This window comes from Dasypus novemcinctus, chromosome 4, assembly GCF_030445035.2.
Source record: "Dasypus novemcinctus isolate mDasNov1 chromosome 4, mDasNov1.1.hap2, whole genome shotgun sequence".
NCBI lineage: Eukaryota > Metazoa > Chordata > Mammalia > Cingulata > Dasypodidae > Dasypus > Dasypus novemcinctus.
In genome coordinates, this window is record NC_080676.1 from 96,419,949 (window position 1) to 96,480,896 (window position 60,948).

Here is a 60,948-nt window from a genome sequence, read left to right on the forward strand (position 1 = left end):
TATGCGTTCAATTTATACAAATGTCTACTGTGTTATATTTCTTGGAATGCCAGACCCCTAGGATACAGACTGTAATAAAATAAAACTTTGTTTGTACCCAGGAGTGGGTTTGACTATGTGGATCCTGAAACCCTGCTCTTGAACTCTTCATTGCGGACTACTGTTCATTCCTCATTTTAACCTTCTGATAACCCTCCCCTCTAGTTTGATATATTGATTTATCACTTCTTAAGCTTCCAAACCAGGTCTGGTTACTAATGTTTTTCCACCTCAGATTAAGGATTCTCTAGGTTTTGGAGGAGTTTACCAATTCCACCTGGGGCAGCAGTTAATCCCTTTTTCTTCCTCTTGCACAGGCAACTAATCTAGCTGCCATTCTTGGTAGTTATGCGTGGCCATCTTATTGAGGGCTAGTCAAGAGAATGTGAATGGAAATGATCTGCACCACTTTCAGGTCTGTCTCATTTAAATATATATATCATGCACAATCTTCTATGCTCTTTTACCTTCTACAATATAAACAAATAAATAAATAGGCAGACTGAAGGAGAGTAGAATAAATTGGTTTCAGATCTAATGAAATTTACCTAATTGGGCAAAAGAATAAACTTATTTAAATTTTGTAATACATGTTACTAGATAAAGAAAGTATTGATTGCTTATTTGAAGGGAGTCTACAAATTTATATTTGTATCTGTGTGGTTGCCTTCAGGTTTTAAGCCAGAATTATAAGCTCTTACTTATAATTATTAATGAAAGGTTGGAATAGTTAAGGGATTTAAATGTGATTTTTCTCATTTCCTTTCTTGGCTCCACAAGGAGTGGAAAAATGCAAATTAAATTGCCTTCAGAATTTTCATCACCTTGTAATTTAATTTAAGTTTTTGTGGCCACAAGCATTTTTTGAAATTAAAATGATGTGAAGGGGAGTAATCTCTGGAAATTGATGGTTTTGTCAGAAATATTAGGTTGTATTTCTAATTCTGTCACCAATTCATTAGATTACATTGTTAGGCAATTTAGGGTTTCTTTGCCAGGAAATTCTGTGGAGGTGGATTATTAATATTCTTTTAAAGCACTTTTTTACTATAACTAGGGAACTTATGTGGGTACTTACGGAATCCGTTATTTTATCTTTATAATATAGTTATTGTCTCTCACACTTTCTGATTCTTCTAGCTGATCTTTTGTCCCAGATTTTTTTTTTCCCATAAAAAATGGTGAAGCTGGCCATCTGGCAGTTGTTTGACAATGAATTGAAGAGTTTTGGGAGAATTCTCTGGCAGAGTGGCACATTTGTATCGTCTATGACAGAAATATAATTACTCTGTTAATATAAATATATCCCTTCTGAAATGTCAAAAATGTTATTCAGGCTCTTCCAAATTACTTTAGATATTATAAATGATATTGGTTCTTCTCTCAGAGGAGCTATCATTTTCCAGCTTCTGTAAGAGACAGATCTAGTCTATATTAGGGCTTAAATATTTCAGATAATATGTGAAGAGGAAATAGCTTCATAAGTTTTTATCAAAAATCTAAAGCACATAGCAAAAAATAAACTTGGAAAGGAACGGGAGCAAACTTTGCCTTTGTCAAAGACAGCACTACCTTGCTACATTTTTTAATTGCTCATTAGGCTGCCAGGACCACAACTTCCATTGACTTGTTAATTAGTCAAAGCTTAAATATTTAATTTTAATGATTTACAGCTCTTTTTGCAAGAAACATTTACCTTATCATTACTTATATACATACTCTTCTGTTGAAAAGATCTATAAAAGTAATTAAAGACAAAATACCCAGAGTACATATTTTTTGAAACTTTTTCTAAGTGAAAGCCTAGCTCATAAGCAGAGGAAATTGATAAATGGAAAGAAGCAAAACAGATGGTAGAGCTGCATGCATATGTCAACACACTCCAGCCTGCAGTCTGTTCCAGATCTGCTAAGGCCAGAAGCATACATAGTGAAAGTAATACCAGGAGCTTGATACGGAAGGAAAGGCCCATTGCCCCCTTGAGTGCTTAAAAGCAGGCTTCCTGGCTCCAACACATGTATTCCTATGAAAAGCAATATTCCACAGAAATGTTCTGTTTCCTGACCTTCTGGAGGTTTTTGTATGTTTAAGTATATGATTCTTTTCAAGGGGAGGTAAGAAGAGTTCTCTCTAAATAACTGTCAAGACAATAGATGATGGAGATAGATGGATAGACAGAGACAAAATCATTCTGTTTTTCTTATGTATGGCTGTGAATTTTCTTTTCCTATTTTAAATCAAGAAGCTCTTTTCTTTGTGTTTTCTAATATGTAGTGGAGACCCCACCAATCTTCTTTCAGAGATATACAGAAGACTAAAATGATAGTTCCACTTATAGGTTCATCGCCACTTTAATACACTAAGGAAAGCTTTGAAAGAATACTATTAGGACCAATATGAAAGATGGTGAAGTAAATCAAGTCACTTTTCTTTTGGCTTCTGAATGTTCTTTTAGTTACCAAGGTGGTGGCAAATTCATAATTGGACAACAAAGGCATCCCCAGTTCCTAATCAAGGTCATTTTCAGTTATTATGCCTTCTGAGTAAACTACATTTAAGCCATCAATAAAATAAGTATGAAAAAAAAATCAGGTAATAGTGGGTTTAATATATAAACTTTTGTTGAACAATAATCATAAAAGTGGACATTGAAAAAGAAACTAAATTCTAAGATTAGGAGATGTAAAATAAAGCATGTGTATTAGTCAGGAATCTCCAAAGAAACAGAAACAACCGATTTCTTTTTATATACAAAAAGATTTATTTTAAGAAATTGAATCATATGATTGTGGGGGCTGGTAAGTCTACATTCCGTAGGAGCAGGCCAGAGGATTCCAGTAAGAGTAACGTTGAAGTCTTGAGTCAGAATTCTTAGGGGAGGCTGGCAGCTGGAAATTTTGGAAGGAGCTGAGGGTGTAGTCTTGAGACAGAATTTCTTCTTCCTTCTGGAACCCTTAGTTCTTTGCTTTTTAAAGTCTCCAACTGATTGGTAAGTCCCACCCATTTTTCAGAGTAATATCCTTTACTTAAAATCAACTAATTGTAGATGCTAGTCCCATCTACAAAACACCTCCACAAAAGAAAATCTAGGCCAGTGTTGGATCAAACAACTGGACACCATAATCTAGCCAAGTCAACACACAAAATTAACTATCTCAGCATACTATATTTATACTGTGAAATATTATATATCCAAGGGAATCATTTACAGGAATATTAAATAAAATGGGAATCTGCTTCTGATATACTATTAAGTGAGAGAAGCCCAAGTCAGTTCAGTTTAAACTGTTTTAATATCTATCTTTACTAAGAAAAAGCAGTAGATTCTAATGATTTTAGATCACCAACTCTTGGAGTGGATATTAGGAGGGAATGAACCAAGAAAGTTGGGGGAAATGGATTCGTTTAGGGAAAAATATACTTCTTATGGTCAAACTTTTGTGGATGGCTTGTGTAGAAAGAATATTTTAAGGGTGCTCTCAGGGGAGGACAGGTTTGGTCCAATGATACTTAAAAAGAAACGAGCCTTCATGACTTCCCTATTGAGCAAGTAAAAATTATTTAGGGTTCTGGAAGCAGTAAATCATGACAATTCTAGAGGGGTAATTGTTCTAATGTCCCTCACTGACTATTACAAATATAAGGAAAACCAGTTGATGGGTATATTCCTTCATAAGACCCAAAGACCAAAATTGGGTTTGGGTAAGATATGCCTTTTCTATCTTTTGACTTGTCTGTCTAAAACACCTTAAAAATTCAGCCTCTCTTTCCTTTCTATATGTCTATTTGGTCACAATAAACAAATAGTCTAGGAAGGATTGGATAAAATAGTCCTTAAAATTTCCATTTTAATCCAGAAGATACTTAGTAACCTATACAACTTCTCTTAGAGAATTCATAAATTATCTATTTGACATGCTTAATAAAAAAAATTTAAAGGATAACAACCAGCAAGATGTCAGTGGAGTAAGGTATTCCTGGAGTCAGCTCCTGCTACAGGTCAGTTAGTAAATACCCAGAGCTCTCTGGAGCTAGCTGAAGCACCTGTTTGGGGGCTCCAGGAGACCAGAAGAGCATCGTGCAGCATACTTGAAGAAATGGAAGGAGGAGGCTGCAGAGAACATTCCTAAGTAGAGTGCTCTGCACCCCAGAGGCCTGTGCTCATCTTCCACTGGAGGCACAAGCCACCTCAGAAACTGTTCCGTGGCTGGAATTGAAAGTTCCACTTCCCAAAATGGGGGAGAAAGAGACAGTTGGGCACCAACTTCAGCTACCGATGAGTAAATTCAGTGGGCTAAAGTATAATCCTGAGAATACCTGAAATTTAAGCCTGGCCAAGTAGAAAGAGGCCAATAGCTGCCATCTTAACTGTACACCTGGCATGAGGGGAAGTGGGATGGACTGAAAATCACAGTGCTGATAGGGACCAGCTTCTTTCCATCCAGATCAGATTGCAGCTCTAGCCTAGGCCCCAGCCCCAACTCCAGCAGGGAAGAAACTGGGAAAGCCTGCACCAGCCTCTCCAGGAAAGTACTGGCCAACCCATGGAGGCCAGTGATTATCCTACTCTGGTGGCAAAAGCTGCCCAGGAGCTATTCTGTGGCTGGAATTTGAAGTTCCATTTCCCAAAAACATGGAAGGAGGAGATGGTTGGCTGCCAATTTTGGCTACTGATTGGTAGACTCAGCTAACTAAGTTATAACCCTGAGAACAGCTGGAGTGTGAATCTGCCCAAGTTAGAAAGAGGCCAGTGGCTGTCATTTTGACCTCACCCCCAGCCTGAGAGAAAGCCAGGACTGAAAATCACAGTGATGGCAGGAACCAAGTTCTTTCACCAGATCAGCCTGCAGGCCTAGACTAAGCTTCAGCCCAGCCTCTGGCTGGGAAGAGGATGGCAGGCCCTGAACCAGCCTACCCCGGTAATTGCAGGTACTTTTGGCTGGCACAGACTGAAAATATTGGAAGTCTACTGGGGCAACTGTGGTCATCTTGATCCCACACTGCATAGATTGCTGCCCACACCTGCAGCTCCATCCCCACCCCAGGCAGGGGAGAAAGGTCATGAAGCTTCTTCAGTCTCTCTGGGAAACTACAGTGTAGGCCTGCACAACTTGGGTTATTCCACACACAGCTGTGACTCTGTCCCTACCCCTGAGAAAGGAGAAAATTGGGAGAACCTTCATTGGTCCCTGGTGCAATGAGGGCAGCTTAAGCCTCCATGGCTTATAGTACCAATTGCAACTCTGGCTCTGACTACATAACGAGCAAGGGAGAAAGGGCAGGAAGCCCTTAATAAAGAGAAAAACTGCACCCCAGAATAAATACTTTAGTAACTGATATGCCAAGACACCAACAAGATTTGCAATGCACACCAAGAAACAGGAAGCTATGACCCAGTTAAAGGAACAAGATAAGTCTCCAGATGACAAAAAAGGAATTGAGACAGCTAATCAAAGATGTTCAAACAAATCTTAATAAATTAAATGAGATGGCTAAAGAAATTAAGGATATTAAGAAGACTCTGGATGAGCACAAAGAAGAATTTGAAAGAATACATAGAAAAATAGCAGGGAATAAAAGGTGCAATAAAATAAATTTTAAGAACACTGGAATCATAGAATAGCAGATCTGAAGATGCAGAAGAAAGGATTAGTGAGCTTGAAGAAATGGCCTCTGAAAGTGAACATACGCAAGAATAGATGAAGAAAAGAATGGGAAAAATTGAACAAGGTCTCAGGGAACTAAATGACAGCAAAAGGCATGCAAACAAATGTGTTGTGGGTTTCCCAGAAGGAAGAAAGAAGGGAAAAAGGGCAGAAGGAATATTTGAAGAAATAATGGTAGAAAATTTCCCAACTCTATTGAAGGACATACATATCCATGTCCAAGAAGCACAACCTACTTCCATCTGAAAAAATCTAAATAGATCAACTCTGAGACGTATACTAATCAGAACATCAAATGCCAAAGACAAAGAGAATTCTGAGAACAGCAAGAGAAAAGAAATGCATAACATATAAGGGATACCCAATAAGATTAAGTGCTGATTTCTCACCAGAAACCATGGAAGCAAGAAGACAATAGTCTGATATATTCAAGATACTGCAAGAGAAAAACTTCCAGCCCAGAATATTATATCTAACAAGACTGTCTTTCAAAAATGAGGGCAAGATTAGAATATTCATCAATAAATAGAAACTGAGAGAATTTCTAACCAAGAGATCGGATTTTCAGGAAATTCTAAAGAGTGTGCTAGAGCCTGAAAAGAAAAGACAGTAGAGAAAGGCCTGGAAGAGAGTCTAGAAATGAAGAATATATCAATAAAAGTAATTAAAAGTATCAAAAGAACGGGGAAAATAAAATATGGCAGATAAAACTCAAATAGTTAAGGATAAACTTAACCAACGTTGCAAAGCACCTGTATTCAGAAAACTGCAATTCTATGCTAAAAGAAATTTAAAAAATCCTAAATAACTGGAAGAACATTCCATGCTCATGGATTGGAAAACTAAATATCATTAAGATGTCAATTCTACTCAAATTGATATACAGATTCAATGCAATCCTGATAAAAACTCCACCAGCATTTAAAAAAATTTTTGAAAATATGATCATCAAATTTATTTGGAAAGGTAAGGGGGGGTCCTAAATAGCCAGAAACATCATAAAAAGGAAAAGCAAACCCTGATCTTCAGACTTTAAATCATATTACCTAGCTATAGTCGTAAAAACAGCATGGACTGGCATGAAGATAGATCCATAGACCAATGGAACCAAATTTAGGGTTCAGAAACAGACCCTCACATGTATGGTCAAGTGATTTTTGACTATTGTGTCAAACCTACACAGCTTGGGCAGAACAGTCCATTCAACAAATGGTGCTGGAAGAATTGGATATCCACAGCTAAAAGAAGGAAAAAGGACCCCTTTCTCACTTCTTATCCAAAAATTAACTCAAAATGGATCAAAAAGCTAAAAACAAAAGCAAGAATCATAAAACTTCTAGAAGAAATTGTAGGAAAATATCCTCAAGACCTAGTGGTAGGTGGTGGATTCTTGAAGGAGGTAAGAGGAGGACAGAGATGAACTACTGATGTTTAATGTATGTAGAAGTTTTAATTAGCTTTGCTGTAAAAGTGTGGGAATGTATAGAGTGGATGGTAACATATAGTGAGTAACAGCTAGTTTATAAGATGATGAGTTGCAAGGATGGAGGTGAGAGTTCTTGACAAAAGGAACAACACATTCAGAGGTTTTGGTATGCTTGAAACTGGTAGAAGTAGAGAATAGAGAATGAGGAGTAGACTCTTGAGATGGGGAGTTTAACAAGGACTAGACCATTCAAAGCTGATACTAAGAAGTTTGAATTTTATTTCAATTGCAATTAAAAACTGCTGAAACATTTTTCAAGAGGTATAATATGATGCAATTTATACAGTTAAAAAGATCATTTCTGATTAACATTTGATAATCACTAGGGATTTTGCCCAGAGTTGGTATGTAACAGCTAGAGTCAAAGAAACTAACTTGTACTGCCTTGCTGCAGGTTATTGTACAACTTCCACAAGCTTGGCATAGCATATTTAAGATTCCAGCCCTGCCTAGCAAAGAACGATATGTGAAACCACAAAAGAGAAACTAAGTGGAAGCTGAGTTTTCATGGACTAAACTCCAAACCCATCAGTTTGCCTGTTTTTTTCCTTGACTTCCACCCTTGTACCCCTGTCACTCACTTATTTTCCCTTCATCTAATCTAAAAATTAGCTGCTTTCCTGTGATTGAAACTTGCATTTCTTGTTGGGATTTAAATCTCTTCTTCTCCATCTTAGATTTTTATACGTCTATTGACTTCGTTAGTTCCTACCACATAATAGGGCTAATATTATTATGCCTGTTTAAGGAAACAATGGATGAATGATATTCGTAATAAGAACTTGGAGGGAGCCAGTGGAGCTCAGTGGTTGAGCACAGCCTTCCCACATACTAGGTCCTGGGTTCAATCCCAGGGCCCAGTACCTCAAAGAGAAAATAAATAAATAAATAAGAACTTGGATTTTGCTATCAACAGAGAATACCAATAAAAAATAAAATTCAGTCTTTCTTCTTTGTACGATGCTCCCAATTAATTAAATGCATTGAGCAAACTCTTCATAGTTTCCTCTTTCTTTCTGCCAAACGATCATAGTCCTAATCCAATTTGAAATTGTTGATGATCAAGAACTGATTTTATATCACCTTGAAATCAAACATGAGACACTGTAATATGCCTATATATTGGAAACTCTGCTTCCTCTTTAAAGAGTACTTCTGAGGTATGATTCTTCTTCAGGGTTTTGATTTGACCAACCTACCTGATTCTTCATCCAACATTTTTTTTCTTGAATAATCAAGCTGTTAAAAGATCATTTAAACCTAGTCAAAACAGTCTCCTGCTGCCTTAACAGTGCTTAATTGCTTAATATTCATTTTTCTGTCCTCCCAAGGTTGTTTATAAAGCTATTATTTGTCGTTTCCCTGCTGGAATTCATTTGACCTTGAGATAGCATATATTACTAGGAAAGAATACATAAGACTCATCTGAACTAGTTATGATTTTTCAAAAACTAGCTTAAGCATTGTAGGGCACATTGTTTACTTTCTTAAACTATTTCTGTGGCAAACAAACAATAGCATATTATAATACAAGCTATTATTAATCTAAAGGTAGAATTGATGCCTATTTATATATTAACTAGGAAAAACTTGATAAAACTGTAAACTAGTGAAGTTTGTTGTCTGCTACCTCAATTTCTTTTATCTCCCTCTCAGTGTTACCTATTCTTTGTCTTCTTACAGGAAAGGAAAACCTAAACCACACACTTTGTTCTGATCTCCTAGGACCATGTTCTCTATTATCTGTCACTACTGGAAATGGTCCAGATCATCAAATCCCTTAAGACTGTCTTGATATTGACTGAAAGCACAACACTCTGGGGAGCGTTCATGTTGTACTAAGTGACACTTGAAGACCTAGAAGACAACAAGAAAGAACCTAAGGAACACATCTCAAATGATGGCCTTAGATAGGGGTTTGCTGTAGACTAGTCTGGTCTGCCTAGTAGCCCTCAAATCAAACCAGCTAAGCCTATCCTACTACTCCACCCCTGAGGAAGAGAATCAAAGTTGGTTGTCTCTTTCTTGTAACACCATCTTTAATAAAGTGGGAAAACTGTGAGACCTGGAATCAGATAGGTTCATTGCCAAGTTCTGAACAGTTGGCTTAGTCTTCATAGTGTTTGTTTATGCATGTATGTGTGTGTGTAGGCTTTATTTAATATCATTATTTAATTACTAGTTCTGCCATGTTTTACCTGTATAACCTGCAAGTTACTTATTCTCTTTGAGACTCATTATTCTGAGATCTAAAATAGGAATAGTAATGCCATCCTCAAAATAACATGAAGTTTATGTCAGGCTGATGCCAAACCAAACTGGTCTATTAAACACATACTATGCAGAGTTTCTGTAATATTCTATGTAAAGGTTATTTGCCATAAATATCAAGCACCACCATTCTGAAGATTACATTGTAGGGGGATTCTTAGACATATTTTTTCTAGACATTTTAGAGAATCATACAATCTTATATGTGGAAGAGACCTACTATTCACTGCATTCTTTTATAAGCTCCTAATCAGTGAAATTTCAATCTCAGCTTAAACACTTTCGTTTTAGTTTCCTGGGAGTTTAAAGCAGATACCATAAAATGGATTGGGTTTTAACAATGAGAATTTGTTAGCTTAGAAGCTTACAGTTTTGAGGCCATGAAAATGTCTAAATGAAAATGTCAACACGATGCCTTCTTCCTAAAGACTAGGTGCCAGTGATCCTGGATTCCTCTGTCACACAGCAGCATCTGCAGGACTCTCTCTTTTCTGCCCTGTTTCATTGTTTTCAGCTTCTTGTTTCCTTGGCTTCTCTCTTTTTCTGAATTTCATTCTCTTATAAAGGACCCCAGTAAGGGGAACAAGATCCACCCTGCGCCACACTTTAACAGAAGTTACCTCATCAAAAGGTCCTGCTTAAGGGAAGCAGACTCATCCCAATGGATAGGGCGTCCGCCTAACACATGGGAGGTCCGCGGTTCAAACCCCGGGCCTCCTTGACCCATGTGGAGCTGGCCCATGTGCAGTACTGATGTAAGCAAGGAGTCCCGTGCCACACAGGGGTGTCCCCCACGTAGGGGAGCCCCATGTGCAAAGAGTGCTCCCCATAAGGAGAGCTGCCCAGTGCAAAAGAAAGTGCAGCCTGCCCAAGAATGGCGCTGCACACATGGCAAGCTGACACAACAAGATGATGCAACAAAAAGAAACACAGATTCCCAGTGCCTCTGATAAGGATAGAAGCAGTCACAGAAGAACACACAGCAAATGGACAGAGAGCAGACAACTGGGGAGGGGAGAGAAATAAATAAAAAATAAATCTTTAAAAAAAAAGTCCTACTTACAATAGGTTTTCACTCACAGAAATGGATTAGCTTTAAGAACATGATTTTCTGAGGTACTTAAAGTTCCAAATCACCACAACTTTGAAGTCAAATTTCTCTTGCTTAGAGAGAATGAGAAGCTTTGATGGTTAGAAATTTCCTGTTTACTGTGGTAAGCATGGTCAGACATGCTGTGAGTTCAGTGGCATGATTGGAAATAGAAAAGGGAGGTGAGTATCCCAGGTGCCGCATAAAGCTGCTACATCCAGCCTGATATTTTCAAGATAGTAGACCCATGGTGCTTGGATGCTCTCACCTAGAGGATTCCTCATTCAAATGGACTCCAGAGACTACCAAAGTCAGGATCAAGCTTCAAGAAGGAATAGGGAGATATAAGAGAGAAGTTTCCACACATACCCTTAGTCAGAGTGTATTATTTTCCACTGCTTTTTCTAGCCTAAAAGTAAACTTGATTGAAATTAAACCTAAATCTAAACCATCAACCTGCAATTATTCAAACCTATTGAGGGTGATCTAAATATTGAAAAGTAGTTTCACTTTCCACCTATTTTTAAGTCTTAGATGCAAATTTTAAAAATCACTAAGTGCATTGAAATACTTTTAAGCCAGTTGTTAAAGCCATTTAAGAAAGCAGGGAAGTGTTCTGAGTTGTAAGTTTTTTTCTTTTGTTTTGCTTTTTTTTGTTCAATTCTTTATTCTCAGAAACAAAAAAAGTATTTATAACACTTACTACAAGCTTAATAAATACTTATTCACTTACTAATGATTAAAGGAATAAATGAATAATAAAAGCAAAGTATGTATAGAGCTCAGAAGATATGCTTGAAGTTGCAGAGGGATCTGGTTTTAGAAGTAGTGGTAAAAAGGAGGGAGTACTACATGAGAGTAGAGAGGAAGGAGAAAAACAGGACTCTAATAGGGAAATGTGACATAGTATCTATAAAGGGGAGGCACATCTCATACATGAGGATAAAGCACATATATTTGAGTAAAAGTAAGTATAAAGGAAAGTGTATTCCCATAGAACATAGTGGAAGGACCTAATAGAAGAGTTAAAGAATACAGAAATGTGAATATGCTAGGGAGTCGCTTTTGTCTTTAGAGAAAAACTTATAAATAACTGAGAAGAGGATACTTGTAGTTGCAAGTTAGACTGGAGAAGGAAGAGAAAATATAACAGTTTAAACTAACAGACAACAAGGCCCCATGAGCTATGCTCATGTTTCATAGTTTCTAGGGGCTGCAAAACGAATATTTATGGGAGACATGTAATAAGGATTGAGCCTAATGGTGAAATAGAGACTGTGTACACCTTCTAAAGGCTGCAGTTAATACAGGCCCTATGATAGTTTGCCACACAGAAATACAGTATCAAGAAGCCAGTATTTTGGATTTGTGTGTGAAATATTCTAATTTGGAAATATTGGAAACTACTGTTCCAACTTTTATAAAAGTATTTCATGGCACACAGCAACATGGATTTATAAAACAGTGTTGAGCTAAAAAAAAAAAAGAATGGAATGAGATTTGTAACATATAATTTATGGAAATTAAAAGCACAGTAATATAGGAAAAATATAAATATTCTAAAAGTGTTATGTATGGTGAATGGCATAAATCAAACACATAGAGTGCTGTCTTGTTTGTGCGAGACAAGACTGAAATAGTAACATTTTAAACACAGACACATGATAATGACATGCTATGGACTGAGGAATATGATGAGCACAACTTTCTTTGGAAAAGATCCAAAAGTAAATGAAATAAATAAAATGGAAATAAAGCACACAGTAAAGTTCAGAAGGAGGGAAGGAAAGGAGGGAGAGAAGGAGGGAAAAGAAAAGAAACATACACAAACGTGTTTGCAGTTCAATTTAGTCTGTGGGCCACTGATTTAAAAATCCTATCTACATCTTATCCTATCCTCCAGATGTATCCTCCCTGAGTATAGTCAGAAAACTAGAGAATTTGGGAGAAAATTGGCTGGTGGAAAAGTTCAGAAGAAATGACTTGCAAAGATTAAGTGGTTATTGCTGCTGTTATGTCATCTGCTGATCCTCCTGATAGTTTTGTGCAATGAGCAACCAATTGCCCAAATGCACAATTGCAAAAACTAAGACAAAAAGATCTGCAATATCAGACACATTCTGTCTCTAATGACTCTCATCCGGTAATAATCAGTATTCTATTTTCATGCAAAGCATTTTTTATAAGATCTCCAATTTGTCTTTAAACAACCTATTACAGAAGGATAAACTCTCTTATGTAATAAGTCATAGTCTAAGATGGTAGTGTTTGGGCCAACATTTATTCCAGCAACTGGTGTCTTCATTTATGTGGAATATATCTGTTAATTTGACACTCTTGACTTCTTTCTATCCTTTCTCCCCAAGGAATAAAAAATGCTATTATCTTTGGGAGAAGACATGAAATGACTCACTTTTCCTTTCCTCTTCCTCTTTAGAGGGAAGGCCTGCAGTTTTCCATCTCTGGCTATACCTGTGTTGGTATTTTTGACTAATTCTGGAGAGTTGTGTTGGCAAATCTACTTATTAAATAGACCTAAAACCATCTTATCCAATAATTTTTGCTAATACTAGTAACATTGATAGTTTGTTCTTCATCTGTCTTAGAATTTTAATAAAATTGATTCAGAACACAAGCAGGTAAGAGGAGTGCAATACTTAAAAGGGCCTGTCAAACACCTGCAATAAATGGAAATATCTATAAAAGTCTTGTTTGAGAACAATGGTTGTAATATTTAATATCATGCCTTATCAATCCATATCAATTAAAATCTACCTTGAGGGAAGAGGACTTGGCCCAATGGATAGGGCGTCCACCTACCACACGGGAGGTCCGCGGTTCAAACCCCGAGCCTCCTTGACCCGGGTGGAGCTGGCCCACATGCAGTGCTGATGTGCACAAGGAGTGCCGTGCCACAAAGGGATGTCCCCTGCATAGGGGAGCCCCACGTGCAAGGAGTGCACCCCGTTAAGGAGATCCACCCAGCGCGAAAGAAAGTGCAGCCTGCCCAAGAATGGTGCCGCATACACAGAGAGCTGACACAACGAGATGACGCAACAAAAAGAAACACAGATTCCAGGTACCACTGATAAGGACAGAAGCGGTCACAGAACATATAGTGAATGGACACAGAGAGCAGACAACTTGGGGGGGAAGGGAAGAGAAATAAATTAAAAAAAAAAAAATCTACCTGGGGAAGAGATGAATAATACAGATTCTTATGTATTATTTCATGATAGAATGTGTTTATAAGAATATACAAATGAGTAAACTTTTAAGACATTATATATGTATGTGCTAAAATGTGAAGAATTTTTATTTCATTTATTTATAATTTTAAAATTCCTAAATTGTATTAATACTTACATGCTTTTGAATTTATCATTTACAAATAATCCTTCCAGGAAATGCTTAGTCATTATTTAATTATTTCCTACATTTGTTTTGTTGCTCATCTGCTCCAAGAATTACAAATTTAAAGCTGTAAAACAAAGACAGCAGTCTCTGAGTCAGCCTTATGTTGAACCAGGAAGATTTTGTGTCTGTCCCTAAGGGCACACAGAGAGTTAGAAAAAAAGCCAAAATGAGAATCCAGGATTCCTCATCTTGACCGTATGGTTTTTCTCCTTTATCACATTTCCTACAACAATGATACAAAACCATAGGCTAGAATTTCTTAAAAAGTTTAATTCCAAAAGAAATATCACTAATATTCTATTCAACAAAGATATATTAAGGTATTGCTTTGTCTTATATGTACCTTGTAGGTTTCAAAGTCAAATAAAGCATAGGTTTGATGTCAAGGAATTCAAAATCAACATGAGGAGACATATAGAGAGAAACTAATAATTGCTGGGAAAAATATAATAATAGTGGCATAGCTTGTTCATAAAGGTAACCCAAATATAAAATGACTCTCTCTGTTTAAGCAGCTAAAGAGAAAGTTTTACCAAAAAGAACTCTTAAATCAGGTTTTATTAGTCAGGGTTCTCTATAGAAACAGAACTTTCAAGTTATAAAGGAATGTAAATACTACGAAATTTATTATATGAATTGGTTATGAAACTGTGGGAATTGGCAAGTCCAAATTCCATAGGGCAGGCCACAAATTGGGAACAACAATGAAAGTTTCAATGAATTCCCAAGGAGAAGTGGCCTGGTTGCAGTAGAGAGACAGAAATTCTTTCTGACTGCTGAAATCATCAGTTCTTCCTTCAAAGCCTTCAGCTGATTAAATGAAACTCTCTTCATTACTGAAAGCAATCTCCTTTGTTGAGTATAGATGTAATCAGTCACAAATGCAATCAATGGAAAAATAACTTAAATCCATGAGATATCCTCACAGTAGCAAACAGGCCATGCTTGCTTGACCAAACAACTGGACACCATAACCTAGCCAAACTGACACATGAACTTAGCCATCACCATCCACCACTTATCAGTTTGGCACCGATATACATCTCCTTAAACCATTCTTAATCCAAATAAAAACAATACCAGTAATACTTTTACCCAACATAATTCAACTGTAGAGTGCACAACCAGAAATGCACTCTTTCCCCAGAAAAGGATGTAAGTCCTTGGGTAACGTTCACTCTTAAACTTGATATCCTATAACTTAAACACTATGACATGAAGTTAAAATAAGTTATCAGATAAGAGTATTAAACAAGGATAATACAAACATTGCATAACAAAACAAAGAAGAAATGCCCATAACCATTACAGCCCTTGTTTCTGCAACTGGTCACGTACACATAAATCATATTTATAACTACCTTCTTCCATGACCTATTCATTATTCCCTTTACTCTCAGCAAGCATCTGGATTGGGTGATTACAGTTTTCCATTTACTTAATCACAGGGCATGAAGTACTGGGAGATGCCTAAGGGATCTTCCATACATCAGGCAAACACTTCTTTACTTCCATTGCATAATAGCAGTCTGATTTCCCCTTGATTATTAGGATCAATTACCACAACCAATATAGTAACTCCCTTCTTTGTTGATTCAGAAGTATGAGAAACCCAAAATGGCTATGTGGCAATCTTAAACTTCCATTTCAATGGATATCCTGAATATGTAAGAAACAGTAACATAGAGTAGATGCTGATTTAGAGCATGTACAGCTCTAATGAACTGTATATTCTAATGGAGAACATTGCCCCAGTCCTGCAAGTTATAGTCACCCAGTTGGCACCATAATTAAGTCTGCAAAAGACCATTCCACTATTCTATCAATCCAGCTGCTATAGGTTAATGGGGAATGTGGTAAGACTAGTGAATTCCAGGAGCATGTGCCCATTCCTACACTTCATTAACTATGAAGTGCATTCCTTGATCGGAAGCAATGCTATGTGAAATACCTTGAAGGTATATAAGGCATTCTATAAGTTCACAAATGGTTGTTTTGGCAGAAATATCATAGGCAGAGAAGGCAAACCTACATCCAGAGTTTGTTACTATTCTGGTATCAACAAAAATTACCCTTTTCATGATGGAAGTGGTCAATGTAATCAGTTTGCCACCAGGTAGCACATCCTATGAAATGGTGCCATATTGGGGACTGAGTATTGATCTCTGTTGCTGGCAGTTTGCGCACTCAGCAGTAGCTGAAGCCAGGTTGGCCTTGATGAGTGGAAGTGTTGCTGAGCTGATACATGTTGCTGAGCTGGTACATGATACATGTTGCTGAGCTGATACATAATCTCCATCTGTACTACTATGGCCACTTTGTTCATAAACCCATTGGGTAATGTCAAGGGTGGTTGGGAAGAAGGCCACCTGGGGTCCATGGAATGGGTCATCCTATCCACTTGATTATTAACATCCTCATCTGCTAAAGTCACCTTTTAGTGAACTTTTGCCTGGGACACAAATATCCCTTTTTTTTTTTTTGGCCCTTCAGAAAGGTTTATCCACATGCTTCTCTCCCAGACCTCTTTGTCACCAATTTTCCAATCATATTCCTTCCAAGTTCCTAACCACCCAGCCAAACCATTGGACCCAACCCACAAATCAGCACACAAATGCACCTCCAGCCATTTCTCCTTTCAAGCATAATGAGCAAACAGGTTCATTGCTCCAAGTTAAGCCCACTGGGAAGATTTCCCTTCACCACTGGCCTTCAGGGATGTTCTAGAAAGGAGATGTAGTGCTGCAGCTATCCACTTTTGAGTGGTATTTTTCTATTTTGGAGAACTGTTTGTAAAACAAGCATGAATTTTTTTCTTCTTCAGGTAACTGATAATGGGACACTCTCCAAGAGGCCATCACTGTGAACTGAGAAAGAGAAGGTAATGTGGCAGGAGTAGGATCCATGGGAATTTGGGCAAGTTCCTCATGTAATTTACGTCTGCCTTCAGGACCTACTGGAGTCCAAATTTGTATATTATTTGATGATGAAGTGCTGATGCGCATACTCAAATTTATGCCTTGATGTTTCAGACACCCAGTTCATGATGGGTAATTCAGGTATCATAGTAATTTGATGACCTATAGTTAAGCATTCAGTCTCTACTGAGGCAAGGTAGCAAGCCAAAAGCTGTTTCTTAAAAGGAGAGTTGATATTTTCAGAGAATGGCAGTTCTTTCCTCCAAAACCCTAAGAGTTTGTTTTGGGATTTTTCTATAGGGACCTAAGGATACCATATTTAGAATAGCAGATACAATTGGAGTCACCACCGGGTTAATTTTATGATAATCCACTGTCATCCTCCAAGGTCCATCTGTTTTCTTCACAGAACAAACAAGAGAGTGGAATGGGGACATGGTGGGAATCAATAGCCCTGTACCTGCGAGTCCTTGATAGTGGCACTAATTCCTACAATCCCTCCAGGAATATGGTATTGCTTTTGACTTACTATTTTGCTAGGTAGAGGCAGTTCTAGCGACTTTCATTTGGCCTTGGCATTTCCTAAATAGCTTTTACTCCACAAGTCAGAGAACTAATAGGGGTATTTTGCCAATTGCTGCGTATGTCTATTCTAATTATTCCTTCTAGAACTGGAAAATAACCATAAAATAGTTTCAGGGAACCACTAGACCTACTGGAAGATGGATTTAACTAAAATTCCATTGACCACCTGACCTCCATTAACCCCAGCTCTGACTGGTGGACCACAGTGATATTTCGGGTCTCCTGGAATTAATTTAAGATCAGAGCCAGTGTCTAATAATCCCTAAAATGTCTGATCATTTCCTTTCCCCAATGCACTGTCACACTAGTACAAGATTGTAGTTCCCTATGGGGAAGGTTGGGAGGAAGATTAACAGTATAAATTTTTGGCAATATAGCAGGGTCCTTTCCCAAGGGGAACTGGTCTTCCTTTCATTCAAGGCATTCTGAGCCTTAAACTTCTCTAGTCCGGAAATTGATTGACAGATTGTGACACTCTATTTTTGTGATTCAACTTAAACTTTTGTTCACTTGACCTAGAACTCTTCCACTTAAATCGATCAAGTAAGAATTTAGAAGAGTGTCCATCTATTTCACTTCAAGGTACCTCATGATCAATTAGCCAACGTTAATAGGTGTCTGTGAGTTGGACTATTTCAGTTACTGCTTTGACTTCACTGTCAATTATGATAACCACACCCACCTTTTCTTTGGTGATTAAGAATGGCCACATTGCTTCTGCTAACTTGGGATTCAAACATACCCATTGTGTTTAAAAATCCAAGTTCAGTGACAGCAGTTCTCTCAGTAATAACTGACCTATAAAGAAGAACAACCACAGAAGTGAGGGGTGATGAAGTTATTTTCACAAATTTATTCCTCACAGTCCTGGTGAAAGGTGTAGACTTTGGGAATTCCTTGGGTGTATGAGCAGCAGGAATTCCATGATAAATTCAGTCTCTCTAAGTCTTTGAGTCTTTTCATCTATATTATACCAAGAAAGTTCTGGCATTTTAGCTTGAGGTAATGTAGGCCACCTTTTGGCCCATGCTTCAGCCAACCACTCAAACAAACTGTCAGAGCCCTTTCTAACAACTTGAGCCAAAATGCTGAACCCAGAATTTCTGCTTATTGGACCCATAACAATAAATTCAGCTAACTTTATGTTTCTTCCACCATTATCCCACAAACTTAATATTCATTCCCATTCATACTCTCTGATTTTTGTGTATGTAAATTGGAAATCTCATGTAGTTCTTTTGGGTGTGTCATACCTCCTCTTGAGTCATACTCTGTGCTTCACCTTTCAGGGCCTATTGGTCTAGTCTGGAAAAAAAGAGGGATGATGGAGGTTGGTTATGAGAGGGATTAATAGTGTCTTATCAGCCAACTACCTCAGGGGATTCCCTTGTAGCTACATCTGGTTACACAGGGTTAATCCCCTCAGAGCAATTTATAAGGGCTATTTACTCAGAGGAGGCAGTTATAGATTTTTTCAGGAATATTAGGGTTAATCTCTTCATGTGGAGGTTGGGTGGCTGATTCCTCAGAGCAGAGGAAAAGTGGTTCTTTTCTCAGGACAGACTGCTTAGTCTATCTGGTAAAGAAGGCTCAGACAAATATAAGGTTTTGATGTCCCCACTATAGTCATTACGAGTTCAAACGTTCTCATTCCAAATTTTAGAGCCACATTCCCTCCCAATAAGTGGCCTCAATTTATCAGTAGATACCCAGAAAGGTTTGGAATTCAATTTATGTTGCAATTCAGTTACTCACACAATGAGACTCTGAGTCTGGTTTTCAGAAATCTCAAGTCTGCAGCTACAAGAAATAATGTTTTCTTTCAGGGCATACATAGAAACTTTCATGCCCTTCATGCTGTGCTTGAGCAGGGAATTTGAAGCCTTGAGCCCATCCTTTTTTTTAATAATTATATCCAGCATATTTAGGTACAACCAGCCAAAACCATCATACTTTTCAACTCCACAAAACTCTATGAAGGTATCAAATACATTGTCACCCAAAGGCTTGCCTCTTATAAGCATTTGGGTAGCAGTATCCAGTGTCAATATTTAGCATATCTCTAATGCTAATTCATGACATTGTCTATCAGTGCCACTCGATTATTAGAAATAGAGTCCTTAGTAGCTTTTAGTCTAATCAGATTAGGTAGCCAATAACAAAAACTACAGAATCAATTTAGAAGTCTAATTTTCTTGTGATTCTATCCTCAGGAAATACTCTCAGTACCAAATCTGCATTAGTCAGTGTTCTCCAGAGAAAAAGAAATGATAGGATATATGTGTGTAAATATGAAATTTATTATCAGAATTGGCTCATGCAACCATGGGATTGTCAAATCTGAATTCTATATGGCAGGCCATAAGCTGAGAACTGCAATGAAGGCTTTGATGAATTTCCCAACTGGCAGGCTGAAGTAGAAATAGAATTTCTTTCTGTCTGCTGAAATCATCAGTTCTCCCTTCAAGGCCTACCACTGATTTGATGAGACTTCTCTGACAGCTGAAAACAATCTTCTTTGATGATTGTAGACGAAATCAGCCATAGAAGAAATCAATGGACTAATTATTTAAATCAATGAGACACACTCATAGTAACAATAAGGTGCTTGCTTGACCAAACAACTGGACACCATAACCTAGCCAAGTTGATACATGAACTTAATCATCACAGAACTTTTGATACAGGATTTCACAAGGTATTTGTGAAAGGAACAGGCTGTCCATAAAATACATTGTAAACATTAGAAACTATTTACTTGAGTCCATTATTCCTTCCATGGGGAATAAGCATCAGGTAAGACAGGTAAGGTATTTAAGCAAAGTGCATGCCCCAGTGACTATATGTATACTAAAGAGTTTGAAGTTTATCCTGTACACATCAAAGAATCATTTTCTTCATACATTTAATTTACCTGTGCCTTTCAATAGGTGAACGGATAAACAAATTGTGATACATATATTTAATGGAATACTATTCAGCAAGAAAATAATCTTAAATACCTATTGCTGAGTGAATGAAGCCAGCATGCAAAGGTTACATACTCTATGATTCCAACTGTGTGACTGAGGAAAAAGAAAAACTATAGATAATAAAAATATCCATGGTTGTGACATGAATTCAAGAAAGTGGGGGGGGGGGGGGAGAGAGGGATGAATAGTTGGAGTACCAGGAATTTTTAGGGGAGAGAAACTATTGTGTATGATACTGTAATGTTGAACATGTGACATTATACATTTGTCAAAATCCATAGAACTGTACAACAGAAAGAGTGAGCCCTAATTTAAACTATAGACTTTAGTTACTACTAATGTACCAATATCAATTTATTTATCAACTGAAACATATGCATCACACTAATGCAAGATATTCACAATAGGAGAAAATATGTATGACAGGCATGAGTTATATGGGAATTCTCTTTACTTTCTGTGCCATTTTTCTCTAAACCTAATACTGCTCTAAAACTAAAGTTTATTATTTATGTTTTTAAAAGTATACCTATAAAATTACTTCCTCTCTTTTATGTTCTCTACGTCTACAATAGTATCTTGAAAGAAGCAGTCTGTTTTTCCATCATTTAGCAACCTTGAAGGACTTAAAGGTTAATATAAGCATTCTCTGTGTATATTTATAAAAACATCATCAGAGACACAGATCATGCTTTATAGGAAAGAATCTGTGTGTGTAGTATAATTTTCCAAGCCCTGCTTTATAAATTCAATATATGCTATTCATCAGGCCTCCTCTGTATATTTGAGCCCCATAAAATATTGTGGTTTCAAAAAAAAAAACAAAAAAACTACACACATGATTTTATTTTTTGTATATTAATAGAAGCCAGTATATTTCTACAAATGAATTTGTTCTCTGGATCATGATGAAATCACTTTCTCAAAACTTTTAATCAAATTAATAATCATGAATAATGGTCATTTTATTTTTTCTCTTAAAATCTGCATTAACCTTTTAAGTTAAAAGTGTAGTATTTATACTGCCCTAGGCTTATACTGTTTAAAACAGTAAATTTCTGTAAATTATTTTTTCCATTTTTTGAAGTAATCTTTTCAAATTATATTCCCTAGCAGTGCTTCTGCAAATTAACTTCTACTGAGATGGTAAATGCAGAAGATGAAATCCTGGATTGTAAATATAATTACACTGTGTATAAAAACACTAACTATATATTTTTTAAGTTTTCAAGTTGAGCTATTAAAAGTTTATGCCAGTCCTTATAAAAATAAGATATAATTTATGTGTTATTCAAAAATCTAGAAAATAGATTATTGTTGGAATTTTGGAGAGTATAAATGCACAGAGTTAGTTGGGTTTCAGTACATCACTTAACTATATTGTGACTTTGGGCAAGTTACTTGCCTGAGTTTCTTCATCCATAAAATGGGAGAAAGATAGAATCTACCTCTTTAGCTTGGTATAAATATTAAAATAATTACATAGATAAAAATCTTAGATCACTTCCACAAAATAAACATTGGCTACTATTAGTCACATGGAAAAACAAAACTATCGTTTGTAAGGCTGCATTACATTTCTAGCAAGTGTTTCAAAGATACTTACTACCTGTACTTGCAAATACACTCACCATCAACTGTGTGGGAGTTTGGTATTATTTATGAATTCCAAAGAGAGATATAGATCATGTTTGTGAACTGGTCTGTTCCTCTGGGCATGATAACCCTTTGATTATATTAGATTCAGCTGAGCCATCTGATTAAATTATGGTAAGATTAGGGCTTTGATCTAACCACGTCATTAGAGTGCAATTCAGCATTGAGTCCCAGTCCATGGTGGACTGATAAAACAGACTCTCACAAGGAAGTAAATACACAGTGAAGAACAAAGAGGAAGAGAGACAGTTCATTAGATAGCAGAGGCCCTAAGAAGAGAGGTGAGCCTGATAGTCTACAGTTGACCTTGTGAATTGAGCAGAGCAACTAAGCCTGGAAAGAAGCAAGGCTGGGGGAAAGAGATGAGCCTTAAGCTAGCCTACAGCTGAGATCAGAAGAAGCTGGAACCACAGAGCCTTAAGAGGAAGAAGGAATGCTGAACCCTCGCAGACATTGCCTGCCATCTTGTTTCAACATGTGGCAAATGACTTTGGGCGAGAAAGCCCCTCTTATGGTACCTTGAGTTAGACTCCTTAGGGCCTTGTGACTGTAAGCTTCTACCCCAAATAAATACCCAAATAAAGGCCAACAGATTTCTGGTACCTTGAATCAGCACCACTTTGACTAACCCAATCTGCTAACTACTTTTAATACCTTATACCCTCATTTAAATATATTACTAGCTACTTTACAATGAAAAATATGATCTCCACAATTGGTATTGAATCTCTTACATAATTAATGCTATAGTCTACTATGCCATCAAAAACCTGAAGTTCTCTCCATGATGATCAATGCTCTCTTGCCCAGAAATATGAATGTATAACATGTATCATTTTGATGGTCAGCACTAGAAAAAGGAAATATCAAAAATATTATTTTCTATAATGTTTTAATAGAAAATTTAATATTGGCTATTCACCATGACCAAGTTCAAGCACTAATGAAAATCATCACATTCAAAAATCATTAACATCATCATCATCATCATCATCATCATCTTCTAGCCCTAATTCACTGTGAAATTTGAATTTGTTACCACTAGAAACAATATAAGAACCTGACTTCTTAGGCCTTGTCTTTAATTTACTACTTTAGTATCTTTTGCAACAATTCAGACTTGTTCATTTTACTTTTATGTAAGTTGATAAGTAATGAAACTAATTTGTTAATCAAAATGGCTACCCATATAAGTGTAGATATATAGGCTGTGTAACTTTTTGAGATAATTCTTTGCAATGAAATTCCATGAGTATTTTATTTCTGCAATAATGACTAGAGAACCTTCAACCATTGATTTGATTGGGATAGGTGCTCAAAAATATTGAAATATTTTAATTTGAGAAGTTGATATGATTGTGTTTTTTGTTGGTTGGTTGGTTTGTTGTGATAACTAGCCATTCTAACAGTTTGGGGAGGCCTGAATTTCATGGACTGGTGACAACATGCTCTAGGGAGTGGAGCTACATTTTTTAAGTATCATTTATGTAATTGAAGTATCTTTAAAAAAATTTTTTTAAAGTATGTTGTAAACATCTATTTAAAGCAATAAAATTTTTCAATATAAAAAACATCATAGAAGTCATGAAAATATGAATTAAAATAAAAAAGATAACTACTAATGGTGAAGGGAACTAAATAAAAGGACTAATCTCATTATGTCACAGCAATTTTGTAAAGCCAGCCTGCAACATCTGTTAAAATTCAAAATGCACATGCTTATTATTCCAGCAGTCCCATTTTGGGATTTCAGACACAGAAATCAAAGCACCAATAGGTAAAGACAGATATACAAAGATGTTTCTCATAGTATAATTTCATAGGATATAAATCTAAAAAAAAAAAGTGAATTAGATAGGGCATGGACCATAGTGTGCTGGTAAACTGACTCTGAAAAAACTCAAAAGGGAAAATATTGATTTATTGCATTTGATTAAAAAAAAATTTTTTATTTTTTAGTATTTCCATCATGTCTGATTTCATGCTACCAAAGCCACATCAGAAAAGATGGGAAGAGATATACAAAATCGAATCTTATAAGCTTGCATGAGCTGACTCCAACATACCATTTGTTATGTGAATAAACTTTGCTGTATTCATATTATGGATCATTATATAGCTATTAAGCAGTTTGAATCAGAGCTATGCCAACTGTTTTAAAGAGATTTCCACAATGCACTCATAAATGAGATAAGGAGAATGCAGAGAAGCGTGTGTAGTATATAGCTTTGTTTTTTTAATAACACAAAGACAAAAGAGAGAAAACTATATATGTGTGTGTATGTATATTTGAATATGCTTATATGACCATGGAGAAATATATAGACAAGTAAATAGCAGGTTAACAATAGATACTTTGCAGGAGGTATGAGTGGAAAGGAGGGCAGGTAGTGCTGGTCAAGGGAAGGAGAAAATAGTTTAGGGAAGGAGAAAATGCTTACTAATAAAACTTAGAGCAAATATACTGGTGAAAACCCAAGAACTCAGCAATAACATTCCTAGATAAAGGAGACATTGCACTACAAACTGAGGGGAAAGAGGATCAGAGGGAGCCCAGGGACCATGTCAGTGCTTTTTTCAGCCCTAACTGGAAAGAATTTTACAAGTTCCTTTGAATGCTCACTCTACGTCTTTTATACTTAGGTGGAACCTTACAAAATTTCCTTTTTTGTAGTTCCAAAACAATTTGAATATTGGCAATTTTATATGAGTCAACTTAATATTTAATTATATATAAACATGTTTAGTAAACAGTAGTCTCATTACATTGTCATCCATTGAAATATTGTTCAAAGCACAGAAATTAGTAAGTCCGGTGGATGGGTGGATGGTAGATTCAATAGATGATGATGGCAGATGGCTAGATGATGATGATGATGAAGATAGATAGATAGATAGATAGATAGATAGATAGATAGATAGATAGATAGAAAACTCAAAAGAAGGGACTTTTAAATTGTGTGAAGCACTGAATAGCCTTCCAAATGTCATTACCATAAACAGATAATAAAACAAAACATTTTCCATACAGTTATTAGCTCATTCTATGCTTCTCTTAACTTACTCAAAGAAATCCATGCTGTCAGGACACAGGTGGTATGTTTGTTAGCCTGCTAACAGTTAAGATGGAGGAGGAGAGTCTTTAGATCTATGCTTTGATCAGTTCACATGTGCAGTTTGTTTATCCCTTACCATGGCAACACATTGGATAAACTTTTGAAAAAGGTGACCATGTATTATGCTGCTGAAAAGGTAAAATCTATTTTAGCCTCGCATAGATATTTTTAAGATGCTTCCTGGCTTATCAAAAGTCTCCTCTTATTGTACAAGCCAGTGGCTTCTCTTCAACACTGTGATGCCCTTTCATTACACACAGTCTCTTCCTACATCATTGGATTTGATTCTTCCACTTTTTTCCCTCACAAATAAATTATCTCATTAGATTCTGTATAAGTATATGCAGAGATTCCAAAATCTCCTGTTTATCTTTTATGTTCACTAATATAGTGCCTTCTGAACTGTTTCAACTTCTTCTTCACTACTATTTGTCTCTAGAAAAGTAGTCACCAAAGGAATGATATGGGGAAGCAGATGTAGCTCAAGCAGTTGAGTTCTCATCACATGGGAGGTCTCTGGTTCAGTGCCTCCTAAAGATGACAGCAAACTGTGCGACAGGCAGGTGTGGAAAACTGACACAACAAAATTACACGACAAGAGACACAAGAAGAAAAAAACGTAATGAGAGACATAACAAAGCAGGGAGAAAGGTTCCCAGTGCCTCCTAAAGAAGACAAGCAAGACTGAGCTGTGATGGGTGGGTGAAGCAAGCTGATGCCACATGATAATACAACAAAAGGCACAAGAAAAAAAACAATGAGAGACACAACAAAGCAGGGAACAGAAGTGAATCAAGCAATTAAATGCCTCCCTCCCACATCAGAGGTCCCGGGTTTGGTCCCCTGCACCTTCTAAAGAAAAAAAAAAAGAAACAAGAAAGAACAGGCACAACAAGTGGAAACAATGAGGGGGTGGGGAGAAATAAATAAATAAAATAAGTCTTAAAAAAAAAAGGAATGATATGACTCTAGACTTTCTTGTACTGCAATGTTTTTTCATAATGAACATGGGAAGCTGCTCACAACACTGTGTGTCTTTGTGCCTACTTCCATTAGTCCTGAGTGGCAAATATGGGCTGCCATGAACAACCTGTGTCTCTGAGCACACCCTACAAAGTCCTGAGTATCTCACTCATTAAAATGTTCCTGTAAAATCTTCCCAAGTGGTCTGCTTCACCATGAAGCTCTCTCCCAATAGAAGTTAAGGGATGGAAAGAAAGTTTCTCAAATGAGATCAGGTAGCAGGTAGACTGTAGAAAGGAAAAATGTTTCTGCTCCATAAAATGGGTTCAGTATGATGCCTAATGCACTGGAAATAGGGAACCTTGTGAAGGAAATTTCCTCCAGGCTCTTCCAACCTAGAGGAATAGTTAGGATCTTTGAGTTCTGCTTCCTCTTGAGAAACTTTTTCCAAAGGAAAGAGATGACAGTTTTCTTGGTAGATGCTATGATTATCTCTTGAAAGTGTATAATTCAATTTCAGGATAATGTGTCAAGGTATAAATTTTACATTCACTATACATTTTCACATATTGCCTTACAATGATTTTCTTCTATTGGACATAATGGAGCTTTTCATTCTTTCATCTCTCTTTTTTCAAATACCAATCTCCTTACATCTTGGCAATTTATTCTGCATAATCCTCAGCTTTATACTTTAGTTCGGTAATTCTCTCCTCAGCAGTTCTAATCTGTGCCTGTCAGTTAAATGATATTAACAATAATAATAATTTCAATAGTTTATTTTTATTTCTAAGAGTTCTATGTACCTCTTTTTGAAATATTATCATTCTTATTTTGCTGGTCCTATACCTTTGTTTTTTGAAGAATTTGTACATATTTATTTTAAAGTCCCTTTCAGATTTGCCTGTTGTGTCAGTGAACTGTCATTTTTGGCATTAGACACTTCATAAGTTGTTTTGTTTTTTTAAAGATTTTTTAAAAATTTATTCCACCCCCTCTTTCCCTCCTCCTGCCTTGCTGTTTTGTTTTGTTTTTGCTGTCTGTGTTGTCTTCTCTTCTCATTTTCTCTCCTCTAGGAGTCACTGGGATTCAATCCTGGAGACCTCTCATGTGGAGAGAGATTCCCTGTCAATTGCATCACCTCAGTTCCTGGTCTCTGCTGCACTTCACCTTGACTCTCCCCTTGTCTCTCTTTTGATGCATCATCATCTTGCTGCATGACTCACTTGTGCGGGGGGGCACTGGCTCACCACACGGGCACTCATGTGGGCACTCATATAGGCATTGGCTCACCATGCAGGTACTTGCACAGGCACTGACTTGCCATGTGGGCATGCTTTCTCTTCTTCTTTTTCACCAGGAAGCCCCAGGGATTGAATCCAGGTCCTCCTATATGGTAGGTGGAAGCTCTATCACTTAAGTCACATCTGCTTCCCTTCACATGTTTTAATGATTATCTTTGATCTCATTTGAGAGTTATTTTCTACCAGATACTTGTGACTGGATCTTAGAGGTCCCCTATGGGATCATATCAAAGCTACCTCTGCCAGGAACTTATAGAAGTCATCAGTTGAAAATGAGATTTTAAATTAGGTTAGGCCCTTCAGCAATATGCTACATAGTTTCTGAGTTACAGTTTTTCGTGGATGATGCTTTCCTCCTTGGGACAGAGAGTTTGGTGCTGGGCAAAATTCTCATCTTTATTCACAAATCAGTTAGCTCATTCCCAATTCTTGCCTTTTTCTATGCAGAGAGCTATATCCTGTCATACCCAAGTCCTGCCCAGGTACTAAAAAACAAAAGTCTCCAGGCTATAATGTGTCTTCCCTTCTTGGTCCTTTTCTATTTCCCCCAATGACGCAAACATCTAATAGGAAGTAATATGGATGCCTTGGTTTCAAAGTCCAGTGGGAACAAGGCAAGATCCCTGTTATAGAGAAACTGGGGTTACTAAGAAGGTTATCAAGACAGGAATTCAGACATAGAAGGATAAAATGCAAGGATTCTGGGACACTGTAACTGGAATTGGGAGTTAGTATGGCAGCTTGTTGAACGTCTAAACTTGAATTAATTCCCTGAACATGTACCAAAACCTTGGGCAAATTTGACAAGTATAGGCTGAGAGTCTCTAATTGTGTAAAAACTGGATGAAGAGACCCTGCCCTGATCAAAATGATAGAGTGAAAAATATCATAGCTCCATCTCCCCACAGAAGCTTTGAACAACCAGGAAGAACTGGCAAAAACATCTTTCTCAAAGCTCCAGAAAACAGTTAAATAATTATAGTAACAGGATGAGAATCAAATCAAGAAAAAGGTGCCTTAAAAACAGAAAGATCTCCTAGTGCTCCTGCTGACCCCTTCTCTATCCCCTCACCAGGTCAGTATGGAGCTGGCCCATGCTACCAGTGTGGGTCCTTTGTCCTGGTTCTAGAGGGAGCAAAGTAACCCTCATGCACATACTGAGAGTATATATGTCTGTGCCAAAATGTCTGGTGACAGCCTAAAGAAGTAAACCAGGACACTCATCACAGGCTTACCAGGCCAGAACTTGCACTGTGTGTAGAGGCAGCTCACAGTGTTCTTCTACAGAACACTGTGGGAGAGCAGTCAAGCCGCAGCTGCCTGGGGCAAGAAATGGCTGGCTGTGGGACATAGAGTGTAGTGTCCAAGACCATGAGGAAATTCTGGTTCCAAGGGAAGAATAGACACTTACATCCTTGTAAGACACGTGCAGAAATGAGTGGAGGAAGTCCTATGCTTTTTCTTCAAACTATTCTCTAAACTCATTGAATGGCTCAACTCTGAAAGAGAGCATTAGCACAGACCAAACTGCAAAGCCTAGGAAAGGTGTTTTGTTGTTGTTGGCTCCTGGCCTTTCAAGGAAATCTCTGTCATAATACTAAATGGATACCAGCTTAAGGAACAGGCACTTCATAATCTAAATTCCAGCAATAATACATTTAAAATATCAAAAAAGGTCAATTTTCAACCAAAGATCACAAAGTACATGAAGAAACAGAAAGCAACGGTCCATCAACAAGGAGGACCAGATGTGGGACTTTAGAAAGATTAAAGGAAAACACGGACAAAGAACTAAAGGACATTAGGAAAATGATAGATGAATACTGTTGTGGGAAACTGGCTTACCTGTTCCTTATTATAAATGTTACACCTGTTCTATTGTAGATGTTGAAGTTGTTAGATGTTGCAGTCATTCCCTATTATAGATAATGTTGTAGTTCTAATAACAAACAGCTGCTTGGTAGTTTCCAATAAATATGAGGTGAAAACTAGGGCCATGGCCCTGAGCTCCAGAAGCTGTGAGTCCCCTGGTCCCATCTCTATCTCCTCTCTCATGTCTTTCCTTCTATCCTTTATTTGGTAAAGTTTTGTGTTGCCTTACCTTCAAGCCAACCTATCACTGAGGTGATCTAAGCATAATACAAAGAGAATATCAATAAAAAGATGGAAATTATGAAAATGAACCAACAGAGCTGAAGGCCACAGTAACAGAAATTTTAAATTCCCTTCATGGTTTCAAAAGCAGATTGGAGCTAGCAGAAGAAAGGATCCATGAATGTAAAGACAAGACAATTGGTGTCATACAGTCTGAGAAGCAAAAAGAATAAGAATGAAGAGAATCAAATAGAGCCTGAGAAACCAATGAGAAACCATCAAGCAAACCAATATATGCATTGTGGGAGTCCCAGGAGAAGAAAGAGTGAAAGAGGCAGAGAAATAGTAGAATAATGGCTGAAAACTTCCCAAATTAAATGAAAGACAAGAATATGCATATCAAAGGATGAAAAATTTTCCAAACAAGATAAACCCAAATCAGCCTAAACCAAGACATGTTATAATCAATCTAAGATAAAGAGAGAATTCTGAAAGCTGCAAGAAGGAAGCAATGTTTTACTTATAAGAAGCCTCAATAAGATTAAATGTCAATCTCCCATCAGAAAACATGGAGATAAGAAGACAGTAGGATGTCATATTAAAGGGAGAGAAGGGAAAAAATGCCAACCAAGAATTCTACATCAGGCAAAACTGTCTTTTTAAAATGAGCAAGAGATTAAGACATTTTCAGATAAATATAAGCTGAGGGAGTTCATCACCACTAGAGAAGCCCTATTGAAAAAAAAAAAATGCTAAAGGAAGTTTTTCAGGCTGAAATTTTTAAAAAGCACTAGACAATAGATCAAAGTTGTATGAAAAAAATAAAGATCTCCAGTAAAGGTAATGACCTAGGCAAATATGAATGCTAGTACTATTGTCTTTTTAGTTTGTCACTCCACTTTTTACTTCCTACAATATCTAAAATGCAGATACAGAGAGGTTAATAAAACTTAAACCAGAAGTACGCAGGTCATAAATGGACAGACCAGGATTTAAACCCAAGCAAACTGACTCTAGAGCAAATCTCTCACTATTATATGATAGCATACATGAAAGAGAAAGACAGGCCTGAAAATGTAAACTGTGATAGCCTGTCCTAAAAGAAGGACTTTCTTTCCTAAAAGAAGGTACTTTTTTTTTCACTTCCTTTAAAAAGAGTCTAAAAGCACTTCTCTCCATCTTCTACTTTATTCTTTAGATGACCTGCAAGTATAAGATAACATCTGGATATCATAGGTACTCCTCCTATTAATACTCCAGCAACAGTTTAGCCAACAGGAAATATATTATTAATTTTTTAGATACTAAACACTTTTATTTTCCCCCTCACTTCCCAGCAATCCAGTAGGATCAATGTTATTGAAAAATGAAGGATGGATGCATTTCCCTAAAGGTAAAAGAGAATGAAAGTTGAATGGGGAGAGAAGAGAAAGAGAAGCACACTAGTCAAATGCAGGCTGTGTTTGGGGAAGGTTTGTTTGTTGGTTGGTTTTGGGAGAAAAAGAGAAGAAAATCACAAAAGGATATGTAAGACATTAAGATATAGAAAGGAAGAATTCTGGGATGTTTTGGGAATCCTGCAGCTCTCATTTGTTATATTTTGAGAATTTTCATTAGAGGTTTGACTTGCTTTTTTTTTTCCTTCCTTCCTTCCTTCCTTCCTTCCTTCCTTCCTTCCTTCCTTCCTTCCTTCCTTCCTTCCTTCCTTCCTTCCTTCTTTTCTTCCTTCTTCCTTCCATGCTTCCTTCTTTTCCTTTCTTCCTTTCTTTCTAATATTGGGCTAGAGTTGATATTTCTTCTGAATGCCTCACCAACCAGAACAGGAAAATTTTTACTTGTGCTATCTTTTCAAACTGTTTTAATTAAGTAATGACTTCTACAACAACACTTTATGAAACAACCTATATCTACGAAATAAGGAAGAAAAACTGTTAAGATTTTATTCATATGTTTATGTGGCACCTTTAACCCAATTTCCCAAAAAGCATCATTATTCTATTTTGCCTTCCTTACAGATTCTGTATCATAACTGGTAAATATTTTAATAGCACACATTACCTCAGTCTTCTTGTTTATAAAGTAATAACTATCTTTTCCCAGAACAGAATTAATTGAGAAATAACTAATGAGAGCAAAGACCCTAGAGATGAAAAGATTACTACGAATGCTAAGTAGTATTATTATCCTAGCAAAATTACATCTTAGTAATATTCTGCTCAGCAAATTTCATTTGGTTCTAAATACTGACCAAAACTCCTATCTTTTCAGGTGCCCCACTCTTTATTTCTATCTGTCCTTAACAATTATTTTTTAAGATTTTTTAAATTTTATTTTTTATTTATTTCTCTTGCCTGTCCTCCCCCCCCCCCCCCCCAATTGTCTGCTCTCTGTGTCCATTCACTGTGTATTCTTCTGTGTCCACTTGTATTCTTGTTAGCAGCACTGGAAATCTGTGTCTCTTTTTGTTGTGTCATCTTGCTGCCTCAGCTCTCCATGAATGTGGCACCACTCCTGGACAGGCTGCACTTTTTTCACGCTGGGTGGCTCTCCTTACAGGCGCACTCTTTGCATGTGGGGCTCCCCTATGCAGGGGACTCCCCTTCATGGCATGGCACTCCTTGCGCACATCAGCACTGCACATGGGCCAGCTCATCACATGGGTTGGGAGGCCCTGGGTTTGAACCCTGGACCTCCCATGTGGTAGGCAGATGCTCTATCAGTTAAGCCAAATCCACTTCCCTGTCCTTAACAATTTTGATTCCCACAGTTTCCCTCTTTCCTCTGTTTTTCTTAAGCTATCATGCCCCTCCTGCAATCTTCTTTACTTTTCTCCTTCCCTACATCTGGTTATCTGAATGACTCATATTATACTCGATTTTCTTGCACACTTCTTCTACTGCTGCCTTCACTCAACAAAATCCACACCTGAATTAATGCTAAAATCTTCCCCCTCTGATCTTATACCCTGAGTTCTGAGTACCAGTCTAGAAAACCACCAAAACAAGAAGATAGTGATCATGTCTAGTAAAAAGTTCGACTCTCAACTGGCCTCTTTGCCCCAATAGTTTATGTTTTCATTTCTCCTGCCATTTCTTTCTTCCATTCCCAAAAATTATTTTCCATATCCCTATCTCCCTTCTTAAATTCTTGATCATCTTTCATTACCCTCTGTCTCAAAGGATCTTGCCTCCTAATGAATTGCTATGTTATGGCCTTCAGACGTGAGTTATCTCAACTTCTGGTCTACAGATCTACAAATCTGTCTATATACCAACAATGTGTTGTACATTGAATACTGGCCCACCAAAGCTTATGTTTTTATTCTAATCCCCAGATCTGTGAATGTTACCTTATTAGAAAAAGAGTCTTTGTAGATATAATTAAGGATCTTGGGATGAGGAGATCATTCTGGATTATCTAAGTGGGTCCTAGATCCAGTGACAAGTGTCTTTATAAGAGACACACAGAAGAGATTGGACAGGCAGAGATGAGCAGACAATGTGACCATGGATGCAAGCACAGAAGCTATGTGGTCACAAGTCAAAGAATACAAACCTCCACCAGGAAGTGAAAGTGTCAAAGAAAGGATTCTCCCCTAGGGCCTCTAGAGGGAGTGTGACCCCACCAACACCTTGATTTCACACTTCTGATCTCCAGAATTTTAATAAGTTCTCCTGTTTTAAGCCACCAACTTTGCAGTAATTTATTACAGTAGCCACAAGAAACTAATGTGATTAATTATTTCCTTTTCACCAGTTCACCAGTGTCTAAGAATTGAGGGTTTTCCTAGCTGTTTTAACCCAGATGCTTTTTTTTTTTAAGATTCTTACAGTACATAAGTGTTACATTTAAAAAATGTCAGGAATTTCCATATGCCCCATTCCCTACCCCTCCCACACTTTCCCACATTAACAACATCCTTCATTGTGTAGCACATTTGTTACAGTTGAACACATATTGGACCATTGCCACTAAGTATGGATTACAGTTTACATTATAGTTTAAACTCACTCCCACACAATTTTGTAAGTTATGACAAGATATATAATGGCCTGTATCTGTCATTGCAACATCATTTTCTCTCCCCTTCCCTACCCATCTCCGCCCCCCGCCAGTTGTCTTCTCTCTGTGTCCATTCGCTGTGTGTTCTTCTGTGACTGTTTCTTTCCTTATCAGCGGCACCAGGAATCTGTGTTTCTTTTTGTTGTGTCATCTTGTTGGGTCAGCTCTCCGTGTGTGCGGTGCCATTCTTGGGCATGCTGCACTTTCCTTCGTGCTGGGTGGCTCTCCTTACGGGGTGCACTCCTTGCACGTGGGGCTCCCCTACGCAAGGGACACCCCTGCGTGGCACAGCACTCCTTGCGCGCATCAGCACTGCACATGGGCCAGCTCCACACAGGTCAAGGGCACCTCGCATGTGGTGAGCGGATGCCCTATCCATTGGGCCAAGTCCGCTTCCCTTCTATTTCTAGAATCACAGTAAGTCTGTAGTAGAATGGCAGTAAGTCTACTGTAGTCCATCATTCATTCCCCAATCCTGAGGATTCTGAGATGGTGATGCCCACTCTGCCTCTAATTGAGAGGGGGCTTAGACCCCATTGGGCAGATGAATGGGACTATTTTGCTTGCAGTTGCAGACTCTTCTCTGTTCCTTGGGATGGTCATTGTCCATCATCATTTCCTTGTTAGTTGCCCTGGGTGAGTTCAATGAACTGGAGAGCAGATGTTGCAATTCTGTTGAGATTCAAGGTTTGACTGGCACATGGAAATCCCAAAGATTTAAGTCTCTTAGACATAATTCTATCAACTCTAGTACTAATTACAGGTTCAAGTAGAAGAGGCAGAAGAGCCATGTATAGGGAAACCACAACTGAGTCCAACTCTATCACACAGGGGATGTTTTAACCCAATTCCTAAACCAATGCTTTGATTCCTCTGGAACTTTACTGTTAGTTATCTTCCACCTCTGACCTCTGTATTTTCTACCTCTCCCTCTCCACTTACTCTTATCTTTTAGCCTATAAATATGCTCAATTACTCTCTATTACAAATAAAAACTTCGCTTTAGTGCAATATTTACTTCTAAGTACCATCCAATCTTTCTCCGGTTCCATTCCAAACTTCTCAAAAGATTAGTTTATACTGCTAGCTCTATGCTGTCATTTATATAATGATTTTTAACATAATAAAGGTTCTTTCACATCACAACTCTGGAAAAGTACCTCACTAAAATACCAAGGACTATCTTATGACCTTATCACCTTATCTTATGGATAAAAATTATTCCTTACCGCTATGGACTTTCCTGTTGCAATTGAAGTTAATAATTACTCTGTTCATCTTTCTCTAAATAAATGGAAACACATAAAACTTTCTACTCGTAGGTTTCATTGTTCCCTCACTTTCCAGCTTAAATTTCCTCACACTTTCTAAGTCAATGCCATTTTGTTTCTTTATTGGGTTTTCCTCTCTGATGACTTCAAATATTTACAAAGGCTGTGCCGTTAGGCCACTGGTCTCATTCCATGCTCAGTCACTGGGAGATTTCAGCCCACTCTTGTTATTTTAGTCACCAATTAAATAAAAATTATTTCTTTGATATTTACTGTTAGAAATCCTGAGTTCTGCCCATGTATATCCCAATGCCTTTCAGATACTTCCATTTAGACAGCCTAACACCCTTTCTGAAATTAAGATGTCTCAACTTTAGCCCATCTTCTTCCTTCCTAAACCTAATTCTCCAAGATATATTGTAATTAGAGCCCCCAACCACCCACACTATAGATATGCAATTTAGTTATTCCTTCATCCATACCATTTCTCATCCAATAATTATCCTACTGATTTCACCAATTAGACATTACTCATCTCTATCCAGTCCTCTTCTTTCTTAAAATGATTACCCCAATGTTGATCATGCATCATCTTTAACATCCTATGACCCCAACATAACACCCTCACATTCATTCCCCATATGGCTATACCTGCTTATAACTTGTCTGTCTCCCCTTTCCTTATAGGAAAAAGACCTTCTAAAACTCTCCACAATTTGGCTCCTACCCATCCCTCCAGTCATTCCTGGCCAATTTTGGTCTTCTTTTTATGCCTTAGCAACATTAGTGGAGTTCTGTAGATACTACCTGTTTTAAGCTTCTCTGTCTTTGATGACTCTATTCTTGGTCTCAAATTCCTACCCACTTTGACCAATTCCCGCTCATCAATTAAGAAACATCTAGGAAGCTTTCACAAAATCATTCTCCATCATTCCCCATCATCCTGAATCCATGTTAGAGTCTCTGAACAAGTATTACCATACTGTACTTGGCCATGCCTGTCTAATGTTTGGGCATGTCCTCTCTGAAAGCAAGGGAAGTAGCTTTCCATAGCCTAGTATAATGCATAAAAGATCCTCAATAAATATTCACATAAATTAATGAATGAATATGAATCAATTTATTCTGCCAAAAAAATTTGATGTACCAAACTTAACCTAAAACTCTAGCTATCATCATGCATTTTTTAAAAATAGGTGGTACTGTAGAGGATTAATATGTTAAAAGATCTCAATACATTAACTGCCATGGATGGTTAAGACAAAAAAAATAATCCAGTATTCAGAGACAATTGAAATTTATTTATTCTAATTGATTAAAAAATAAAAACTTAGAATTATTCTCAGATATTTCATATCATTTCCTAATTGGAACACTGTTGAATGCACAAATATAAATTTTGAAGTGGAGCTAAGTTTGTTGTGGAATTATGGATTAAACCAATTATTAAAGAAAAAATCTGTGAGATAACTGCTCATTTACTTTGCATCAGTTTGAGATGTTTATATATACATCCCAACTTTATGATTCAAGACTGCAGTTAAATACTTCTAATTCACTTGGATTACCATGGTAATGAGACAATTAGAAACCTTATTTATTTTTTTAAGAAGGACATGCTTAACATATTTTGACATTACTTCTGAACTCAGAGGAAGCACAAACGCCCTTCTCCACCTCAATTAATATTCAGCTCAAAAAGTTAAGTGATTGAAAGTTGGAATAGCAATAGTTATAACTGTTTAACATTTCTACCAGAGTAGATAACAATAAACAAAGATAACTGTTGTTTAAACATCTAATAGATAAGAAATTAACGTGAACCAATTGATTGAAATCAAAAGGTAAATATACTGCCATTCCAATCTGAATATTTTAAATAAGTTATTTCATACTTTCAAAAATAAACATTAATAATGCAGTTTCCTATGTTTTGAAACAATTTCCTTTTAAGTTCTGTGCCCAGATTACATATTTAATTTTAAGATTGGGTGCTATGTTAAGCATACATTATTGAAATACCCTAGGAAATAAATCAAGCTTGGTTAAATTTATCTTCATGAACTATCACAAAAATTAGTGGAAATAAAAATGAATCACAGAAATGGAACCAAAGAGCAGTAAGAATAGGATGAGCTATCAGAAGAATTAGTTGAATATTAGGTAGAAATGGATTCAAAGAGTTTTGGTATCAGAGTGTGGTAATTTGGTATCAAATTGACTAGACTACAGACCCCAGTAATTTAATCAAACATGAATGCAGGTGTTGCTGTGATGCTGTTTTGTTTGATGTAATTAAAACCCGTATAAATTAACTTTAAGTAGGGGAAATGATCCTACATGACGTGGGCGGACCTGATTCACTCAGACCTAAGAGCCTAGCTGAGGCTTCCCAGAAAAGAAGAAAGTCTGTCTGCCTGTGGACAACAGCTCCTCCTCTCCTGAGTCAGCCTGCCCTTTCTGTCCGCCCGCCCTATGGGTATTGACTTGCTTCAGAAGGACTTTCCTAGACAGTCTCACCGTTATGACTTTTCTTAGGCAGAAAAATCTCGTGGTGAGAATTTTATCTCTAAAATTCAAGCACAGCATCTGGGAGAAAAGACCCAAAGCAAAACAATCGGGCACCTAAATCCTCAAGGCCTAGAAGCTGGTGATGACGACACAGAATCCAAAAGCGAAATAGCTCACAGAATTGCTGGATCGGCTCCAACCACGATGGAAATCCATCTTTGGAGGATGCCATCCATGACATGAGCATTGAGAGAACCGTGAGTTCAATGCTACAATTTTCAGCCCACGATGCACAATATCCAGACTACGTGCAGCCTCTCCAGGGCACAACGACGCTTGAAAAAGGCCCAGGTACTCCGCAGCCTTCAGATCTTTCTCTATGTCTTGCAACCCAAATCCAGAACAATCAAACAGAAACCCCGGTGAAGATAAAAGGAGGGGAGAGAAGAAATGGGAAAGAGGAGGGAGCGGAGGGAGAGGGAGGGAGAGGGGAGGGGGAGGAGGAGCAGCAGCACAAGCAGGTAGGGCATCAAGAAAAGCGAAATGAGGAGCGGCAGCAAAAGGGGGAAATCTTCATGGCTAAAAAAAATTTGTCAGGAAATCGTTCATGGACACTCTCTGGGCAAAGTTTAAGGTAAACAATGTCCCAGTGAAGGAGATCATGGATTACTCTCATCTGAGTTTGGCAGGACAGATCAACAGATAAGTCAATGATTTCATAAAATGAGGAAGAAATACAATAAAGAAATGTACAAGTTGAAACATAACAAAAGATGCCAAAGGTGCTGAGTATATTTGGGGACTGTCTTTGGTGCAGCCTCAACTGACAGAACCTCATTTGATTTTGGAAGGGCCAGCTTTTTTAATAGTGCTAGCCTGGTTGTAGGGCACATTTTTATGTATTATCTCACTTGCTCATCATTAACCCATATATGAGAAAATTGAATTGCTGGGACAAAACGTGACTTCATTAACAAGTAATTGTTCTAAATGTATGAGCCTGAATTTGTACTCCCAACTCTCAACTTCAAATCCTATAAATTTTCAAGAATAATGTGAGACAGATCCAAGGCTACATCAATTTGTGTTTTATGTAATATTTACATACTCTTTTAATTAATTATTTTATTTGTATCCTTAATCCAAAAATTGTTTATGATGGCTCTAAGTACATAATGTATAATCTAAATGTATAATGTTTAATGTTTGCTATTAAAATTTCAGCAAAACAAAAAAAAACAAAAAATAATAATAAAGGAGGGTGTTTTAAATTTTTTCAAAGCTTCAATTATTATGCCCAACAATAATTATTTGTCAGGATGCAATCAATTTCTATGCAGTTTTATGATGATGCGTTCTGCAATTTAACAGTTTCAGAAATAAGTTTAAGATGAGAAGCATTGTAAGACTTAAGGATCATTTTTGTCTAAATAATCACCTAGGCAGGTGACATTTAAAACATATCATTCTTATTCTAGGAGTAGAGATCTTTTAGAGAGAAGGGCATTTTAGTACTTTGAACTTTGAGTGGCATTTAGAACCTCTCTCAGAAGGAAATAGGGTGGTGACTTTTATGTTTCAATGTTTCCAAAGGCTTTCATGACACCATATGATAAGAGCTCAACAAATCCTTTTAGCAACTGGCTCTCTAGCATCTTGCCTCTGCTTTAAAAATTTTTAATACATGAAAAAAAATTTAAGTACGCCAAGTCATTTGCCAATGAGAAGCTGAAAAATAATACTGAAACTTACAGGAGACAAAAAAAAGAATGTTGGTAATGACAGCAAATATTGTGAATGTAATCAACTGATTTATGTATTTGAATGTGGTTAAAGGAGAAATTTTAGGTTGTATATATGTCACTATAATAAAAAGTAAAAGAAAAATAATTTTAAAAATCTACGGAACTAAGAAACACAAACAGCGAAACTTAAGTTAAACCATAGACTATAGTTAATAGTACTATTATAAAAATACGCTTTAATCTTTTGTAACAACTGTAGCACACCAATGCAAGATGTTAATAATAGGGTGGTATATGGGAATCCTGTATTTTATACATGATTATTCCATAAGCCTACAACTCTCTAATAAAATTAAAAAGTAAAAATAAAACAGTAAAATGTAAACCAAGCCATTCTGCCAATTAGGAATTAGTTGCAATTTATACAGGACAAAAACAAATTAAGAAGATAGGACTTTAGTCATTGAAAAACTCTCAGTATTTATCAAATGCTAATTTTACTTTCTAGTAAAGCTCCAATATCTTAAGGATGCCTATTTTGCTTTTCTGCTCCACAGTGATTTTCTTCTGCTATCAAGATTATCAGTGAAGATTTTGCTTTTATTATGAAAGAACTAGGCAGGCAAAGGTTGTAGGAAGGCTCCTAAAGTTTAATCAAGTCAGATTAGTGGACAGGGTTTCCTGGTGGACTTCTACAAGAATGCAAGCAAATATTTTATTTAAGGGATGAATTTAACAGTTTACTCTAAAACTTTGACTATTGGTTACTTTTTCACCTTCATTTTTCACAGTTAAGTTAAAAAAACAACTGTGCCTTTGCTTATTTTTTGTATTTTATTTTATTTTTTAATTATTATTTTTTAAAGATTTATTTATTTATTTATTTATTTCCCCTCCTCCCACCCGGTTGTCTGTTCTCTGGGTCTAGTTGCTGCATCTTCTTTGTCTGCTTCTGTTGTTGTCAGCAGCATGGGAATCTGTGTTTCCTTTTGTTGCGTCATCTTGTTCTGGGCAGGCTGCACTTTCTTTCACGCTGGGCAGCTCTCCTTACGGGGTGCACTCCTTGCACGTGGGGCTCCCCTTTGCAGGGGACACCCCTGCGTGGCAGGGCACTCCTTGCGTGCATCAGCACTGCACATGGGCCAGCTCCACACAGGTCAAGAAGGCCCGGGGTTTGAACCGTGGACCTCCCATGGGGTAGATGGATGCCCTAACCACTGGGCCAAGTCCGCCGCCTATTTTTTAATTATTGATAGATTTTTGATACATATTAATAAAGCATATACTTCATCCAAAGTGTAAAATCAATGGTGTTTGGTATAATCACACAATTGTGCATTTATCACTTCAATCATTAATACAGCATTTTCATTATTTCAGTATTAATAATAAACAAAACAGACAAAAAAGCAAACAAGAAAATTCTTCATCTCTCAATCTCTCTGTTTCACCTGCTGTGCATAGCTGCTATTCCGGCTATTATTGCACAATTATTTATATATTTATTAAGCAGTTTTATTGAGATATATTCACATACCATACAATTTATCCAAAATGTATAATCAATGGCTTTTAGTATAATCACAATGTTGTCCATTCATCACCACAAAAAATTTTATAACAATTTTATTACTCCAAATAGAAATTTCCACACTACTTAGCATTCTTTCCCTGCCCACATAACCACTAATCTAATTTCATTTTTATAAATTGATTTTGTATTTTCACTTTATATAAATGGAATCATATAATAAGGTGCACTATATATTTAGTTCATAGTGTACAATCATACAGTATTTGTCCTTTTGGTTCTGGTTTACTTCACTCAACATTTACAACGTCATTTCTTCTTACAGCTCCATAATATTCCATTGTGTGGCTACGCCAGTTTGTTTATCCATTCATCAGTTAATGGACATCTGGTTGTTGCCAACTTTTGGCAATCATGAATAATGCCACTATGAACATCAGTGTGCAGATGTCTGCACACTGTGTCTTGTGTCACTACTCTCAGTTCTTCTGGGTATATATACCCAGCAGTGGTATTGTAGGGTCACATGATAAATCTATATTCAACTTCCTTAGAAACTGCCAAGCAGTCCTCCACAGTGCCTGTACCATTCCACACTCCCACCAACAGCATATAGGTGTTCCGACCTCTCCACGTCCTCTGCAGCCCTTGTAGTCCTCAGTCTTTTCAACAGCGGTCATTCTGATAAGTGTGAAATGATGTCTCATTGTAGGTTTTTGTTTGTTTTTCGAAGATGATAATTTCTATTTATTAACTTTAGGTAACAATAAGATAGAAAAGTCTCATATTACAGGAATAAAAAGATTGACTAGACTACTAATACAATACATGCTGACAAAAATGGACAATAAACAGGCCAGGGTCGAAGAGCCAACATGATCAGTTGACAAGTGCTGGCAAAGGGTCCGTGTATATCGTGCACCATTTTCCATGTAATATCTTAGCTTTCTTTGCTTAGAACATAAAAAGCAGACTTATAAGCCCTACTTAGAAGTTCCTTCTGAATTTAAAAATTGGAATGGAACATATATTAACAGTTGATACAAAATTAGTTTTCTTTGTAAGTTTAGGAAATCAGGTTGGCATCAGATTTATGGAAAATGTTAGAAGTGATTGCACAATCAAATCAGGACTGTAAGACAATCCTGGGTGATTATTTTCAACTGTGAACTATAGGTATAATCTAAAAGTTTATATGTAGAAAAAGTTTCTCATTTGATCTTTTCATACCATCTAGATGGTGGGGGAAATAAAATTTCAGAAGTTAAATGTTATTGTTCCCCACATGTGTTAAAACTAAGCTCCCCAGCAGCCAGTCAAGGTACAGTCGATTCCTAGTACCTTAAGTTAGAAGTTTTTACCCGAAAGATTACCCTTTTAAAAACTAACACCTTTTCTCTTATCCCAGTATACCACTATGCTACAGGATAAAACATGCAACTTGTCTTCTATGTGGCCTCTACTAGGTATAACAGCTAAGAATGCACAGGGTGGACTTTAAAATAGATTTTTTAAAAATACTTCAATTCATTAAAGAAAATAAAGCTTAGAAATAATATGCTTCATCAACACAGGTTTAACTTTAGTCACCTAGTGCATTTTGGAATTGGCTCCCATTAAGTAGTAGATTCAATACTTTGGTATAGAAACCAACAAAGTGCAGCTATATTAAGCCTTTAGCTGGACAGTACAATGTTTATTTGCATGTAAAGTGCCAGTTTATATATAAACGAATAAGGAAACTTTAAAATCTGCTTTGAAGCAGGAGATGACATCTTCCAACTGCCTTGTGGTAGTAACTGAATGTTTAATCCTGCTGGCTCAAACTTGCTTGAGGGTCTCCCCACTTGAAAGCCAAGAGTACTCCTGGTACAGCTGTAGGAAAGTCATCTACAGCCAGCCTGCTGGCAAAAACCAAGCACTAACAAGATCGTTAACAAAAATCCTACTAGTCTTTTGTCTTAGATGTCCTCTTTCTGGGCAGCTCCACCAGTATTATTAATAGGACTAGTTGAGGTAGCTACACAGTTTTAAAGATGCCATCAAAGAATATTACTATTAGGGTCAATTAGTGGCATAACTGGTTGATACATTTCAAGGACCTAATTTTTTTTTCATGAGGAGGAAAAAACCAGCAAAATAAGAATACATCTTCAGTCCATTTAGAAGTCAGTATCCAAGGTAAAAGACTTCTGTCTTGAACTTAACATCACTCCCATCCTCTGATACTCTCCCACTCTCTTCTCAAAGAAGTTGGTCTTCCCTTCCAGTGAAATATTCTCCATGAAGTCAAATGGATTCTCTACTCTGAAAACCTTGCTGAAACCCAGTTCCATAAGTCTGTCTGCTGCAAAGTCAATGTACTGCTTCCTTAAAGTGCAATTCATTCCACTCAGCTTCTCAGGCAGGTCCTCTGTAAGGAACTCCTGTTCTATTTAAAAAAATAAATCTTTAAAGATTTATTTGTTTATTTATTTCTCTCCCCTTCCACCCCTTCCCCTCCCCCCACCCCCACCCCCTCCGTGTCCATTCTCTGTGTGTTCTTCTGTGACCGCTTCTAATCCTTATCAGCAGCACAAGGAATCTGTGTTTGTTTTTGTTGGGTCATCTTGCTGCATCAGCTCTCAGTATGTGCAGCGCCATTCTTGGGCAGGCTGCACTTTCTTTCCTGCTGGGCGGCTCTCCTTACAGGGCGCACTCCTTGCGCATGGGGCTCTCCTATGCGGGGGACACCCCTGCGTGGCAGGGCACTCCTTTGCTCGCATCAGCACTGCGCGTGGGCCAGCTCCACACAGGTCAAGGAGACCCGGGGTTTGAACCAACCACGGAGCTCCCATGTGGTATTTGGATGCTCTATCCACTGGGCCAAGTCCACTTCCCACTCCTGTTCTACTTGAACAGCATTGATACTTATTTCTTTTACTCTCTGCTCTGAAGGTTTGTGAAGCAGGTGTTTGAACATTAGGTAGGCAAAGTTGCAGTGTAAACCCTCATCCCTGCTAATAAGTTCATTGAAAAAACGTGAGGCCAGGCATCAGTTCTCGTTTCTTCAGCCAGAAAACTGTTGCAAAAGAACCAGAAAAGAAGATTCCTTTTACTGCTGCAAAGGCTACACCATGTTCTCCACAGGAAGCTTCTTTGTCCCCAGTCCAACCTAAGTTCCAGTCTGCCTTCTTTTGCTTCAGTCGCACAGAAGAGAAATTCCCTTTCCTTGGCATGGTTAATGTGTCAATAAGGCTACTATACATTTCAGAATGTATGTTTTCCATGACAGTCTGGAAGCTGTAGAAACAGTGGGTTTCTATAATCTGCACTTCTTGGCTAAATTCCTCCACCAAGTTTTCATTTACTATGCCATTACTTGCTGCAAAGAAAGCAGGATGTGCGATATAAAACATCTACCCTCGGGTTTTAGGGCTTCCCAGTGCTGAATGTCCTTGGAAAGATTCACCTCCTCAGCTGTCCAAAAGGAAGCCTCAGCTTTCTTAACATCTGCCAAATGTCATGGTATTCTGTGGGAAAGATGACAAAGCAACGGGAAGTTTCTCTCAGGAGTGGTTCATCCTCCACGCTGGGAGCAGGTACTTTAGCTTTCTCCTGCATTTCCGCGGGCTCCTGGGAACTCTTCTTGGCAGCCTTGCTGGCCAGGATGCGTGTGCTGCTCAGGGCCGAAGCGTATTCTGTCCTTGTGCGCCAGGCTGAGCCCCTGGAGCTGCTGCGGGTTGGTCGGGGTGAGGGCCGGCGGGGGACAGAGAGCGTGGCAGGCGGCAGCGCGGAGCCGAACCCAAGCAAGACTGGGGAACGGTGGACGTGGCCTGGTAGTTTTGATTTGCGTTTCCTTAATGTAACGTTAGTGATGTGAACGTTTTTCCACGTGGTTCTTTTTCTGTTTCTTTGTTTCCTTTTATTTTGTTTTGCCATTTGCGTTTCTTCTTTGGGCAAATGTCTATTCAAGTTTTTTGCCCATTTTTTAATCTGATCGTTTGTCTTTTTATTGTTGAGTTATAACATCTCTTTATATATCATAGGTATTAAACCCTTATTGGGCATGTGATTTCTCAATATTTTTCTCCCATTGAGTCTGCTGCCTTTTCACAAAAGTACTGTGAAGTGCAAAAGTGTTTAATTTTGAGGAGGTCCTATTTATCTATTTTTTCTTCTGTTGTGTGTGCTTTGGGTGTAAGGTCCAAGAAACCACCACCTACCATAAGATCTTTAAGATGTTTCTCCACATTTTCTTCTCGTAGTTTTATGGTCCTAGCTTTTAGAGTTAGATCTTTGATCCATTTTCATTTGTGAGTGAGATAGTGGTCCTCTTTCACTCCTTTGGTTATACATACCCAGTTCTCTGGGAACCACTTGTTGAAGAGGCTGTTTTGTCCCATTTATATGGACTTGGTAAGTTTGTCAAAAACCAGTTGACCACAAAGGTGAGGGTTTATTTCTGGACTCTCAGTTCTATTCCACTGATCAATATGTCTATCTTTATACCAGTACCATGCTCTTTTGACCACTGTAGCTTTGTAATATGTTTCAAGTTCAGTCAGTAAAATTCCTCCCATGTTGATTTTCTTTTTTAGAATGCTTTTGTATACTTTTGCTTATTAATCTTAATATAGTTAAAATAAAACAACATTAAAAGATGATGGCTGGGAAGCAGATGTGGCTCAACCTGTTGGGCTTCTGTCTACCATATGGGAGGCTCTGGGTTCATGTCCTAAGGCCTCCTTATGAAGGCAGGCTGACCTGTGCCCATGGAGAGCTGACCACGTGCACCCATGGAGAGCTGGCGCAGCAAGATGATGCAAGAAAGGGAGACAAGCAGACAGAAGAATGTGCAGCGAATGGACACATAGAGCAGACAGCAAGAAAGCAGAAGGGGGGGGGGATAAATAAATAAAAAATAAATCTTTAAAAGAAAAAAAAAGATGATGGATTTTTGAAAAACACAAAAATGCACCAGTCTTACTCTCATGATAATTATTTTGGAAAAAATAGCAATTAACTGATTTTATTAGTTTATACATAACACATTTCAGATCAAAGTCTCTTTACTCAATGATTTTAAAGAATTGAAACTTCTCTGAAAAAGATTATGATGCCTTTATTTGGAAAGAGGGAAATAAAATGTTTCTTAGCAAACATTCCTGGCCTTATAAGGCTTTGGGAAGTATGTGGAGGTAAACTCTTTCCTGAGGTGTCACAGTTTCTGAGAATAGAAAGGGGATTTGGTTGCCAAGTGAAGTTTTGGTTCTCATGGTTGGACCTAATGTCTGGGGAAAAAATCATGCCCCAATTAATAATTCCTGTGTTTCTTCCTCTTCCTGTATATGAACGGTGAGGGAGTGGAGAACATATTCATTCACAAAAAAAGACTAGAAATATGTATCCTGTGGGATGGAGCCATTTATAGACCTGCCTAAAATATGTTTGGTGGCGGGTCAGATGATATTATGCAATATTACTGAGAGGACCATTAGGTTTGTACATTAGCTTGGTTTGAACACGTGTTCCTTTCTGAACTGGGTTCATTTTACTATTATTATTATTATTATTATTATTATTACTATTACTATTAGAGAACTTGTAGGTATAAAAAAAATCATGCAGAAAATACATAGGTCTCATATACCCCCCATTATTAACACCTTGCATTAGTGTGGTACACTCATCACAATTGATGAAAAAACATTGCTGTAATTGTTCTATTAACTAAGGTCCATGGTTTACATCAGGTTTTCCTGTTTATGTTGTGAAGTTTTATATTCCTTTTTTAATTTTTATTATATTAATACATATACAACCTAAAATTTCTCCTTTTAACTACATGCAAATATATATTTAGTGCTGTTAATTGTGTTCAAAGAACCAAGCAAAATGAATTGCCAAAAAGATAAATCATTATTAGGCTAATTTCTTTGTTCAAACTGGCTCCCCTAGCAGAATTTATGGACATCTGTGAGATTAAATAGCAATATTCTCCTTAGGATTCCTTACCTATGCCATTATCCTTGTAATATAGCCTTACAAGTTATAGTCTTTTTAATTTAGTATATAATTTTATTACTTATTAAGTAGGTCATAAAAATAACTAGGCAAGAGAAAACTGAGTCATTGCAGGAGAAATTCAGGTCATAGAGCCCATCAGGCACAGTTGACTAGAAACTGATATCTCTTGGACTCCTATTGCTGATTTGGGCATGGAGACATTTTTATTACCCTTTATAGGAGCCTCAGTTAAGAGAGACTCAGTTTCCAGGCCTCACCATAACCCTACTCTCAGCCACATAATGTGTGATCTTGAGACAAGATCTTAACCTCTTTAGACCTCAGGTTCAAAACCAGGAGTGAAGACTAAATACTTTCTAAGGCTTGTTTGCCACAAAATTCTCTGAGTCCATGTTCTATTTTCTTAAGATCTTCCTAAATTGCAAAGGAAAACTGTGGGTTTTTTTGGTTTTTGAGTTTTGGTTTTGGGTTTTTTTGCGTGTGTGTCACGGTCATTCACAAGTCAATAGTCCACCTGAAAATTACGCACAGGTATATTTTCTAAAGTTGACTGTTAGACTTTATTTTCATCTGTGAGTCAAACAGGATGCTTCACACCTGCTCCTTAGAAGGAAGCTGCACCAAGCTTATGGGGAGAGACAGAAATGACCAAGGTTCACTCTTTCTGAGGTGATGGGCACTGCATGGCTGGCAGCTTTCTTTCTGTAGGTTTATCCCTTCAGCTTCCCAAGACAATCATGCAATATTTTCAGCTATATGTGACTTTCTTTCCTCGAGTGTCAGTGCAGTTTAAGAGGATGCCAAAACAAGAGAAAAATTAAAGATATATGGTGAATTATACTTCTCAAGTTCCAATGGGAAAACCACCTGAGAGTTATCCACAAAGGAGTCCACTCATAGGCACCTACCACCACACCTTTCCTAATCTCTCCCCGCACCCTTCTTCCTCTTCCCCCACTATAATGAAATTAATGGCAAGCTCACCTAGTCCTTATTTTCCGAAACTTCTCTTGGCTAATCTTCACGCATTTTTCAGGAAACCTTAGCCCTATCTATTTCCTATATGCATTCTTTCACAATGCATTTTTCCAAATCTGAGTAATTTATTCTAGATTCTTGGGGGGATAAGGTTTTTACTTATGTAATGAAGAGACTGGAATAAACTAAATGCTTTAATAACCACACTTCCTTAGGAGAGAGGAAATAAATAAATAACCCCATCTCCAGCCTAAATCAGAAAATCAGAAAAGTGAAGTAAAGATCTTGTTCAGATAGAGAGATATTATCCTGCTTTTTCCCACTTTCCTGGCCATTTGGGGGAGATTGTGAAGGAAGGAGATGCTATGTGAAAGCAGATCAAGGAAAGAAGAGCTCGGTAAAATCCAGCTTTAGCAGCAGAATATAGGAACAAAATAAACCATCATGCAAGCAGAGGCAAATCTTCATTAGCAGTGTCAACCACAGTCAGTAACTTTGCTGGGCTATGTAAAGGGTTCCCGTTGTTTAGGAAAAAGGTTGTGCCTGAATTTTGCCGTCTTTGAATGGGTTTCTTGAGGGTGGATTCTAATTACCCCATATCCATGGAATATCTCCCACTAGCTGAAATAAGTTATCCCTAGTTATCTCTCGCTCTAACATTTAGTGACTCTGGCATCCTGATAAGGAAAAATAAAACTACTTATCACATATAAATAGGTATATTTGTGAGATTTATTAAGTGTGTTTAGGTTTGAGGGTGCTATTCTCATCCTCCTACACAAACTTTGTAACAATTGAGAATAGACATATAGCCAGATATAGAGTAAAATGTATTACTATTTGAAAAGGCTGGATTAGAAAACCCCACTTGTCCCTGATATCAAAATGGATCTATTCACAAGTCTAGACATTGAGACTTTTATTTGGAGCTAGTTGGGCCTGCAAACACAGACACATACTCCATCAACTGCTTCACATCCCACTGCACAAAAAGAACTCAAGAGACAAAGGTCCCACATGCTCAGCAACTTTGACCATATTGACATTGCCCAGAAGAAAAGAAAAAATGTAGATAAATTTAAATCAATTCCCACCATCTCACCAATCATATAAATTACTCCATCTTCCAAGAAAAGGAACAAGTGTGAGGTCAGAGAAAGTATGGTCTGAAAATTTTTTGAGAGAATGGAAGTTCCTGGTTTATAAACAAAGGAGAACATGGGAAAAGGGAGAGGATAGTTTCTTTTATTTGGACTGATTAGTTTTAGTGAATTAACCTGAATCTCTACTATGAACTGAAAGCAAATTTTTTTCCAATTAGTTATTATAAAATCAGGATTTTATCTAATAGTTTTATTTGCACTGCTATTTGTTTCTTTCCAGTTTGTGGTAAAATCATTCCTTTGTTGATTGAACAAACCTAGAGTTCTTACTTTGTAACAGATACTAGGGGTTCAATAATACCCTCAAAGAAAATATGATATACTTAGGGTGATAAGCAAATAAGTAAACAGCTTCAATATACTGTGGAAAATGCTGCAACAGAGGTGAGTGAGTAACTCTGTTTGAAGGGAGGTGGAGGCAGGGTAGTGGAATTCTTCACAGAGGTGGCAATACTCACATGGAATATTAACAGATGAAAGAGAGTTAGCTTGACAAAGTGAGGGAAGCATTCTAGGCAGGGAGAACATCATGCCCAAGTGTGTGAGAAAGCTACATTCCTTCAGAGAGTTCCAGGTAATAAACGTGGTTTGCCTGGAATTCAGGGGCGATGAGGAAGGCAGATTTCCACCTCTGCTTGAATTACTATTATGCCACTTCTTTTCTGAGAAAGAACTCTATATTTTCATGCCAATTTCCCATTGGACCCTCTGGCTTTCTCTTCAAGACCAAGAATGATGATAAAAATGGAACCACATTATGATTTCATCATTGTCCCCACTTTCACAAAAAGAACAGTCCATTCTATAAAGGCCTCAGTTTGCTTCTTGGCAGTCTTCCTCTTAATATCCATCTTTGGCAGAAAAAAAGTATTCTATGGTTATATATTTATACTTCATTGCAAAGAGAGGGTAACTTTACATTTTTTTCACTTGTCTTCTTTAAACTATTTACTGCTGTGCCGTTCCTTGGGGATATTTGCAAAAATTATTTCCAGGGACCCCTTGCCCAACTAAACTAAGCTCCAAGAAGGCCTGAGAGAAATTGTCTCCTTCAGGAAATCCTAGGTCAGGAGTATATTATGTCTGAGAATTCAGAATACTTGTGAAATCATGGCAAAATTTGATTGTGGAAATGTAAGAAGTGTTAGCTGACGAAAAGCCTTGAACTCCTCACAAGGAAGTAATTTGAAGGAAGTGACATGATTATGTCTGTCTTTTAAAAATCTGTGCTGGATGGACTTTAAGGGAAAACACTGAAGACACGGAAACTATTAAGTATTGCAGAATTCATGAGAATAAATTGTGAGAACTTTAGGACAGGGTTACTGGGAGAGGAGAGAATGGATAAATTTCAGAGACATTTTGGAGGTCAGTGTGACGGGATGAGAAGGGGAAAAGATGGAGGAAGTTAGAGTGGTGAAGGTGAGAAGTCTTTGCTGAGATTAGAAACATAGATGGAGAGGGAATGGATGCAACAATAAGTGAGGAAAAATCCTGAATTTAATTTTGACCATTAAAGTTTGAGTTCTATATGGGACCATAAGATCATGATTTGAGGGGAATTTTGGGGGAATAAATTTTCAAAGATAGTATATAGGATCCTTTGGGTGTGTGGACCTGGTTTTTAAAAACTGTCAAAATCACTTTATAAGTGAAACTGCTATGTATAGTAAGTATTCAGTGTGAAAATGTTCTTTTGTTTTTGTTTCTGAAGTGTGTGATTATAAATCAGTTATTCAAAAAAAATCAGTTATTCATGTGATTTACTATAATCTTACTATAAAATATGAGTTGTAACCCAAGTTGAGGAAAATTTGGCATAGGCTAACAACCAATGAAAAGTTGGAAATGTTTAGGCAATAAAAAACGAGATTAAAAGAAAACAAAAAAAAGTCGGAAAATAAAACAAAAAGTTCCTAGTGGAAAGATAGACAGACTATTTCATTCAAATCTCCTCCACACACCCCCTCACCTACTTACTCAGTTCCAGGACATATTTTTATTTTGTCAAGTCTCAGGTAATATTCCCAAAGAAATATTGTTTCTTGGTATTTTATCATATCATCCAAAATGAGATAAAAGTTTCTTAGTTAAGATTCATCTCCTTTTTTCAAACTCTAAACTAAGACTTTAAATAATAAAAATCTATTCCTAAATATAGAAATCCAGAAAATGACAAATCTCTTAAGATTTTATGAGTAGCCTACTTTCATGGGCTCTCAAAAATTATCAGAGAATTATTCATTGCAATTATCTACATGACTAACGGTGAGGTCTTAAAGGGCAGTATTTTTCTTTAGGGGATAGAAAATAAGCAATTGAATGTGTTCTACATCTCTCTTGATTTGCTCAGCCAAGGTCATCGATTGCTGTAGGGAACTCATTCACATCTAGTAAATATTGCATTTCCAAAAGTAATAAAATTGTGTCTCACACTTTTTTTCACATTGGGCAATGGATGTTATTGCTGGGAGGCCCCTGTTTTGGTAGCATTAAAAAGGGATGAGTTGAAGTGTATCTAAGTGCTCAGTAGTCTAAGAAATGGAAAATAGAGTATGGCAATACTGTATAGAATTCTAGCAAGGTTTCAAATTCCTAAATAGTCATTTTTTTTAAATGTAGAAACTTTGCCTTACAAGAAGAGATAGAATTTACTAGTTTGTTCTGTAAGATAGCATTTTAGTCTTTTATGGTCTCAATTTCTGTAAATATGTTGTGTATTGGAAATGGGTAATTTAATCTTAATTTAATAGGTTCAATATAAAATAATTATTTGTGTGTCACATAGCAATCATTTGTTAAAGGAATAAGCTGTGGATTAACTTGCATACATTTCCATGTATGTTATGGAATGAACTGTTTAATTAGATCTTTTTTGTATTTTTTAAATTTTATTTTAAAATATATATATTAAATTTACAGATTAAGACATTTTCTTGTTTATTGCATTTATTCATACTGAAGATGAACACTTTAACTATCAACATAATAATAATAATAATACATCTATATTGTAAAAAAATTCAACAGAATGAAGGACAATAAATAAGAATTAAGTTTTCTCCCCTCCCCGGGAAGGTAGTACCCATCCTTAGCAACCTCTCAACTTTCCCATTCCCCATTATTCCTAGAAGAAAATACTGTTCCCAGTTATCAGTGTCTGATATATCCTACAGGAAACATTCTCTAAAGACATAAGTATAAATGAAACATATGTTGAAAATGAATATATAATATGTCCTTTTTAGCACAAATATGAACACACCATAACCTTATTCTGTAGTTTAAATTTTTTCACTTAATATGTCTTTAATTTGTTTCATATTAATTAATAACTACTTTTTTTTTCTCTTTAACAGCACAAGTATACGTCTATTATATGAATAAGCTACAATTTTAAAGCAAGGCTTTTATGAAACATTATGTATATAGGAGTTTGGTTAGAAACTATGTTGGCCTTTGAGGACTTAAAATGAGAAAATTCTATTTTCTCTTCAGTTTAATCTCTAAACTTCTCTGAAGAATTTTGCATGTAAAGGAAGAATTCCCCCTTGCCCCTTGCCCCACCCATATAAAAATTTAGAGGTTCCAGATATTCTGCTCTGTTTCAGATCATTGTCATGTTAACTTGAAAAAGTCAGGGTAATCAAAAATGGGTACTTCCTCCTTCTTTACACTTAATCAGTACCTTCAGAATGTTTTGTGTTGGGCATATATTGCATTGATAATTAGTTTTTATAAACTTAATAATAAAGAACTTTAAGAAGATGGTAAGGTCAGGAAAATTCTTGGTCAGAGGAAATTCCTGCATCTGACTGCTCGTAAGAGTCATAGATGCCATCGGTATGTTTCTTCCTTTGCTAAGTAGACTGGGATTCTTGAGTCAGGAAGTGAATTCCTAAGATAAATAGACGGTGGGAATTTCTTATGTCCTGTTCCTATTCTTATTTGAAGACCATGAGCAAAACTATATTGGAAATTAGGGAGAGAAAATTGATGTTTAAAGTTGACACTGTTCCAAAACCTGGATGTCAGGAATCCACAAAGTGAACACCTACTAACAGAGTCCACAAGGCAATGAAATAGCAGAGCTCAGAGGCCTGCTCTTCCCCAGTCCCTGCCCAGAAGCCCCACAAGCCACTTTCTGAAGATCTCCAGCTCCTCCAGGCAGCTTCAAGTAGACCACAGCCCACAACTCTAATTTAATAAAATTGGGAGTTTTTGTGGGACTTTGGGTTTCTCAGATGATACTATTCTACTTAAGTTTCTCATTGCTAATAGTATGTTACTTATTGCTAATAGTATGTTACTGAATATATTACTACAACTTGGGCTCTATTTTGAAGGGTTACACGTGGAGAAAAATAGTTAAGTATTCCTCCAAGCTTACTTTATTTTTGGGAGAAAAGAATATCCCTAATTAGATCCTAGATTTAGTGTAGCTGGTGCCTGAACAATGTCCCCTTCTAAATAATAAAGCATTCCTTGTACTCCATGCTGACCCAAGCTATTAGAAAAGATTTGGCCTGGGTTTTCTGCACTTAAATTCTATTACATGTTAATTTTATTAGACGCCAGTGCTTTTCTATCTGGTAGTGAGGCTTAACGAATTCAAAGACAAGGGTTGTAGCCCTTTCCCATGCCTGGTTCCTGCATTCAGTACTTCCTCTCCACAACTCTCTTCTGCAGAAGTTCTTCTGATGCCTACCACTTTATCTTGACTTCTCCATTACACTGCCCCAGCCCCTGGCTGTACCTCCTGATATCAATGAACAGAGATTGCTGCGTACATTAGATATTACACACTGAGCCACCCGGGCATGGAGCAGTCTTCTGTAGCTAAATGAGTTACCATAGCTTCTTCCCCCACCTTAAAATGAGTCTTTGACTGGAGCTTGGCTACTTCTTTCACACCTTGCCTTGTCTGAGTTGTCGAATGCCTCATTCCTGAGTCTACCTGAGTTACCAAATTTATATTTGAAGAAATTCTTTATAACATTTACTCTTCCTTTTCTGACCATGCCATCATGTGTTTGGCTGGCAGTATTAGAGTTGATGAAGCCATATTCTCAAGTAGGTATCTGTTGAAGTCCTAAGAAAGGATTGAATGCCTCTGTTCTTTCTTAATATTTCTATTTATGTCAGTTACAGTATTTATTACATTACATTATAATTACCAGTCAAAAATTATATCTTATTTACAATTATAGTCCACTGTCTAGCATACTGCCTGGCATGTAGTATGTGTTCAATAATATTTGCTACATCAGTAAATGAATGAAATTGAGCAGAAGGAGAAAAAGCAATCATATAGTGGGCAGAGAGGAAAAGTAATGTGGTATAAATACCACAGATAATGTCTCTAAAAGTATGCTTGCATTAGAAGTTAGTCTGACACAGCATGAGTAAACCTTGTGTAAACTTGCCCATATATGGCCAATATGATAAGTGATGATGAAGTGAGGTAGATTCTGAACCAGCAAATGCAGCTATTTTCAAAAGAAAGAATGGGTTATAAAGAACAGTTTGAGAAGAAATAATAAATGCACTTAATCACAGATTGTTTAAACTGTGTTAATATGCAGGATAGCAAAAATGATATTTTAAAAATATGCAATCCTATGTGCTTTGTGTGTATTTGCGTTTATTTTTTAATGTAATGGACTTAATGAAAAAAGTATTTTATAATGTTAACTGGAAAACAATGATAAAAAAAATGTGTAAATGATTCAAATTACAGCACAACCAAAAATAACTGTATGTGCATGTGTGCATGTGTATAGCAGAAGGGAACCATCCAAAACTATTAGCAGAGTATGTTTTGTAAAAGAATTATGAGTGACAATTTTAATATTTTTTAGTATTTTCCAAAATTGTATTTAATAGGCATATATTTCCTTAAAAGCTTCTATGGTTTTCTTACATAGATTAACTTAGTGAATACAAGGATGTAGTTCCCATAGCAACAAGACCAGTTTGCAAATCTGTTTCTTAACCATTGACTCTTTTCACACAATAGAGTAGTGAATATCTATCTTAAAAGAGTTGTTAATATTAAAACCAAACATATAATCTTACCCTTATGATGAGCACTAATCATTACTACAAAAACACCCACACTTTTTAAAAAGGGCTTTAGATACTTGAAAGCAGGGTTGTGAATTTTCACTTCTTTATAACAAGTGTCTCCAAGAAGGCAGGACACTCAAGCCTGTTGAATGAGAGTCCTCATCTGTGCTTTTCCACATATAAATACACAACCGTACATATCTACATGACCACATCCCACAGACACACAAATGGTTAATGTCATACACAAGTCCAGGGCTACTTTTGCAAAAGGGTAAGCATATAAATGGGGTTTAATTGGGCAAATAAACTGTAGAAGTCCATACTCGTTCTCTGAGCAGGGACGATATGGAAGACTAAACACTGTATCTGTGAACACATTTCTGTGTGAGTGTGTTTGTGCGTGTACCTCTGTGTCTTAGTTTGCAAAGGCTGCCATGACAAATACCATAAAATATGTTGGCTTAAACAATAGAAATTTTGCCCCATAGTTTCAGAGGCTAGCAGGCCAACATCCAGGTATTGGCCAGCTTTCCTTCATTTCAGAGCCTGTAGTGTTCCAGCAATCCCCCATCACGTGGAGATCTCTCTTTCCTTGTCTGTCCCTCTGACTTCTGACTGGCTTCTGGATTTACTAATTTCTGGCTTCTGCTTGACTGCCTGCATTCACAATTCCTCTGCCATATAAGGACTTAAGTCAGATGGATTAAGGCCCACCCTGACTTTTATTTGACCTCCTCTAAATAGGATCTTTGAGAGTCCTATTCACAAATGAGTCCATACCTTATTATTTGTCAAAGTTTCTGTTTACAAATGGGTTTACACCCACAGGAACACAGACTGAGACTTGACATGTCATTTGTGGGGTGCATGATTCAAGCACCAATGCCCTACATTCAAGTATTCAAAAATGTCAGAACACATATCAGAGAGTAATTATTAATCAATTTTTATTCTAAAAAGCATAAGGTCACTGATATTTTGGTACCACTACAACATCTCCTGTATTTTATGTTGTGCCTATTTTACTATTAAGAATGGAATTATAGAAATTTTAAAATCAAATTCTCAGTATGTATATAAAAGAAATATCTATTGGCTTTTGTCATAATATCATAACTAAAATCATAGATAATATGACTTGAGGGAAATGTCAATTGAAAGACAGTCCAAGTATATTAACAGACTGTTGCTCACTAGCTAAATTAATAGAACATCAATTACTAGAATATTGTTCCTTTTAATTAGTTTTTAAATTTTAAGTTTTCATTATGACCATTTATTTGCAAAAAAAAGAAACCTAAGTTATAATAGTTTCTATAATGCATTCACTGGCTTCAATAATTAAGTTTTAAACCCACAAAAATTAATTGAGTTTCATAAGGGAACTTCATAGAAGTGAATGTTTTCAAAACACATAGAAGGTATAATGTAATGGTGTTAAAATTTATTTTTGAAACTTAATTTAGAAACCATGTAAGTATCAGTGTGTCATAATCAAGCTATAAGAAATGCTGGAATTTCAATTTCAGCTTATGTGGTAAATATGAATTTTATTAAATCACTTTTATAAAACATTTTGACAATTGACTAGCAAATAAATTAACCCCCAAATTTCAGTCTCTTAAAATCATAACATGATGCTTGTAGTTTGTCCCAACATAGGTAACTTTTCTCCATGTGGTGATTCAGAGACCCAGGGTTCTTCAGCTGATTCTCTTAAAGCCTTGACTTTTCCCTTCATGTACTTAGCAAATGGTTAGAAGAGAGAATAGGAAAAGGAACACCTAGTTTATAAATACTTTGGCCCAGAATTATTACATATGTTACAGTCACTCTCTGTCTACTAGCTAACTCACTGAGTCACAAGAGGCAGTGGGAAATGTAGTCTCTAGCTGGGGAGTCAATTCCCAGAAACACTACTATTCTACACTTTTGAAAAACACAAATTTTGGTAGACATGTAGTCATATATAACTCCCTGGCCATGATATCAATAATTTTTAACATTTGCTTACTTCGTGCCATTGCTTGATGTGTTTAAAATATATGTTTAATAATCCTATAGGGTAGCAAATGTTATTATACCTATTCATTCAAGTGGACACTGGCACAGAGGATGAACCAGAATATTTTTTACAAAAGATTTTTCCTTTGATAGCAATTGAATCACACTTTAGCTTTTAATAAGAAATAATAAATTTCGTTTGCTTACAATACCAAAATGGAATGTGTATGTAAATACAAATTTATCAAAGGATAAAGACTTTATAAACAATAAAACATTACTTCCCTCATGAAGCAACACCTCATGCTTTTTAAAAAATATCAATCCCATTTCTTTATTTTCATATGTCAAATTATTTCTTGATCAGTAAATTTTTTCAAATGCTGCTCTTAAAAAATGAAAACTAGAAATTCAATTGTTATAGCATATACTTCTATCATGTGAAAAGATAATTACCAAACAGAATGAAAAGTCAGTTTCCTCTATATGCCAATTTGGATAATTTTACTCTAAGGACTTTTATTACTATGTTACTCTGCTTTAGATTTGAGTGAACTGAAGAGGTTTTCACCATCTACTTGATGACTCTGAGCCATCTGCATTAAAATGCATTATTTTGTAATGACCAAAAATTTGCAAAAACACTGAAGTTAGTTAAAACAGACTTGTTAGAGAAATGGATGTGGCTCAAGTGATAGGGCTTTTGCATACCATATGGGAGGACCCAGGTTCAATCCCTGGGACCTCCTAGTGAAAAATAAGAGAAAGCATGTCCACACGGCGGATCAGTGCCCACTCACGTGAGTCATGCTGCAAGACGATGATGCAACAAAAGAAAGACGAAGGGGAGAGTCAAGGTGAAGTGCAGTGGAGACCAGGAACTGAGGTGGCACAATTGACAGAGAAACTCTCTCTGCATCAGGGGTCCCCATATTGAATCCCAGTGAATCTTGAAGGAGAAAAAAATGAGAAAACAGAAAGAGAAATAGATACCGAAGGTCACACAGTGAATGGACACAGAGAGCAAGAACAGTAGGGAAGGAGGAGGGAAGAGGGAAAAAAGTAAATAAATAAATAAGCAAAAAACAAAAAACAGACTTGTTAGAGGATGCTTAGGAAAATATGCATATGTTAAAAACATTAATCATTATTTCAATCTTCCATTTCTACACAATTACATATTTTATTCTATAATCAATATTAGCAATCAAATATTCAACATCACCATAGTTTTATAGCATTTTGTAATTTTATAGTGCACTGACTCAGATTTGTATTTGGCTGCAAACAACAAAGAACACAGCCTATAGTGGCTGAATCATTAAGGTTGTTCTATTTCCTTGTGATACAGGATAGCAGTGCAGGTCTGGTACGTCAGCATCATGATGATATCAATTTTTCAGGCTCCTACTTTTTTACTCCACCATATTAAGCATACTGGGTTTAATCCACACGGCTGCAAGACTGATCTTACACCTCTAGTAATCACATTTTGTGTTCCAGGCAAAATGCAGTGAAACATGCAAATGATATTTTTTTTCTTTCCTTTTTAGGAAAGAGCAGAGATTGAACCCAGAACCTCTTGTGTGGCCTTAAACAACTTAGCTACACCTGCTCCACAAAAAGTTTTCCCTTAGGCACTTTTTTTTTTTCTTCAGGTATCTGGGTGGAGGATTGAACCCGGGACCTTGATGTGGGAAACAGGCACTCAACCATCTGAGCAACATCTGCTCCCTGCAATGTTTTTATTTAGGAAGAATCACTTTTCCCAGAATCTTCCTCCTGCACCTCCTTGTCTTCTACTGGGTTACATAGCTATTCCTCCCTACAAAGGAGTATGCTTTTGGCTTTCAAGTAAAAAATAACAGTTCAAGTAGCAAATGTCTTTCGTGTGTTGAAAACCACATTTAACACTTTGCCAATTACTTTTAAGACATTTATTTTTAAAGTTAAAAGAAAAATATGCAGCCAAGCCTTCCTGAGTGGCAATAAATTTATTTACCTGGCAGCTTCAAGATAGTTGCAAATATCTTGCAAAGTTGTGCTTTATAATAGTATATGGTTTGCAGAAATCATTTTATTGCCGTTTTTAAACTTTCCTGAGCAAGTTAAATTAAATCTGGTAGCACTTAAATTACATTAAAAGTTCTAGCCTAATGAAATCTTAGTTTTGATTTCTGAATAGGTTATGATGTCAGTCTTGAGATGTGATTTATTGCTTTAAGTAGTACTTTCAATTTTTTATAAAAATGTTTTAGTTTATTATATATCTCAAGCTATATATTTTTAAGAACCTGGCATGTTCTGATTGCCAGTATTCACTATTTACCCAAATGTGCACAATGTACTAAGTTAGTATAAAAATAGAAAAGATAGACATTATTATAATTCCATTTCATTGTCCTTTTTACCTGATTTTCTAGGAAATGAGGATGAAAAAGTTAGTTGATGTTTCTGCACTACTCCTTGTTGAAGTTTATAAAAACAATGCAGTCTTGAGATAATTTCTGAGTTTAGAGTACATGCCAATATAGACTTCATTATTGTGGTTAATTGAGACCTAACTGCACCCATAGCAAACCAAGTCTAATAACTCCTTATATGTATTTGATAGTTGGTGGCTCACTTCACCTTGACTTTGGACTTTTGATTTAAACTTTACGAAAGCTGCACATTGAGCAAATATAAAAAAGTAAAGAAAACAAGATTTATTTGATTAATAAGAGGTAATGCTTCCATTTTTGGTTTATATTTAGAGAATTATTTCTTTCTTGAAAATATACAACTTGGCAATAACTAGCTCTAAGAAAAGTTCGGGCAAAATCATTGTACTTATTTGTGACTCATATTTGATTTCTCATCAAGAATAAAGAAAGGCGGCAGACTTGGCCCAGTGGTTAGGGCGTCCGTCTACCACACGGGAGGTCCGTGGTTCAAACCCCGGGCCTCCTTGACCCGTGTGGAGCTGGCCCACGCGCAGTGTTGATGAGTGCAAGGAGTGCCCTGCCACGCAGGGGTGTCCCCTGTGTAGGGGAACCCCATGGGCAAGGAGTGCACCCCATAAGGAGAGCCGCCCAGCGCGAAATAAAGTTCAGCCTGCCCAGGAATGGCGCCACCCACACGGAGAGCTGACACAACAAGATGATGCAACAAAAAGAAACACAGATTCCCATGCCACTGACAACAACAGAAGCAGACAAAGAACACGCAGCAAATAGACACAGAGAACAGACAACCGGGGCGGGGGGGGAGGGGGAGGGAAGAGAAATAAATAAATAAATCTTTTAAAAAAAAAAAAGAAGGAAAAAATGTGTTTTAAGGGACTATCAACCTGGTTTCACGTCAATTCTATATATATGCTCTTAATTATTTTCCTGTATAACTAACACTCAAATATTCCTTATTAGCATGGGTAAGAGTTTAATCATAGAACTATAAGAAAACTTCAACTTGGTCATTTTAATCAATTTAAATCTCCCTTATTTCAATTCAATATTCATTAGTGCACTTTCCCCTATGTATTAAAAAAACTAATATGTGTAATTATTTATCATTACTTTTATTAGGTCAATTTACATATATAATAAAAAGATACAACTTTCCATTTATTATCTATTTTCAATATGTAAAGCCCTATTCTAAATACTTTATATGGATTATCTCATTTAATCCTCATAGCAGCTCCATGTAATAAGTACCATTATTACACCAATTTTTTTTTTTCGGGTAAAGAAACCATGAGGTAAAAAACTCGACCAAGGTTACAAGCTTGTAAGAGGCTGAGGCAGGATTTAAGCACCAGCAGAAAACTAATAAAGTTTATTTCTAATCTATCTAATTTAATAATAAAATTTACTTTCTGAGGAGGTGAATGCTGAGAAACGTAGCTAATAATTTCTAAATCATCTCTGTCCTACCGATATACAAATTCTGTTATGAAAGATTTGCCTGATCTAGAGCTAGTGTCAGAGTTAAAAAACAAATAAAAATGTTTAAAAGGAAGAAGACCCAAGGGTAATGATCAT

General features: G+C 36.8%; 1 pseudogene; it reads right to left on the bottom strand.

Moving 5' to 3' along the window:
- Positions 1 to 42,859: 42,859 nt before the first annotated feature.
- Positions 42,860 to 53,792, bottom strand: LOC101422713 (ribonucleoside-diphosphate reductase subunit M2-like; annotated as a pseudogene).
- Between the last annotated feature and the right edge of the window lie 7,156 nt (positions 53,793 to 60,948).